Source organism: Schistocerca nitens, chromosome 3 (assembly GCF_023898315.1).
Source record: "Schistocerca nitens isolate TAMUIC-IGC-003100 chromosome 3, iqSchNite1.1, whole genome shotgun sequence".
Lineage (NCBI taxonomy): Eukaryota > Metazoa > Arthropoda > Insecta > Orthoptera > Acrididae > Schistocerca > Schistocerca nitens.
Genome location: NC_064616.1, coordinates 977,304,439 through 977,369,302, shown reverse-complemented (window position 1 = coordinate 977,369,302; position 64,864 = coordinate 977,304,439). Strand labels below are relative to the sequence as shown.

General features: G+C 46.3%; 1 protein-coding gene across 1 annotated transcript; it reads right to left on the bottom strand.

Moving 5' to 3' along the window:
• Positions 1-22,388: 22,388 nt before the first annotated feature.
• Positions 22,389-52,439, bottom strand: LOC126249511 (circumsporozoite protein-like). The gene is made up of 3 exons (XM_049951163.1): positions 52,394-52,439; positions 48,923-49,606; positions 22,389-22,477 (listed from the first exon to the last, which is right to left on the bottom strand). The coding sequence occupies exons 1-3, from the start codon at positions 52,437-52,439 to the stop codon at positions 22,389-22,391; spliced, it is 819 nt and encodes a 272-aa protein (XP_049807120.1).
• Positions 52,440-64,864: the final 12,425 nt, after the last annotated feature.

The window sequence follows — 64,864 nt, the reverse complement described above, 5'->3', positions numbered from 1 at the left end:
AAAGACCACAATCAGGTAAGTACACTTTACTGACCAACCAGGCCTGTGTGTGTCTATTATTACAATGGGCTTGCCATTCCCAGTCATTTTAAAGCTACTGCCACGCAGGTGCTCCCTCCCTCCCTCCACTTTAACTTGCTTGACTTTTTCAGCTGGTCTACATCTAAATTCTTACTCTGCAAATCACTATAAAGTACCTGGCATCAGGTACATCCCACTGTACCACAGATCACTGTTACTTTACATTATATGCGCATATAGGGCAAGGAATGAATGAATGCTTAAATGTGTGTGTCATGTAACTAGTCTAATTTCACCTTCACGGTTGCTACAGAAGTGATACATACAGGGCTGTAGCATATTTCTAGATTCATCACTTAATCCTGATTATGAAACTTAGTAGTCAGGCTTTTGTGGGATAATTGGTATCTGCCAATTCAGGTTTCTCAGTATTTCTGGGAGAGAGAGACTCGTGCATCAAACAAACTTGTCACCATTTGGGCAGGCCATATTTTTCTATATTCAATATCACTGTTACTCATATTTGGTATCAGTCCTACAAACTTGAGCAGTACTCTAGAATGAAACACACACTTTGTAAACAATATCCTGTGTAGGCTGAAAACATTTTCTCAATGTCCTACCAACTAAACCTTTCCATTTCATGTCGCCACAAATTGTTACACTGACGTATTTGTATGAGTTGACTGATTCCAGTTGTGATAACATATTGTTGTAGACACAGGTTACTACACTGAATTTTTGCGTTCTGTGTAGTGCACAATGTTACATCTCTGAAAATTTGGAACAGTGCTGATCATTTTATTATTTTGTAATCCTATGAAGGTCTGAATATTTGTGCAGTTTTTTCAGATTGTACTTCATTGTAAATAACTGTTGTCTGCAAAAAGTCTAAAGTTAGGATTGGGGAGGAGGAGGAGGAGGAGGAGGAGGAGGAGGAGGAGGAGGAGGAGGCGGCGGCGGTGACAACCCACATGCAACTGTACAGGAGTACATTTTCATAAATATTGGGAAAAAAGGAATATGGTGAGTGTTGTAAGGGAACGGGTGAAGTAGGCAAGCGATCGTTCATCCTCCAGCGTGGTACACACATTTCCGTCGCCGCTGATTCCGCATTGCCGGGTCACTGCCCGCGCGAGTCAGCTAGCAACACAGAATAAAAGTGGGTCTTTCTGTCGGCTGGGCGGCTATTGTCATCAGACACCCTGCTGCGTCATCAGACACCAGGCTTCAGAGTCACGTTCAGGTCGGTAGGCTGCGAGGACACTGACCACTTCTGAATATGTATGCTGACCACTTCTGAATATGTATGTATCGAGTTTTTAATAAGTTATAGTAAATTATTCGACCGTGTTCAAATGCTGATCACAGGCTTGCCCTAAGACCGTCACGCCCACTCGCCATCATCCTGACCAGTCAAATACCTTATAAAATGGTGTCAGGAGTGGGATCCTCTGGAAATCCTTTCCTGGGGAGATAAGAAAACCTACAGTCTTCTAATAGGGTATAGCGGTGATTGGCATTGTTCGCAAAGTTCGTGTTTCGTATCCGTACGTGGAAGCATCACAAGGCAGATACCATCCTCTGTTGGAGCACATCTCTGCAGATGATGCAACGGAACGAGACCCAGCACTGAAGGTAGGACTGCAGCAAATACTGGCTTTGCTTGGCGTGCATACAAACGGCAATGATGGCAAATTTTTAAATAAATAGTGACCGGGTTATTCAGTATGGCAGAGGCACAACAAGATTTGCAGACTGTTATAGCACAGTTACGAGAAGAAATTCAGTGATTGAAAACAAATGAAGGAAGTAGAAGGGATGTGGGACAAGTGAATAGTAGCCTTTGGAATGTAGCCGATCAAAGCACCACAGATTCAGCAGCAGTTAAAAATTTTTCTTTGATCCCCACAGTTTGTCTTCCGTGGGAAGACTGATGAGGATATTCACGTGTTTTTTAGTAAACTGGAAAACGCAGCAAGTTTAGGATCCTGGAGTGATTCAGATACGGTAACCGTGGCCAAATTGCAAATTCAAGATGATGCACTCGAGCAGCTACTTATGACGTTTTTAAGCAGACACTGGTGCAACGGTACAAAAGAACGATTCGCACAATGAGGAAAATTGTTTAAAGCAGGACAAAGGGCATTAGATAAGTTTTTGAATGGGTTACAGGGTGAAGTCGGTTGTGCAGTCACATTGGCACTTTGAGACATTTGAAGAAGCCATACAGACAGCAGTTCGATTTGTGGAAGAACTACAGAGACATCAAATAGACTGCAAACCGGATCAGTGTGTGTTCGAAGCTTATTCAGGAACCAGTTATCGTGGGAAGGGGCAACAGGCGGCCAATACTCGTGGGAAGAAGATTCGGTGTTTTGTTTGTGGAAAGGAAGGCCACATAGCGTGTAACTGTAGAGGAAGGAATGCAAGGAGTACGTTGAACGGCAGAGGGGACGGGAGGGCCACCAATACTTCTGACCCCCCCACCCCCCCAGCCACCCCTCAAGAAGCAATAGTTACTGCAAGCTCCACGAATGGCAGTTCTGAAGGGCTGCTTGTTAACGCAATTTACCGTGGACAGAATGTCCATTTTCTAGTTGATACAGGGGCTCAAATTTCTCTAATGTGCTGCCATTTAGTTAAAGAGAGAAGCTGGAGGCAGCCAAGGTGTACCATGAAAGGGTTAAATGGCAACCAGGTGCACAATTACGGAGAAGTTGTGATTAACTTCGTGATAGGCCAAGATGAATATGAGGCCGGAATGCAAGTGATAAGAAGTAGAGAGAGACGCTACAAAGGTATACTAGGGTTGGATTTCCTGTCAGCTAACGACGCTCAGATTGATGTAGCAAAGAGAAAAATCTGATTCGGTTATAATGATTATGGCTGCAATGGGAACTCTAAGAGTCAGACTAACAAGAATGTTAGTGATGCTGAGGTAATGCGCAAACAGAGTAGCGGCACAAGTATACCGTTCAGTCGATGTACATTTGACTGAAAGTGAGCGCATCCCCCCGGGAACAGGAAAAACACTGTATATCGACGTGAAGATACCGAAGTGCCGAGGAAGTAATTTGTTGTTAACAGAGCCATCAGTAAACGGTGATTTGCTAGACCAGAGCATTGTTATGTAGCAAGAACTGTCAGTGTTATTGAGGACGAACCAGATGGGAAACTGCGAGTTCCCGTGAACATTGCTAACATGAGTAATGCGGAAGTGGAATTACCACGCGGAACTACTGTGGCAACAGTATCGAACCTAGATCCACAAGACGTGATAGAAATCCCTACCAAGGAGAAAGATGTACAAGTAGCAACTTATGGTCCACCGAATGTCAATACAGGAGAGGCAACTGTCGAAGCACGTGGATCAATCGAGCAAGAGCTGGTTACTAAATTAAACCATTTATCGCTGGAGGATTGGGAAATAATTTTACCACTGCTGATTAGCTACTCGGATCTCCTCCGGGGTAATCTTCCAGCAACTCCATTAGTTCAACATAGAATACATACCGGAGGAGCAGCACGCGTTGCTCAACTACCATACAGAATTCCTTATAGCCAACAAGCCTTAGTCGACGAGGTGATTAAAGAACAACTGGAAGCCGGGTTTATTGAACATAGAGCCGTCTCATCCAGCCTGGGCCTTCCCTATCGTGATCGTAAAAAGGAAATCGCCTACAGGAGAACAGAAGTACAGATTCCCCCCAGGGGATCCACAACTCTTTTGTGGATACGTGCGTAGCGAGCACGGGACCCCGAGCTGATGTGGCCTTCCTTCCTTTCCGGGCTGCATACCTTCCCTTTCCGCATCCTTCCCCATCCCCCATCTTCACCCCCCCTCTTCACCTCTGGCTCTTTCTTTCCCTTTCTCTGGGGTTATGGTTTGTGCCTACGTCCGGAGACGGACGCTTGTAAATATACTACATTCTTCGCCTTCCTTCCTTGCTTGTAAGTCTTCATCCTTCCCTTGTCCTTCTCTTTTCCTTTCCTTACCTCTTCTCTCTACCTTCTCCGCTGCGGCGTTTGAGACCTCTCTTCTTTCCTTTCCCTTTTTCTTTCTTCCTCCCTGTGCATGTCTGAAGGCCAACCCACGCACTTCCATGCGTAGCCGGTGACGGGGTAACGTGTAATTCCCCGCCCCGGGTAGACAGGTAGGACACGTACGTACCCCCTGGTAACGGCCAGGCCCAGGGAGGGGTGATTACCCGAGCTGATACCTTCCGAAAGTGCCGATTGGTCCCTCCGTCCGTTTGTCGGGAGGTGTGACCTGAGGTGTGAACAATCACCTAAGGCGGGAGTGCCCTCAGAGAGGGCCCCCACAAGGGAGGAGCGCGCCATCGGAGACGCCGGTAATCATGGGGGATTCTTCCGCAATGGTTTCCTCACCTTCCACTATGTCTGCTCACAAACGTAAGTTCACTGAGTCTCAACCACAGTCAGTTCTTCCATCGTTGCCACAGTTCCTTGTTGTTTCTCGGTCTGACGAAGGTCACGACTTCTCCACGGTCAACCCTTTCATTATTCAGAAAGGTGTCGACGCAATTGCAGGTCCTGTAAAGTCTTGTTCCAGATTACGGAATGGCACCCTGTTGTTAGAAACAGTCAGTGCCCTCCAGGCACAAAAATTGCTGCGTACGTCACTACTACACACCTTCCCTGTCCGGGTGGAACCGCACCGTACCTTAAATTCCTCGCGTGGAGTCGTTTATACACGCATCCCTCGATGGACTGTCTGACGAAGAAATTCAGCACTACCTGTCTGACCAGGGCGTAACGGCTGTTCATAGAGTTATGAAAAGGGTTGACACGAACATCATTCCAACCCGCACTGTCTTCTTGACATTTGACAAAGTTCAACTACCATCGAAAATCAAAGCAGGCTATGAGATAATTTCCGTTCGCCCTTACGTCCCGAACCCTACGCGTTGCTATCGGTGCCAGCGGTTCAATCACACCAGCCAGTCCTGTTCCAATCCGGCCAAATGTGTTACGTGTGGCAGGGATGCCCATGAGGGTGCTTGTCCACCTCCATCCCCTCGCTGCATCAACTGTATGGGTGACCACGCCGCTTCCTCTCGAGATTGTCCCGTTTTTAAGGACGAAAAGCTCATCCAGGAGATTCGAGTAAAGGAAAAGGTGTCGACCTTTGCTGCTCGAAAATTATTCGCCAGTCGACAGCCCACCGTGCCTGAGAAAGGAAAATACAGCACTGTCCTTGCTTCTCCTCGGCCAACAAAGGAGGCGGCCACGCAGACTTGCGACCTCACCTTTAGTGCCACGGTCGTCAGATCGGCCAGCACAAAGATCGCCCGTTCAACCTCACCACTTTCGCCTGCCCACTCTCTGGTTCACCCTTCGTCGAGTTCTGCTAAATCTCGCGCCCAAAAGTCAGACACCAAGTCTTCGAAAAAAGAGCATACTCATGAAGAGTTTTTACGTACGGCAACTTCGCAACCATCGGTTCCTCCTTCCTCTAAACATCATACTTCCAAGAAGGCTACAAAGAAACCCAGTTCCTCTCCTTCTCCGCCAAGGCGTGTCCCATCTACAGCACCACCTGGCGGAAGTCGCCCTCGGCCGTCTTCTGTGTCGCCGAGGCGCACTGCTGGCGGCCGATCAACCGGCCGGTCGCTGGTGGCAGGACCTGCTCCTGACCAACCTATGGATCAGGATCTTCTGCCTTCGGCTGAATGCCATTCCGTGCTGTCGGTCGCAAGCTCAGAGCAGTCGTTGAGTTGACAGCGACCTTCGTCACATTCCTCCATTTCCAGTTCACCCTATGTCCATTATCCACTGGAATATCCGCGGTATTCTAGCCAATCGGGATAAATTGTCGATCCTCTTAAAATACTACTCGCCGGTCATCTTTTGTCTTCAGGAAACAAAGCTGCGTACCCATGACCGCTTTGTTCTCCCTCATTTTCAGTCCGTCCGATACGATCTCCCCTCTGTTGAAGGCACTCCAGCACATGGAGGACTCATGATTCTTCTCCATGAAACTCTCCATTATCACCCAATCCATTTAAACACTTCCTTCCAAGCTGTCGCCGTCCGTCTTTCCCTTTCCGGATACACGTTCTCTCTTTGTACTGTATACATTCCATCGTCCACACCAATGGCACGAGCTGATCTCCTTCATCTTCTTGGTCAGCTTCCACCCCCATATTTGCTGGTTGGGGACTTCAATGCCCACCACCCGCTTTGGGGATCTCCACATCCTTGTCCACGTGGCTCACTATTGCTAGACGTCTTCCACCAAGCAGATCTAGTTTGCCTCAACACTGGGGTCCCTACGTTTTTGTCTGCCTCCACGGCAAATTTATCTCATTTGGACCTTGCGGTCGGTACTGTTCCACTAGCTCGGCGCTTCGAATGGTTTGCCCTTCATGATACACACTCGAGTGACCACTTTCCATGTGTCCTTAGCCTGCAGCCTCAACAGCCATATATGCGCCCGCGACGCTGGAAGTTTGCTCAAGCCGATTGGACACTTTTCGATGACGGTCACTTTCCCAGCGTCGACGATGAGGTCACACATATTACCGACGTTATTCTTACAGCTGCGGAACATTCAATACCACGCACCTCCGAATTGCCCCGGCGCCCCTCAGTTCCTTGGTGGAACGAGGCATGCCGTGATGCACTACGTGAGCGGCGACGTGCTCTCCGCGTTTTCCGCCACCATCCTACTTTGGCCAACTGTATCCGCTATAAGCAGCTCTGAGCGCGATGCCGTCGTGTCATCCGCGATAGCAAGAAGGCAAGCTGGAAATTCTTTATTAGCTCATTTAACACCTTCACTCCCTCCTCGGAAGTTTGGAGTCGGCTTCGAGGGTTCTCAGGCGCGCCTGGTTTCTCCCCGGTCTCTGGGCTCACTGTCGCGCATGACACATTAGCGTACCCCGTCACAATTTCTAACTCGTTGGGTCAGCACTTTGCCGAGATTTCGAGCTCTTCAAATTACCCGCCAGCGTTTCTCCCGAAGAAACGTGCAGCGGAAGTGCGACCTCTTGCTTTCTCCTCTCAAAATCGCGAAAGCTACAATACTGTTTTCTCCTTGCGGGAACTCCAACATGCACTCTCTTCTTCTCGCTCCTCCGCCCCAGGACCAGATGGTATCCACGTCCAAATGTTGCTACATTTATCAACCCATAGTCTGCGTTACCTCCTTCGCCTTTATAATCGAATTTGGACCGACAGTACTTTTCCCAGACGATGGCGGGAAGCTATCGTCGTTCCTGTTCCGAAACCTGGAAAGGACAAACATCTCCCCTCTAGCTATCGCCCCATTTCTCTCACGAGTAGTGTCTGTAAGGTTTTGGAGCGTATGGTGAATTACCGTTTAGCGTGGTGGCTGGAATCCCGCAGTCTTTTAACACCTGCCCAATGCGGATTCCGAAAGCATCGTTCTGCAGTTGACCATCTTGTTGCTCTCTCCACTTATATCATGAACAATTTTCTCCGGAAACGCCAAACGGTAGCAATATTTCTTGATCTGGAGAGAGCATACGATACCTGTTGGAGGACAGGCATCCTCCGCACACTGTTCTCTTGGGGCTTTCGAGGCCGGCTGCCCCTTTTTCTTCGCGAATTTATGGCAGAGCGCACATTTAGGGTGCGGGTGAACACTACTCTCTCCCGCACTTTCTCCCAAGAAAACGGGGTACCCCAGGGCTTCGTGCTGAGTGTTGTACTGTTTGCCATCGCTATAAATCCAATTATGGATTGTCTCCTCCCCGATGTCTTGGGCTCCCTCTTTGTGGATGATTTTGCGATCTACTACAGCTCTCAACGGACCAGCCTTCTTGAACGACGTCTTCAAGGATGTCTTGATCGCCTCCACTCTTGGAGCATCGAAACCGGCTTCCGTTTCTCTCCCAGTAAGACCGTTTGTGTTAATTTTTGGCGACGTAAGGAGTTTCTTCCGCCCTCCTTACATCTAGGACCTGTCAACCTTCCGTTTTCAGACGTCGCTAAATTCTTGGGTCTTATGTTTGACAGAAAACTGTGCTGGTCCTCCCACGTTTCCTATCTTTCGGCTCGCTGTCTGCGATCGCTTAACACCCTCCGTGTCCTGAATGGTACCTCCTGGGGAGCGGACCGAGTGGTCCTTCTCCGCCTCTATCGCGCCTTAGTGCGCTCGAAATTGGATTATGGAAGCATAGTCTACTCCTCTGCTCGGCCGTCTATTCTTCGGCGTCTCGACTCTATCCACCACCGTGGATTACGTTTAGTGTCTGGAGCTTTTTACACTAGCCCTGTGGAGAGCCTTTATGCTGAGACTGCTGAACCTCCGTTGTCCAATCGGCGAGCAGTCCTTCTGAGTCGTTATGCTAGCCATCTGTCTTCCATGCCTGCTAATCCAGCCCATGCCCTTTTTTTCGACGCCTCATTTGATGTAGGGTATGCAGGCCGCTCCTCCTCCCTACTACCCCCGGGAGTCCGCTTCCGTCAACTGCTCCATTCTCTTTCCTTCCGCTTTTCTAAAACCTTCTTGACAACTTGGGGTACAGCACCGCCTTGGCTCTGTCCCTGGATCTGCCTGCTCCGTGACCTTTGTCGATTTCCCAAGGATGGTACCCCTACACTTGCTTATCGTCGGGCATTTGCTGCTCTACGTGCACAAATGACGGACACCACATTTATTTACACCGACGGCTCGAAAACATCGTTAGGTGTAGGGAGTGCCTATATTGTTGGCGACACCCCAAATGAATTTCGGCTTCCCGACCAGTGTTCGGTGTATACTGCGGAGCTTTACGCTGTTCTCCAGGCTGTCCACTACATCCGCCGCCATCGGCGGATACAGTACGTTATCTGCTCGGATTCTCTCAGCTCTCTCCTCAGTCTCCAAGCTCTTTACCCTGTGCACCCTCTGGTCCACCGGATTCAGGACTGTCTGCGCTTGCTCCACCTGGGGGGCGTCTTGGTGGTGTTCCTCTGGCTCCCGGGACACGTTGGTATCTGTGGAAATGAGGCGGCCGATATTGCAGCCAAGGCTGCAGTCTCTCTTCCTCGGCCAGCTATTCAGTCGCTTCCCTTCACCGATCTACAGAGCGGTTTATGTCGCAAAGTTGCTCATTTATGGCATGCGCATTGGTCCACACTTCCCCATAATAAATTGCGGGAAGTGAAAGCCCTACCTTGCGCTTGGACCTCTTCCTCCCGAACGCGTCGTCGGGAGGAGGTAATTTTAACTAGACTCCGGATAGGGCACTGTCCTTTTAGCCATCGACATCTTTTAAGCGGCGATCCTCCCCCAATCTGTCCCCACTGCTCTCAGCTGTGGACGGTAAGACACCTTTTAATTGAATGCCCCCATTTTAATCCGTTACGCGCCCGTCTACAGCTATCGCCTGATCTATCGTCGATTTTAGCCGATGACACGCGCTCAGCCGACCGCGTTCTCCAGTTTATTAGTGACAGTGAAATGACGTCAGTTATTTGAAGCTTTTTTTGGGGATAACAAACCCCTTTCTGTAGTGGATTTTTAAGCCTTCCTTCTGCTTTTAGTTTCTCCAATTTTATGACTTTGTTCCCATTGCTGCTTGTTTTCAATTTCGGTTTTTTTTTACTGTTTCCTAAGTTACGGGCTGGGCGCTAATGACCATAGCAGTTTTGCGCCCTAAAAAAAAAAAAAAAGTAGTAGTAGTACAGATTCTGTGTTGATTACCGGAAGCTGAATGCTGTGACGTTACCGGATATTCATCCTGTACTGGATCTTGTACACTCGTTGGACTATCTTGGTTCATGCAAAATCTTTTCTGTTTGGGACCTAGCCTGCAAAATGCAGGAAGTATGGAAGCATGTAAAGGCTCGGAACCATCAGTCCTTTCTGCAGCAGGCTGCGCAACACGATCACGGAGCAGTCATACCTAAGTATTGTGTTGGAGACTGTCTATTTTAGTAACCCCTTGTTGAAGAAGGGTAACGTTAAGAAATTTAAATTGCATTGGAAAGGGCCATATAAGGTCCTTGAAATTATCTCCCCAGTCACATTAAAAGTCCAATTGCCGTTTCGCTCTATCATAGTGCACGTGAACCGTGTAAAGCCATAATTGAGAAATCCAGTGCCGGAGCCAGCTGATGAACCGGAAGCAGCTGAGACATCCGCAGAGCACTCAAAACGGTAACCAGCCGGTGTGCCATCGACGCCAAGATCCACAGGTCGATGCTGAGGAGCCAGGCCACCGCCGAGCGTGTCCCGGTGCGGCCCCGAGCTCCCCCTCGTCAAGGTATCTGCTACGGCCGAGACAACGCTAAGTGTGTGCTAAGTGTGTATATGTCGTTTACAGCAGTGTGCAGTGTCTAATTGTGTATGTGCAGAAGTGGTAGTGTGTTATTCTGGTAACAACCAAGTCAGTGTTAACATTCTTCTTATTGCAGAAGACATGCCTTCTTGCCTTCATTATGTTAAATTTAAGGATAATGATTGTTTTTGCTTTGATCACTTGCTTTTATTTTAGGTTTCGTTTGTCTTTTAGAATCCTTCCGCATTAATCTGGTGTTCTTTTCGAACCACAAACTAGTATGGTAGTAGCTAGTGGTAATTTTAAGATTATTTTGAAGTATAAACTAAGTGAGGTAGAAGAGGAGTTTTGGAACATAAGTGAACTCGTGAACCTTATTGAGGCAATTTCATACCATATGGGATCCACCACTGTCATGGTATCATAGCTGGGTTATGGCTAAAAACCAAGTGAAGGTAGCCTTTACCGCGTATAGAAGAGAAATTGATTGCTTTTTAAATCTTTTACCTCACAATCTTGTTAGATGTAAGCGGGCTTGGTTTGAGTTTGGTGACAATATACTCAGAACTGTCTTCGGAACATTAACTAACAGGGACTTGGTTGACATGAGTAAAAAGTTAGAGCAGGTAGGGGAAGAAGTACATTCCAATGCAACATTTAGTGATACTACGCGATATGCAGCAGACAGTTACTAATAATACCGTGTTCATTGGTAAGGTTGGTAAGTAGTTCATAGCTCATTTTAGGGATCTGTACAATGAGACAACAAGAGTCCAAAGGGAATTATGGAACAAAGTCAATATCTTGAATGCCCATGTAGAATTAAGTACTTTGTTGTTTAGGATTGCCGATAGTTTGTCAAATGCACGACTAGATGCTTCTAATCTGAGGCAGACCATTGAAACTAGCTCAGCTAATCATTTGAGCAGTGTTTTGCTGCATCCTAAAATTTTTTTGGCATTGCTAATAGCTATGGAAAGGAAACTAACTAATCCTGCGACTATGATCCTACCTGTCAATATGCAAAATTTGTATTTCTACTACCAATTGAGTGATGTAGATGCAATCATGATGGACAATGAATTGGCTCTGTCACCATTCCGTTAGCAGACTCCAGACATTACTTTGAAGTTTACCGCGTGTATACCTATCCAGTATTTTGGGCGCCCCTCCATACCTATGTTCAGTACCATCCGCGGGAGTAGTTTTTAATTAGTCAGGACTGAAGATATTTCTTAGCTTTATCCCAGAGCACTTTGTGTGAATGTGAGCAAACAAAAAAACTTGTTTGCCCTTCGAATATCATATTTTTCGACAGTCGTGTATACAGCTGTGAGAGAGATCTTTTCATGAATGTTCAACCCCGGAACTACTGTCCCAGGAACCTGAAAACTCACTCAACCCTTCCTACAACGGTTTGCAGAAGGTATCATCTACTCTTTCAACTCAACAATTGACCTGACCTTCATGTGTAACAAGTCTTTCTCCCCCTTTACCCAAAAGATACAAGGTAGTGGTTTTGTGGTAGACATAGAAAACTGAGCTGTCAAGTGACTTTTTCCATGTACCCCAAATGTCCCAAGGCACTTTGTATATAGGAGGCAAGTTATCTGTAACTCCCATTTCTACTGTATTCCACAATAATACTTACTTATTTGAGTCAATGAATTCATTCAACTTTAATTTAAGTGGGACAGTCGAACTGTACAACAAATTAGTTCAATCCCTAAGTACTAATGGCAACGATTCGAATTTGTTTCATGCTTTCAACAGTATTAACCAGTATCAACAAGCTACTCAGAGTAACATTACTTTAAAGCTTTCCATTGGACTAACTGCAACTTTTGCAATAATTTTGTTATGTTTGATCACCTTTGGTTTTTATGTATTAAAGCGGTCAAGGCCCTCTGCACCTGCTGAGCTCAAACGTGTTACTGCCAGTGACATTGTAGTTGACTTGGCACCTATTGTGAATGAAGCCTAAGGTTATTAAAAGTTATTTGGTAGAGGATTGTTGATGAGCCACCAGGTAGCTCAATTTTATTCGGGAGGGTGATGTAAGGGAACGGGTGAAGTAGGCAAGCGATTGTTCACCCTCCAGCGCGGTACACATACTTCCGTCACCGCTGATTCCGCATTGCCGGGTCGCTGCGCGCGCGAGTCAGCTAGCAACGTAGAATAAAAGTGGGTCTTTCTGTTGGCTAGGTGGCTGTTGTCATCAGACACCCTGCTGTGTCGTCAGACACCGGGCTTCTGCGTCACATTCGGGTCAGTAGGGTGCGAGGGCACTGACTGCTTCTGAGTATGTATGTAACGAGTTTTCAATAAAGGTTAAAGTAAATTATTAGACTGTGTTCAAATGCTGATCACCAGCTCACCCTAAGACCCTCCCGCCCTCATCCTGACCAGTCAAATACCTTATAGTGTAGATGAAATTACCAGCTTTTGATATTCATAAACATCGTTATAACTGCTATGGACCTAACTTGTTATCATGGTATTGTTACTATCATTATTAATTTGCAGAAGTCAGAACAGCTCCACATGGATGGGATGACAGCAAAGTTACTAGCAGTTTTATCATACCTGCCAGCAGAAGTGAATCACTTCAGGTCATAGCTAAAACTCTTCATGATTACTGTGGGGAAACTAGCTGCATCTAGTCATAAAGATGGGGTGTGTTTCATGTTGTGTAGTGAAGAACATTAGACACCCAACTATCAACGAAGAATGTTTGCAGTGGTTAAAAAAACTGTGTGGCTTTGAACTTTGTATCTTCCCCATGAGAAATATGGATGTTGAATTTTTTATCCTCATAACCATTTATGTACGGAACCCCTTGAGTGTGAGGTCTCAAATTCAATTTTTAGTAAGGTTCCTTTAAAGGCATTGCGTTAACAATAATGACAACAAAAATATTAGCTGTTAATCACAGACAGAAAATGAGTGTCTAGGAAGTGCAGAGGTCAATCTTCAATGAATGTATGTATTACACTTAACAAAAATGATGTTGTTCACATTCAGGGTATGTCCAAAACAAACCATTATCTTGCACTATGAACAATGAATCAAAAATTGTGCACCACAGTGATCATGAAGGTTCGCACCATATTGATGTTATGGGATAACTGATGGAATGTGACGGCATACAACGGACTGTGAAACAGTCAGGCCCAAGGTATCCCTGCCTGTCGTAAGAGGTGACTAAAAGGAGTCTCACACTTTTTGGCCCTGTAAGTTCAGGTCCCAATTTATGGTTAAAAGACCTGCCACTTTCCAAATTCTACAGAAGTGCGGGCCATATGCGGAAGGATGCCTTATGTGGTGCATGAGTGCCCTTAGATTCGATCTCCTGAATCACTTGTCATGGCTTTGCATCTCCACCTGCAATTCAACTATTTGGGCTAAGACGCTTTCTGGGGTGTCATCTTCTTCTGTTGTCTCCTGTTCTTTCACTCTCATGACTATTGGATTTCTCTGTGCCCAGTATTGAGCACAGTAGCCAGTCCATTGTCATGGGGCCATCACATGCCCATTTGGTGGTAGTCCCCTGACAACACAGGGATCGCACTGTTGTCTTCCTTGGGCATGAGGACTCCCGGCAATGCCCATCATGCCAGGTGGCCTTTGCTGTGGCTGGGTGGCGCCCGTGAGGAGAGCCAATGGTCGGAGTGGGTGGCATCGGGGAGGATGACCCTCAATGTAGCGGTCTAAATCATCTCTTGCTGGTGACCATATGGCGCCAGCACGATCGAGTACAATGCTGACCGGTATGACCCTAAATTGTTTCCCTCTCTCACTACACTATATTAGGAACACAGGGCTACAGAAAGAAGAGAGCCATATTTGCCTTGGTATTTAGTCTGTAGCAGAATGGATAGGGACTCCCTTCTACCTATGAAGCCTCAGTTTTTTGTTGAACATATTGAGGATAAGTCTGGGGAAATAACAGCGCTGTCCAAGATGAGAAGCAGTGCAATCTTGATTCAGAGAGGATCTGCAGCCCAATCCCGGGCATTACTTGCTTGTGACAGGCTGGGTGATACTCCTGTTTGTGTCACTTCCCATAAAAGCCTCAACATGGTCCAGGGGACTATTTTCCATCGTGACCACCTCTTGCAGTCTGACAACGAGCTCCGTGCCAATCTAGAACAGCAGGATGTTCATTTCATCCGGCGTGTTTACAGGGGAGCCAAGGACAACAGGGTTGCTACCGGTGCCTTCATCTTGGCCTTTGAGGGTGATTCATTGCCTGAAAAGGTCAAAGTGATGGTTTACCACTGTGACGTTCGACCATAGATCCCTCCTCCTACGCAGTGCCTAAGTGCTGGAAATTCGGGCATGTCTTCCTGCTGCACTTCCAATGGCACATGTGGAGACTGAACGTCCGCTGCATCCAGATACTGTGTGCCTCCTCCCACTGGTATCAGCTGTGGAGAGCAGCACTCCCCTTCTCGCCAGATTGCTCAGTATTTCAAAAGGAGCAGAAAATCGGGGAGTAAAAGACCCTGGGCTGGTTGACTTAGCAAGAGGCTAAATGCGAATTTGAATGATTACACCCCATTTGGTTGATGTCCACATACGCTGCAGCTACATTACCATCACCATCACAAGTACCAGTGGTACCACACTGTATGCCCCGATCAGTGGGTCCTCAGTGCCTCCAGAATACATCTGCCCCCTTTGTGGTAGGGGGAAAATCTTCCGCTGCTCCCAAAGTACCTACTTCTGGAGCAAGGGTACTCCGCCCCCCGCCCCCCTCCCCCTGCAGGGGAGATCAGTCCCCTCCCACCAGCCAGAGAAGCAACAGCCTACTCTGGCTCCTCTTGTACGGAAGGGGTCCCTTGGGACCCTCTCTCCAAAGTTCTCCACTAATGCCACAGCAGACTCTCACCAGTGGCTAAAGGAGCCAAAAGCTGCTAGACGAAGACCTTCAGTCTTCATCTGTGCCTGAAGCTACTGTCGAGAAGTCCTCCCAGCAAGCCCCTAAAGAGAAGCGGGAGGGCAAGTAAACAAAGAAATCTGCTAAGAAAAAGGACCCCTCCGGTGACCCCAACACCACAACTTCCTACCAATTCTGCACCTGCGGATGAGGTGGAGATCACAGCCCCCCCGAGGATCTGGATCTCACTGATGTCTCATCCTGAATAGGAATAGGATACAGATATTAGATTGGTGGCAGCAGGTGACCCTGAGGCATAACCTGCCTCCTTGCATGTTTCATGCCTTCCCAGCCTCACGATAACGTCATACTGCAGTGGAATTGCTGCAGTTTTTTCCACTACCCGGCAGAGCTATGACAACTGTTAAGCTTTACACCTACTTTCTGCATTGCCCGTTTCCGGCAATGCGGACACCTGCATTTCGTGGCTATAGGGAATATTACAAGAAGCTTAGCGACTATAATAGTGTGTTAAGTGGAGTTTGTGTCTGTCCTGATCTCAGTATGCAGTCAACCTGTGCACCTTCAAACCCCTCTTGAAGCTGTGGCTGTCAGGATAAGGATGAAGCAGGAAATGACTGCCTGCAATGTATTTCTTCCTCAAGATGGTTTAATACCCCTGAACACATTGGCTGCACTGATACATCAACTCCCTAAACCTTTCCTATTTTTGGGAGATTTTAATGCCCATAACCCCTTGTGGGTTGGCACTGTGCTTACTGGCTGAGGTAGAGATGTCAACTTTCCTGTCTCAACTCGACCTCGACCACAACCTTTGCTTCTTAAATACTGGGGCCCCACACATTTCAGTGTGGCTCATGCGACTTACGCGGGCATTGATTTATCCCTCTGCAGCCCAGGAGTTCCCCCAATCTGTCCACTAGAGCCCATTTTCCTATCTTTCTGTCACTCCCCCAGCGCTATTCCCTTGGATGTCTACAAAGGTGGGCTTTAAACAAGGCAGACTGGGATGCTTTCACCTCTGCTGTCCCTGTTGAATCTCCCCCACATGGTACCATCGATGTGGTATTTTGAGCAGGTCACTAGGAATGATCGTTTCTACAGCAGAAAACACGATCCCTTATTCTTTAGGGTACCCCTGGTGAAAGTCAGTACCTTGGTGGTCGCCAGAAATCGCTGAGGCCATTAAAATGTGTCGGCAAGCTCTACAGCGACACAAGTGGCACCCTTCGCAAGAGCACGTAATAGCTTTTAAACGCCTCCATGCCTGTGTTCACCAGCTTATAAAAAGACGGAAACAGGAGTGTTGGGAGAGGTACGTCTTGACCATTGGTTGCCATGTCACCTTCCCAAATCAGGACGAAGATCAGATGTGTTTGTGGGTACCAGACCATGACAGGTGTTACTGGCATTAACAACAATGGCGTGTTATCTGGCGATGCAAATGTGATTGCCGAGTACTTCGCTGAGCACTATGCTCGAGCCTCTGCGTGAGAGAATTATCCCCCAGCATTTCGCGCCCTCAAACAGTGGGTGGAAAGGAAAGCCTTCTCGTTCACTGAATGTCACTGTGAACCATATAATGCTCCATTTGCAGAGTCAGAGCTCCTCAGTGTCCTTGCAAATTGCTCAACACAGCTCCTGGGCCAGATTGGATCCACAGTCAGATGGTCAAACCCCTTTCGTCAGACTACAATCAACATCTCTTCGTCATCTTCAGTCGGATCTGGTGTGATGGCATCTTTCCATGGCAATGGCAGGAGAGCACCATCATTCTAGTGCTCAAACGTGGTATAAACCCTCTTGATATGTATAGCTGTCGGCCCATCAGTCTTGCCAACATTCTTTGTAAGCTGTGGGAACATATGGTGTGTCAGCGGTTGGGTTGGGTCCTGGAGTCACTTGGCCTACTGGCTGCGTGCCAGGGTGGCTTCCACCTGGGTTGCTCTACCACTGATAATCTTGTGTCCCTCGAGCCTGCCATCCAAAAAGCCTTTTCCAGACGCAAACACCTTGTTGCCGTCTTTTTTTTATTTACGAAAAGCATATGACACCACCTGGTGACATCATATCCTTGGCACATTATGTGAGTGGGGTATCAGAGGCTTGCTCCTGATTTTTATCCAGAATTTCCTGTTGCTTTGTACTTTCTGTGTCCACGTTGGTGCCTCTTATATTTCCCCCCTTATCCAGGAAAATGGGGTCCCGCAGGGCTCTGTATTGAGTGTATCTCTATTTTTAGTGACCATTAACGGTCTAGCAGCAGCTGTAGTGCCGTCTGTCTCACCCTCTCTGTATGCATAAAACTTCTGCATTTCGTACTGCTCCACCAGTACTGGTGTTGCAGAGCAGCCCCTACTGGGAGCCATCGACAAAGCCCAGTCATGGGCTCTAGCTCACGGCTGCCTGAGCAACACCAACTGGGGTGCAGATCGTTCTCTGCTGTTGCAGCTGTACAGAGCCCTTGTTCAATCCCCCCTTGACTATGGGAGTCCGGTTTATGTTTCAGTGGCGCCCTCAACATTGCATTTACTCGACCCAGTGCACCACTGTGGCATTCGACTGGCAACAGGAGGTCTTAGGACGAGTCTTGTGACGAGCATCGTGGTGGAGGCTGGAGTCCCTCCATTGAAGGTTAGGTGTGCACAAGTGGTTGCCAGTTACATTGCACACATTCATAGTTCTCCTGAGCATCCGAATTACCATCTCTTTTTCTCATTCACAACAGTTTATCTCCCGCATCGGAGGCCCAGGTCAGAGCTTATGATTGCGGTTCGTACCCGATCTCTTTTGCCTGAAGTGGAGTCCTTGCCTTTACCACCTATACTCGAGGTCCATTCATGTACACCTCCATGGTGTACACCTAGGCCGAAGCTTCACCTGGATCCTTCACCTGGTTCTAAGTACTCAGTTAACCCTGCGGCTCTGCGCTGTCACTTCCTTTCGATTCTTGACATGTACTGAGACCATGAAGTGGTTAACACTGATGGCTTAGTGGCTGATGGTCACGCTGGCTTTGCCTATGTTCATGGAGGACATATTGAAGAGCACTCCTTGCTAGATGGCTGCAGTGTATTCATTGCAGAGCTGGCAGCCATTTCTCGTGCTCTTGAGCGGTTCTGCTCATTCCCTGGCGTGTCGTTTCTACTCTGTAGCGACTCCTTGAGCAGCTTACAAGCTATCGACCAGTGCTACCCCCACCACCCTTTGGTAGTGACCATCCAGGAGTCCATCTATGTCCTGGAACAGTACAGTCATTCTGTGGTGTGTGTGTGTGTGTGTGTGTGTGTGTGTGTGTGTGTGTGTGTGGACCCCAGGCCACGTTAGAATCCCAGGAAATGAACTTGCCGATTGGCTGGCCAAGCAGGCTACATGGAAACCTCTTCTGGAGATCGGCATCCCTGTAACTGACCTGCGATCATTATTATGCCACAGGGTTCTTCAGCTTTGGGAGTGGGAGTGGCATAATCTCAGTATGCACAACAAATTGTGTACCCTTAAGGAGACTATGAATGTGTGGAAGACCTCCATGTGGGCCTCTCGCATGTGGTTCTCTGCCGGCTCCGCTTGGGCCATATGTGGCTAACGCATGGCTACCTCCTCCGTCCTTTGGTGTCGCTGTGGCTCACATATGACTGTCGCCCACATCGTGCTGGTCAGCCCACTTTTAGCTGCTCTGCAGCGGACTTTTAACCTTCCCAGCACCCTATCTTGTGACAATGCCTCAACAGTAGATTTAGTTTCACATTTTATTCATGAGGGGAGGAGGGTTATCTTAACCAACTAAGGGTCAGCATTTAATGTTCACTCTGAGGTTGCCACCCTCCCTCCATTTTAACTCTGTCACACTTTCTTTACATTTGTTTGTTTTGGTGGTCGTCGTCTCTTCCCTACACGTGTTCATCTCTGCTTGTCTTTATGGGGTGGACATTTTAATGTGTTGCAGAGTGACTGGCTCATCCTCTTATTATTGTGATCAGCCTGCCCAGACCATCTGCTCTATGGTTTTTAATACCTTCTTCTACTTTTCCCTGTGGTTTATGTTTTCCCCATTTTTTTGTTCATTCCATTTGTTTTATTTTTAGGTGTTGTGTTGGGTGTTTTTGTACTTTGAGCATGACCCAGTAGTTTGGCCTCTTTATACCCCAAACCAACCAACCAGCCACACTTTCAAGGAGGGATAGTTTGCTCTAAAGAAGTAAGATTTTTATATGCAGACCAAGATTCAAGCAAAGGAAACTTATTTTGACCAGATCTCTGCCAGAAGCAGTGTTAATACTCTAGTTGTAGTTCTCTTACACCTGTTTTCCCACTCTTGCTTGCTGTGATGTAAATATTCTGTACTGCCCTTGCAAGATCACACATACAAGAAAGAATTGTAAGGGGCAGATCACCTCCAACTTCTCACAACACAATAAATAACTTTCCAGCCATTTTACCATCCAGATTAATGGTCAGCATAATTGCATATGAATGTGTTAAAGCATTGGTGTTAGTTGATCGTTAGACAACTCTCTTGGTACCTCTAATTTCCAAGGTTCCTGTCATGCATTTCCTCATCAAATCCTGACTGGCTGGAGTTGAAAAATTCCATTATATACTATACGGTCATATTACTGCGACTTATTCAAAATTTTTTCATAACTTTTTTTTATTGTTGTGTTGCGGATGATATTCCATGTACGTAAGTATGTTTAGTACCCTTTCCTCGGACAGCTATTTTCCTTTACTACATTTCGTTGGAGGTGGGATTTGTGGCTCCTTGTTTGACAAAGATGACAAACTACACTGTTTGACACCCGTTCCAGTGTCACTTTCACTCATTAAGCACATATTGTCATCATCATTCTCCTTGTGTACATAGTCCGCACAGTAGAGCATATACGACACCACACATTCCACTGACTGATCTTGCAGAAATGCTAATATTTCATCTGCCACATCTCCTTCACTCTGCGAAATTTATTGGGTTCCTTTGTGGTGAAATGTCAGCTTCGGCAACTGTTGATGTAGATGTGAAATATTTGCTCTGTTTTTATTGCCATTGCTCTGCTTTGTATCGACCATCACTGTTGCGAGTTACTCATTGACTAAGCAGTTAAACTACACTCTGTAGCCTTGTCCTGTGCTCACCATTGTATACTTCGTCCTGCTCCCTGTTGCCATTAGCCGTCAATATTGTGGTAGCATGGTAAACAGTATGTGGGCTGTCAAGTGTTGTAAACAGCATTGGCCTTTTGTGACCTTGCACTCAGTGGATTCCTTGTAAGGCATTTTAGACTTTGTACAGGAAAATACACCAAGCTACTGAAGATATATTTTTCCATGCTTTTTTCAACAGGTGTAAATAAATAGGAATCTTAACTGTGCCCCCTCTTACATGAAGGGCATGAGCTCATTTTCATGTAATTCATAGTAGCCTCATCACAGAATACTCAGTGAATATCTTCTGTGATATTATTTGTGACCCTGATTGAAAACATTTTACATCTACCGCTAGTCATGTGCCCTTTGCTGAATGAAACCTCCACAATTTTTGTGTAAATATCATTGATTCCTCTGTTACAGACAGATTGGAAAGTATTATCACCCGTTTGTAACATGTTTGAGCTAAGATTGTGCTACATATGCAAAATCTTCTGCGTTGTCTAACTAGTATTTATTGAGGATTAGGAGATGTCAGGTGTCAGGATATGCATAAACACTCACAAAATAGTGAATTTATCACACTTTTCATTGACTGCCAAATTTTTTTCTTCAATCTGCATTTATTTTTGGGTTGTCTGATTGACAGAGGTTGGGAAAAGGATTGTAATGCAAAATAAAAAAAAGAAATAACCTGGAAATAACCATTATATTTTAGTTGATTCCCAAAGGGGGATCATGGTACATGCCACTCTCCTTTTGCATTTTGTGCCACACAAAGCACCCAATACGGAGTCTCACAGTGCACACAGAGCAGTGATTCCCTGCATTCTTTTCATTTTCTTTCCTTCCCCAATGTTGCAAGTTCAATCATGTGTCTGGTTTGAAAAGTCCTGAGTTCAATTGGAACACATTAAGTGGAAGTGTCTGGGTATGATGGATGACCTGCCCTTTCTTGGATCACTAGCAGCAGATGATCGAGCATGATATACCCTTCTCATCATCCTTCTGGACTCGAGCATTGGAATATTTTGATTGAGGCAGTTGATGGTGGGAACAGTACTTGACCCACTGTTCGAATTCAAATCTCACTGGTTTCCCACAAATGAATTGTTTTAGATAATGGTGTCTATAATATGGAACCATTTGCTCATCAATGCTCAGGCTATCTGACAAAACTTGGAATTTTATGACATTCTTATCAGCAAGTCCACCACCACAAGAAATTTAGGAAGTTAATCCGTTTCATTATCTGAGGTTCTGTTCACAAAAGTGCTGTCATTGAAGTGAAAGTGGCACTTTATTTCCAGATATCTGTTGTGCCTCATACTCTGTTATATGTACTTTGTCAAAGTCCTCGTCTTCATTCCAGTATAACTGTTCCTGTGGAAGAACATGGTATCCAGTGAAGAACAGTATACCTAAGAACTTTTTAAGCATTCATTGGAACAAAGCTGTGATCATTATTCTGTATAGCTTATTGGATGCTTTCACTAGCAATCACACCGAGCGAGGTAGCGCTGTCGTTAGCGCACTGGACTCGCATTTGGGAGGATGACTGCTCAATCCCACGTCCGGCCATCCTGATTTAGGTTTTCCATGATTTCCCTAAATTGCTTCAAGTAAATGCTGGGATGGTTCCTTTGAAAGGGCACGGCTGATTTCCTTCCCTAATCCGACGAGACCAATGACCTCGCAGTTTGGTCTCCTCCCCAAAATCAGCCCAACCCCACTAGCACTGAAGTCCAGTGCTTCTTCATTGAAAAATCCATCAAAGCTGTTGGCTCCAAACTTTACATTTAGCAGTGCTACCAAGTGGCAGTAGCGCTGTTAGTGTTCTACAAGATTAGGGCAGGTTTTACTGTAAGTTGAATCTTCAGTTCAATTAGAAGTGATATTAGCTTTCATTTTCTTCTTACAATGCCCTGTATATTCTTCATCCTCCCATTCCTCGTTAGTGTGAACTTCCAATGTACATTGAACATCAGGTGAAAGAGTATCTTCCAGCATATTTTCGTGTACAGCATCAGTCGGAAATCTCATTCCATGAGGTCTGGAGGGAGCTAGACCGTGTCAGTGGTCTCGCTCACTTCACCCTCATCACCAGAAGAAGCCATGAAATTGGGCCCATTTACAATGTCTTCACTGGTGCCTGGGGGAAAATAGAAACAATGTTTTATGCAGTACCTGCCCTGAGCCCCAAATGGGGATTGAAATTCAGAGAGCTGTCATAGTAAAATAAAATAGTCCTTGGAAATAAATGATTGATAAATATCTAAAACCATTACAGAACACGCCAGTACACGGATGCTTGAAGTTATGTACATAATAATGCAAATTATGCTGTTTTGAAAATGTTTAACTCTTTCATTTTTGATAACCTTCACTTTCACACAAATAGTCCTGTAAAGTTCACTTGTTCAACAACCGACTGACAATCAATGCACAAGCTTGACGAAGATCTAGACAACAATGCAAAATAGTAAAAATTACTGCCAATGTAATTACAAATACAAAAGTCTGTTACAAAGACAAAGGCATGGCAGTTGATGGGTTAACACCACCATCACTTCAATAAAACTTGCCCTTCATAGAGATCCAATTGCATCAGAATATAATCCTAAAATAATGGTGCATAAAAATTCTTATCTTCCAGATCTGTTTTAAATAATAAGTCACGCAGTTAGTGGTATTAAGAGTACCTTTACAGCAATTCCTTCTTCAGCATGTGTCAAGAAAAGTATAAACATTTTGAACTGTCACACTTTAATAGTTAGTGTATTATCAACTCAAACGAAATGTTCCAGTGGGTGGTAAAGCAAATGTGCAGACGTTTGATGCCCTGCAGGTCTGAAGGTAAGAATAGGCCCGAGGTATTCCTGCCTGTCGTAAGAGGTGACTAAAAGGAGTCTACTACGTTTCGGCCTTTATGTGATGGTCGCCTGTAGGGTTTGACCTCCATTTTTCAAAATTTTACCAAAGAGCAAGCCAATTAGGGAAGGGCACCTTACATAGTGCATCTTGTCCATCGTGTATTGAGGCCTTTAGCCCACTTTCTCATTGTCGCATTTCAGTCCTACCCATTCTCCATCTCCCTCCAGGGGGCTCAAGGTTCTTTCGTGAGCACATGCGTGGCGAGGACGTGGCCCCGAGCTGTTGCAGCCTTCCTTCTTTCCAGGGTTGCATTTCCTTGCCCTTCCCCTCCTTTCATCTCCTTGCTCCTTCCCCCTCGCCCTCTCCACTCCCTCTCTTGGTGTCCTTGCCCTTCCGTAGTGTGAGCCATTTGGGGAAGAGCACCTTACCTAGTGTCTCTGACGTGTGCCCTCTTAGTTCATTCCACCTTTTCTTTCACGTCGTTGTCTGATGTTGGGTTGCATAGCCAGCCCGTGTGGTGGGATCGCTGTGTATGCTTTTGGTTGAGCCCCCTGAACACACAGGGATCACACTTTTGATACCTGAGGTGTGACCACCTCATGTAAGCCTAGGAGTGGTTGCTTGTTATCCTGGAGCATCGGAACTCCTGGCAATGGCCACCGTGCCAGACGGCCCTTGCTGTGGCTGGGTGGCGCCCGTGAGGAGTGAGTGGTATCAGGGTGGACGCTATGCAAATGAAACGCATACGGGTCCAGAACTCTGGCCATTCTTCTGCGGCCGTCTCTCTGTGTGGAACTGATTCTTCTAGTGCTGCTTCTCCTGCCCCTTCAGCCTTCCCTTTCATGGCTACCCCCTGGGAGGAGGGTCAGGCCTGTTGGCTAGGGGCGAAACCTTTCCCCCACAATCTGGTTTGCACCAGGACTGATGGGGATACTTAAACCAATACTAAACCTTTATTCTTTGTGGAACACATCGAAGACAAGTGTGACAAAGTGGACTCCCTGAGCAAGATGCAGTCGTGTTCGTTGTTGGTCAAAACTGCTTCAGCTGCCCAGTCTGCGGCACTTGGTGCCTGTACCCATCTTGACACAATTCCTGTGTCCATTACCCCCCCCCCCCCCCACCAGTCTCTAAATATGGTTCAAGGTGTGATTTTTCACAGGGACCTCATCCTTCAAACTGTTAAACTTTGGGACAATCTCGGACCGTGCGGTGTTCACTTTGTTCAGCGTGTTCAGAAGGGTCCGAAGGACAATTGCATTGATACTGGTGCCTTTATCCTGGCATTTGAAGGGGATACCCTTCCTGAGAAAGTAAAGATTTTGGTTTATCAATGTGATGTGAAGCCATAAATCCCACCTCCTATGAGGTGTTTTAAGTGCTTGCGGTTTGGACACATCTTCCTGCCGTTCTCAGGCTCCTCTCTGTGGTGACTGTGGACGTCCACCCTATGAGGGGAGTTCTTGTGTTCCCCCTCCTGTGTGTGTTAATTGTCATGGCAATCATTCTCCACATTCACCAGATTGCCCAGTATATAAGAAGAAAAAGAAGATACAGGAGTATAAGTCCCTTGATCGTTTAACCTACACTGAGGCTCGTAAGAAGTATGCACGTCTTCACCCTGTGTCCATGACGTCTAGTTATGCTTTAGTTATATCTTCACCCCTCCCCCCAGGGGGTCCACAACTCTTTTGTGGATATGTGCGTAGTGAGCACAGGACCCTGAGCTAATGTGGCCCTCCTTCCTTTCCGGGCTGCATACCTTCCTTTTCCGCATCCTTCCCTATCCACCATCTTCGCCCCCCCTCCCCTCACCTCTGGCTCTTTCCTTCCCTTTCTCCCCCTCTGGGAGTATGGTTTGTGCCTACGTTTGGAGACGGATGCTCGTAAATGTAACGCGTTCTTCGCCTTCTCTGCTTGTATGTCTTCATCCTTCCTTTGTCCTTCTCTTTTCCTTACCTCTTCTCTTTACCCTTTTCTCCGCTGTGGCGTTTGAGACCTCTCTTCTTTCCTTTCCCTTTCTTTGTTTTTTCCTTTCTCTTTCTTCCTCCCTGTGCGTGTCTGAAGGCCGACCCACGCATTTTCATGCGTAGCCGGTGACGGGGTAACACGTAATTCCCCGCCCCGGGTAGACATGTAGGACATGTACGTACCCCCTGGTAATGGCCAGGCCCAGGGAGGGGTGATTACCCGAGCTGATACCTTCCGAAAGTGCCGATTGGTCCCTCCGTCCGTTTGTCGGGATGTGTGACCTGAGGTGTGAACAATCACCTAAGGCGGGAGTGCCCTCAGAGAGGGTCCCCACAAGGGAGGAGTGTGCCATTGGAGACGCCGGTAATCATGGGGGATTCTTCCGCAATGGTTTCCTCATCTTCCACTATGTCTGCTCACAAGTGTAAGTTCACTGAGTCTCAGCCACAGACAGTTCTTCCATAGTTGCCTCAGTTCCTTGTTGTTTCTTGGTCTGACGAAGGTCACGACTTATCCACGGTCAACCCTTTCATTATTCAGAAAGGTGTCGACGCAATTGCAGGTCCTGTAAATTCTTGTTCCAGATTACGGAATGGCACCTTGTTGTTAGAAACAGTCAGTGCCCTCCAGGCACAAAAATTGCTGCGTACTTCACACTGCTCCAAACCTTCCCTGTCCGGGTTGAAGCGCACCACACTTTAAATTCCTCACGTGGAGTCATTTATACACGCTCCCTTGACGGATTGTCTGACGAGGAAATTCAGCCCTACCTGTCTGACCAGGGTGTAACGGCTGTTCATAGAGTTATGAAAAGGGTTGACACGAACATCATTCCAACCCGCACTGTCTTCTTGACATTAGAAAAAGTTCAACTCCCATTGAAAATCAAAGCAGGCTATGAGATAATTTCCGTTCGCCCTTACATCCCAAACCCTACGCATTGCTATCTGTGTCAGCGGTTCAATCACACCAGCCAGTCCTGTTCCAATCCAGCCAAATGTGTTGCGTGTGGCAAGGATGCCCATGAGGGTGCTTGTCCACCTCCATCCCCTCGTTGCATCAACTGTATGGGTGACCACGCTGCCTCCTCTCGAGATTGCCCCATTTTTAAAGACGAAAAGCTCATCCAGGAAATCAGAGTGAAGGAAAAGGTGTTGACCTTCGCTGCTCGAAAATTACTCACGTCGACAGCCCACTGTGCCTCAGGCAGGAAAATACAGCACTGTCCTTGCTTCTCCTCGGCCAACAAAGGAGGCGGCCACGCAGACTTGTGACCTCACCTTCAGTGCCACGGTCGTCAGATCGGTCAGCGCAAAGATCGCCCGTTCAACCTCACCACTTTCGCCTGCCCACTCTATGGCTCACCCTTCATCGGGTTCTACCAAATCTCGAGCCCAAAAGTCAGACACAAAGACTTGGAAAAAAGAGCATACTCGTGAAGATTTGTTACGTACCCCAACTTCACAACCATCGGTTCCTCCTTCATCCAAACATCATGTTTCCAAGAAGGCTAATAAGAAACCGAGTTCATCTCCTCCTCCGCCAGGGCGTGTCTCATCTACAGCACCACCTGGCGGAAATCGCCCTTGGCCGTCTTCTGTGTCGCCGAGGCGCACTGCTGGCAGCCGATCAACCGGCCGATTGCTGGTGGCAGGAGCTGCTCCTGAACAACCTATGGATCAGGATCTTCTGCCTTCGGGTGAATGCCATTCCATGCTGTCGGTCGCAAGCTGTGAGCAGTTGTTGAGTTGACGGCAACCTTGGTCACATTCCTCCATTTTCTGTCCACCCTATGTCCATTATCCACTGGAATATCCGCGGCATTCGAGCCAATCGGGATGAATTACCGATCCTCTTACGATCCTACTCGCCGGTCATCTTCTGTCTTCAGGAAACAAAGCTGCGTCCCCATGACCGCTTTGTTCTCCCCCATTTTCAGTCCGTCCGATTTGATCTCCCCTCTGTTGAAGGCACACCAGCCCATGGAGGACTCACGATTCTTCTCCATGATACACTGCATTATTACCCAATCCCCTTAAACACTTCCTTCCAAGCTGTCACTGTTCGTCTTTCCCTTTCCGGATATAACTTTTCTCTTTGTACTGTATACATTCCATTGTCCACACCAATGGCACGAGCTCATCTTCTTGGTCAGCTTCCACCCCCCTATTTGCTGGTTGGGGACTTCAATGCCCACCACCCGCTTTGGGGATCTCCACATCCTTGTCCACGTGGCTCACTATTGCTAGACGTCTTCCACCAAGCGGATCTAGTTTGCCGCAATGCTGGGGTCCCTACATTTTTGTCTGCCTCCACGACAAATTTCTCTCATTTGGACCTTTCGGTCGGTACTGTTCCGCTAGCTCGGCGCTTCGAATGGTTCGCCCTTGACGATACACACTTGAGTGACCACTTTCCATGTGTCCTTAGACTGCAGCCTCAACTGCCATATATGCGCCCGCAACGCTGTAAGTTTGCCCAAGCCGATTGGACTTTTTTTTTTGTCTCTAGCGACATTCAATGACAGTCACTTTCCTAGCGTCGACGATGAGGTCACACATATTACAGACGTTATTCTTACAGCTGTGGAACGTTCAATACCACGCACCTCCGCATTGGCCCAGCGCCCCCCAGTTCCTTCGTGGAACGAGGCATGCCGTGACTCAATACGTAAGCGTCGACATGCTCTTCGCGTTTTCCGCCACCATCCTACTTTGGCCAACTGTATCCGCTATAAGCAGTTCCGTGCGCGATGCTGTCGCATCATCCGCGATAGCAAGAAGGCAAGCTGGAAATTCTTTATTAGCTCATTTAACACCTTCACTCCCTCCTCCCCCCTGCGGGTCCGGGGTAAGAATAGGCCTGAGGTATTCCTGCCTGTCGTAAGAGGCGACTAAAAGGAGTTTCAACTGTTTCGGCCTTCTAGTAGTAATTCCCCCTTGGGCTTCGACCTCCGATTTTCAAAATTCTACAGAAGTACGAGCCTTTTGGGGAAGGACGCCTTATGTGGTGTATCACTGGTCCTCAGTGCACTAAGACCTTGGCACTCAGCATTGTAACGGCGTTGTAACCTCACCCACTATTCCTCAAATTGGGCCTAAACGCCTGATGGGTTGCACAAGTTACGCCCATAGTGCATCCCCATCTGCACCTACAATCATGATGGACCTTCCATGGCACCCGAAATCCAGCACGGTAGCCAGCCCGTTGTGGTGGGGTTGTCATGTACCCTCTAGGTTGTAGCCCCCTGACAACACAGGGATCATACTGCTGATACCTGAGCTGCACCCTCCCCATGTCGGCCAAGGAGTAGATGCCTGTCTCCTTGGGGCATCAGGACTCCCGGCAACGGTCATCCTGCCAGGTGGCCCTTGCTGAGGCTGGGTGGCGCCTGTGGGGAGAGCCCCTGGTCGGAGTGGGTGGTATCGTGGCGGACGTTTCGCAGATGAAACGTCAACATGTATCGGCTCGCTCTGCGGCCGAGTCTTTTAAAAAGAAAGGTACTCTTTCTGGTTCTGGTTCTCCTGCCCTTTCCCCCTTGGCCACTCCCTGGGAGGAAGGACAGGCCCGCCGGCTTTGGGCGAAGTACTTTCCCCGCTATTTAGTCTGTTCTCGGACCGATGGGGGGACGTTCGCCACCTCCAAGCCCATGTTCTTTGTCCAGCACATCGAGGACATCTTCGGGGAAATTGAGGCTCTCAGTAAAATGCGTTCGGGGTCCGTTTTTATAAAGACTGCCTCCGCCACACAGTCAGCGACGCTCCAGGCATGCGACTGACTAGGGAACATCCCAGTGTCGATTGTCCCGCATCTGGCACTGAATAGGACGCAGGGGGTTATTTTTCATCGGGACCTCCTGCTGCAATCTGATGAGGAGCTCAGGGCCAACCTGGAGCGCCAAGGCGTGCATTTCGTCCGGCGAGTTCAGCGCGGCCCCAAAGACCGTCGCATCGACACTGGAGCATTTATCCTCGCCTTCGAGGGGGACGTTCTCCCGGAGAAGGTAAAGGTGATGTGCTACCGGTGCGACGTGCGACCTTACGTCCCGCCTCCTATGCGCTGCTTTCGGTGTTTGCGCTTTGGGCACATGTCGTCACGGTGTGAGGCTGAGCCCCTTTGTGGCGATTGCGGACATCCTCTTCGTGAGGAACATACATGCACCCCACCACCTCAGTGCGTCAATTGTCCTGGCATCCACTCGCCTAGATCTTTAGACTGCCCCGCGTATCAGAAGGAGAAGAAGATTCAAGAATTAAAAACTTTGGATCGTCTCTCTTATTCTGAGGCCAGGAAGAAGTATGACAGCCTCCATCCCGTGACGTTGACAACTTCGTTTGCCTCAGTCGTGTCCACTCCTTTCACAGTATCCTCACCCCTCTCTTGTCCCCCCTCCACCTCCTCACCCCATCGGGGGTCTCCGCCTCCCAAATCCTCCTCCCTCGCGGCCCCTGCCCCTCTGCCCTGGGGGCCACCCTTCCTCCTCCTCCCCCCCCTCCGCCGCCTGAGAAGCGATCCTCTCCTCAGGCGTCCATCAGGGAAACGTTCCAGACCCCAGCTTCCGAGGTCCGGCGTTCCAACACGGACTCCACGCGTGAGGACCTTCTTCGGGTCCAGCCCACCATCCCCAACCTCATCGGACTTCCAAGAAGGCCTCCAAGAAGACATCTTTATCCCCCTCTCCACCCCGGCGCGTTTCGTCTGACGCTCCATCCGTGAGTCACTGCTCCCGGCCGTCCTCAGTTTCTCCGGGACGCTCTGCTGCCAGGCGCTCAGCTGGCCTCTCGTCGGCGAATGATGCTGCCCCTCCTACGCTACCTGGGAAAGCGGCCGCCACTGGCGACGACTCGATGGAACAGGATCCGCCTCCCGCCGGTTGTAGCGTTGTTCCCTCGACACTTGGCCCTCTGCGGCCGTCGAGGTGACCAGCTCTTCACCCATTTCATTCCCCCTCTTTTCTGACTAGCGATGGCTTTGTTACATTGGAACATAAGAGGTATTCGATCTAATCGGGAGGAATTAAAACTGCTCCTCCGCCTGCACTGTCCGCTCGTCCTTGGTCTCCAGGAAACCAAGTTGCGCCCAACTGACCATATTGCTTTTACCCACTATACCACGGAGCGGTCTGACCTCCCCCCTGTGGATGGTATTCCAGCTCATGATGGGGTCTTGTTGCTCGTTCGGGACGATGTCTATTACCATCCCCTCCCATTGACCACCCCACTCCAAGCAATAGCTGTCCGTATTACTCTTTCTGTCTTTACTTTTTCTGTTTGTACCGTGTACACTCAGTCATCCGCAGTTAGTCGGGCTGACATGATGCACCTGATTGTTCAGCTTCCTCCGCTGTTTTTATTGTTTGGCGACTTCAGTGCCCATCATCCCCTTTGGGGCTCTCCTGCATCCTGTCAGAGAGGCTCCCTCTTGGCGGATGTCATCAACCATCTCAGTCTTGTCTGCCTCAATACTGGCGCCCCGACTTTCCTCTCAGACTCTACTCATACCTACTCCCACTTGGACCTCTCGATCTGTTCTACCACTCTTGCCGGTCGGTTCAAGTGGTATGTCCTTTCTGACACCTATTCAAGCGACCACTTCCCCTGTGTCGTTCGTCTCCTGCACCGCACCCCATCCCCACGTCCTTCGAGCTGGAACATACTGAAAGCCGACTGGGGACTTAACTCCTCCCTGGCGATCTTTCCGGACCACGATTTTCTCACTTGCGACAGTCAGGTCGAATACCTCACGGCTGTTATCATCAATGCTGCCGAACGTTCCATTCCTCGTACTGCCTCTTCTTCACGTCGCGTTTCCTTCCCCTGGTGGAATGAGGCTTGTCGAGACGCTATCCGTGCTCGATGATGTGCTTTACGCACCTTTCGCCGCCATCCTATGTTGGCGAATTGTATTGGATACAAACGACTCAGAACGCAATGCCGTAGAGTCATCAAAGACAGCAAAAAAGCTTGTTGGGCCTCTTTCACCAGCTCCTTTAACAGTTTTACTCCCTCTTCCGTCGTCTGGGGTAGCCTGCACCGGCTGTCGGGCATTAAGGCCCACTGCTCGGTACCTGGCCTGACTTCAGGTGATGAGGTCCTTGTTGATCCTGTGGCTATCTCCAACACCTTCAGCCGCTTTTTCGCGGAGGTTTCAAGCTCCGCCCATTACCACCCTGCCTTCCTTCCCAGGAAAGAGGCAGAAGAGGCGCAGCGACCTTCCTTCCACTCGCTGAATCTGGAAAATTATAATGCCCCCTTTACTATGCGGGAACTCGAACGTGCACTTGCACTGTCCCGATCCTCTGCTCCAGGGCCAGATGCCATTCACATTCAGATGCTGGCACACCTTTCTCCGGCGGGCAAAAGCTTCCTTCTTCGTACCTACAATCGCGTCTGGACCGAAGGTCAAGTCCCCATGCGTTGGCGTGACGCCATCGTTGTTCCTATACCCAGGAGGGATAGACACCTTCCTTCTAGTTACCGCCCCATTTCTCTTACAAGCTGTGTCTGTAAGGTGATGGAGCGCATGGTTAATGCTCGGTTAGTTTGGATTCTTGAAATCTCGACGGCTACTTACCAATGTTCTATGAGGCTTTCGTCGCCGCCGCTCCACTGTTGACCACGTTGTGACCTTGTCGACATTCATCATGAACAAGTTTTTGCGAAAGCGCCAAACGGTCGCCGTGTTCTTCGATTTGGAGAAGGCTTATGATACCTGTTGGAGAGGAGGTATCCTCCGCACTACGCACAGGTGGGGTCTACGAGGTCGCCTGCCCGTTTTTATTGATTCCTTTTTAACAGATCGACAGTTTAGGGTACGTGTGGGTTCCGTATTGTCCGACGTCTTCCTCCAGGAGAACGGAGTGCCGCAGGGCTCCGTCTTGAGTGTAGCCCTTTTTGCCATAGCGATCAATCCAATTATGGATTGCATTCCACATAATGTCTCAGGCTCTCTTTTTGTCGATGACTTCGCGATCTACTGCAGTGCCCAGAGAACATGCCTCCTGGAGCGCTGCCTTCAGCGTTGCCTAGACAGCCTATACTCATGGAGTGTGGCAAATGGCTTCCGGTTCGGTTTGCATCAACTTTTGGCGATATAAAGCGTTCCTTCCGCCATCCTTACATCTCGGTCCCGTTGTTCTCCCATTCGTGGACACAACTAAGTTTCTAGGGCTCACGTTGGACAGGAAACTGTGTTGGTCTCCACATGTCTCTTATTTGGCGGCCCGTTGTACACGTTCCCTTAATGTCCTCAGAGTTCTTAGCGGTTCATCTTGGGGAGCGGATCGCACTGTCCTGCTTCGCTTGTATCGGTCCATAGTCCGATCAAAGCTGGATTATGGGAGCCTCGTCTACTCGGCCATCCCTCTTACGCCGTCTCAACTCCATCCACCATAGGGGGTTAAGTCTTGCGACCGGAGCTTTCTACACTAGTCCCGTCGAGAGTATTTATGCTGAAGCTGCCGAATTACCATTGACCTACCGGCGCGACGTAGGCTCCGGTTCCTGCTTATCTCGACCTCAGCTCTCTCCTGAAGGAGGGTACTCCGGCTGCAGTGTATTGCTCACGGTTTGTCGAACTTCGTGCGCGACTTGCCAGTCACACCTTTATTTACACTGATGGCTCCAAAACTGACGATCGTGTCGGCTGTGCCTTTGTCGTCAGGGCCGTCACCTTTAAATACCGGCTCCTCGACCAGTGTTCCAGCTTTACGGCCGAGCTTTTTGCTCTCCATCAGGCCGTTCAGTATGTCCGCCGCCACCGCCATTCATCGTATGTACTCTGCTCTGATTCACTCAGTGCTCTTCAGAGCCTTGGAGCTCCATATCCGGTCCATCCCTTGGTGCAACGGATCCAGCAGTCCCTCCATTCTTTCGCTGAGGGTGGCTCTCCTGTCAGCTTTCTGTGGGTTCCCGGCCATGTAGGAGTGCCTGGGAATGAGGCTGCTGATGCTGCAGCGAAGGCTGCAGTCCTCCTGCCTCAGCCAGCCTCCCATTGTGTCGCGTCATCTGACGTTAGTGGGGTTGTTTGTAAGAGGCTTGTGTCGTTGTGGTGGGATACTTGCTCCTCACTTCAAGGAAACAAGCTCCGGGCAGTAAAACCGTTCCCAACTGCTTGGACAACCTCCTCCCGACCATCTCGGCGAGAAGAGGTCCTTCTGACCAGGTTGCGGATTGGGCATTGCCGGTTTAGCCACCGCTACCTGCTCTCCGGTGACGCAGCCCCGCAGTGCCCTTTTGGTCATGCATTAACAGTGCACCATGTTTTATTGTCGTGTCCCCGTTTTAGTCAATCTCGTGTTGTGCTGTCTCTGCCATCTACTTTACAGGATATTTTAGCGGATGACGCTCGAGCAGCTGCTTGTGTTCTTCGTTTTATTACTTTGACTGGATTGTCCAAAGACATCTAACTCTTTCACTTATTTTATCTGCATCTTTGTAAGAACTTTCTGGTGTCCCCCCCCCCCCCCCTTGAGTTTTACTAGATTCTATGTGCTCTAACAATTGTGACTGGGCGCTAATGACCTCAGTAGTTGAGCGCCCTTAAACCCCAAACAAAAAAAAAAACTCCCTCCTCGTAAGTTTGGAGTCTGATTCGATGGTTATCAGGCGCGCCTAGTTTCTCCGCGGTCTCTGGGCTCACTGTCGCTCGTGATACGTTAGTGGACCCCGTCGCAATTTCTAACTCATTGGGTCAACACTTTGCTGAGATTTCGAGCTCTTCAAATTACCCGCTGGCCTTTCTCCCGAAGAAACGTGCAGCAGAAGTGCAACCTCTTGCTTTCTCCTCTCAAAATCGCGAAAGCTATAATACTGTTTTCTCCATGCGGGAACTCCTACATGCTCTCTCTCCTTCTCGCTCCTCCGCCCCAGGACCGGATGTGCTGCATTTATCAACCCATAGTCTGCGTTACCTCCTTCGCCTTTATAATCGAATTTGGACCGACAGTACTTTTCCCAGACGATGGCGGGAAGCTATCGTCGTTCCTGTTCCGAAACCTGGAAAGGACGAACATCTCCCCTCTAGCTATCGCCCCATTTCTCTTAAGAGTAGTGTATGTAAGGTTTTGGAGCGTATGGTGAATTGCCGTTTAGCTTGGTGGCTTGAGTCCCGCAGTCTAACACCTGCTCAATGCGGTTTCCGAAAGCATCGTTCTGCAGTTGACCATCTTGTTGCTCTCTCCACTTGTATTGTGAACAATTTTCTCCAGAAACGCGAAACAGTAGAAATATTTTTTGGTCTGGAGAGAGCATACGATACCTGTTGGAGGACAGGCATCCTCCGCACAATGTTGTCTTGGGGCCTTCGAGGTCGGCTGCCCCTTTTTCTTCGCGAATTTATGGCAGAGCGCACATTTAGATTGTGGGTGAACACTACTCTCTCCCGTACTTTCTCCCAAGAAAACGGGATACCCCAGGGCTCCGTGCTAGGTGTTGTACTGTGTGCCATTGCCATAAATCCAATTATGGATTGTCTCCTTCCTGATGTCTCGGGCTCCCTCTTTGTGGACGATTTTACGATCTGCTACAGCTCTCAACGGACCAGCCTTCTTGAACCACGTCTTCAAGGATGTCTCGATCGCCTCCACTCTTGGAGCATCGAAACTGGCTTCCGTTTTTCTCCCAGTAAGACCGTTTGTGTTAATTTTTGGCAATGTAAGGAGTTTCTTCCACCCTCCTTACTTCTAGGACCTGTCAACCTTCCTTTTTCGGACGTCGCTAAATTCTTGGGTCTTATATTTGACAGAAAACTGTGCTGGTCCTCCCACGTTTCCTATCTTTCGGCTCGCTGTCTGCGATCCGTCAACACCCTCAGTGTCCTGAATGGTACCTCCTGAGGAGCGGACAGAGTGGTCCTTCTCCGCCTCTATCGCACCTTAGTGCACTCGAAATCGGACTATGGAAGCATAGTCTACTCCTGTGCTCGGCCGTCTATTCTTCGGCGTCTCGACTCTATCCACCACCGTGGATTACGTTTAGTGTCTGGCGCTTTTTACACCAGCCCTGTGGAAAGCCTTTATGCTGAGACTGCTGAACCTCCGTTGTCCAATCGGCGAGCAGTCCTTCTGAGTCTTTATGCTAGCCATCTGTCTTCCATGTCTGCTAATCCAGCCCATGACATTTTTTTTGACGCCTCCTTGGATGTAGGGTTTGCAGGCCGCCCTTCCTCCCTACTAGCACCGGGAGTCCGCTTCCGTCAATTGCTCCATTCTCTTTCCTTCCACTTTCCTAAAACCTTCTTGACACTTGACAACTTGGGGTACAGCACCGCCTTGGCTCTGTCCCTGGATCTGCCTGCTCTGTGACCTTTGTCAATTTCCCAAGGATGGTACCCCTTCACTTGTTTATCGTCGGGCATTTGCTGCTCTATGTGCACAAATGAAGGAAGCCACATTTATTTACACTGATGGCTCGAAAACATCATTAGGTGTAGGGAGTGCCTTTATTGTTGGCGACACCCCAAATCGGTTTCGGCTTCCCGACCAGTGTTCGGTGTATAGTGCGGAGCTTTACGCTGTTCTCCAGGCTGTCCAATACATCCGCCGCCATCAGCGGATACAGTATGTTATCTGTTCAGATTCTCTCAGCTCTCTCCTCAGTTTCCAAGCTCTCTGTCCTGTCCACCCTCTGGTCCACCGGATTCAGGACTGTCTGCACTTGCTCCACCTGGGGGGCATCTCGGTGGTGTTCCTCTGGCTCCCGGGACACATTGGTATCTGTGGAAATGAGGCGGCCGATATAGCGGCCAAGGCTGCAGTCTCTCTTCTTCGGCCATGTATTCGATCGATTCCCTTCGCCAATCTACGGAGCGTTTTATGTCGATGTGTTGTTCTTTTATGGTACCCACATTGGTCGATACTTCCCCATAATAGATTGCGGGACGTGAAAGCTCTTCCCTGTGCTCGGACCTCTTCCTCCCGAACGCGTCGTCGGGAGGAGGTAATTTTAACTAGACTTTGGATAGGGCACTGTCTTTTTAGCCATCGACATCTTTTAAGCGGCGATCCTCCCCCACTCTGTCCCCACTGCTCTCAGCTGTGGACGGTAAGACACCTTTTAATTGAGTGCCCCTATTTTACTCCATTACGCGCCCATCTACAGCTGTCGCCTGATATATCGTCCATTTTAGCAGGTGACACGCAGTCGACCGATCGCGTTCTCGAGTTTATTAGTGCCAGTGAGATGACGTCAGTCATTTGAAGCCTTTTGTGGGGACAGCCAACCCCTTTCTGTAGTGGATTTTTAAGCTTTCCTTCTGATTTTAGTTTCTCCAATTTTTTGAGTTTCGTTCCCATTTTTCGTTTCCATTTTCGTTTTTTATTGTTTACTAAGTCACGGACTGGGTGCTAATGACCATAGCAGTTTTGCGCCCTAAGAACCAAAACAAAAAAAATCTTCACCCGTTCCTCCCCCTTCCTTACCCCAAACCCGGACCCCTCTTCCCCCCCCCCCCCCCACTCCACTGCGGCTCCCACACCTTCTCCTCCGGGTGCTGCTCCCCCTCCGCAGCCAGAGAAGTGTCCCACTTCTTCGGCGTCTGCCGGTCAAGGGTGCCTCTCCTGGGATGCCCGTTCCTGGCACCTTCCAGGCCAAAGGTCTGCTGCTACACAACGACTGTGAGAACCCCGGTCTGTCAGCCCACAGGTCGCCTGATCTTTTTCTGTTCCCGATCTTACTGCAGCAGGCTCCTTTATGCCACACAGCCCCCCTCGATCTCAAACAGAAAAGAAGAAACATAAGTCCTGGGACAAGGAGCCTCTGGTGTCACCAGAGGTCCCATCCCTGGCTTCACAACCAGATTCTGACCTGTTGTTCATGGACGTAGCCCCCTCCTTGTCGGTGACCTGGCGGTATGACTGGCTTTAGCCTCTTCAACCCCCATTGGAATCATCGTTCCATGGTTATCCAATGGAATTGTAATGGATACTACTGTCACCTTCTGGAACTGAAATCCTTTATTTCGTCTTACTCTGCAGCTTCTGTGGTTCTACATGAATCTCATTTTACTGATGATCGCTCATCGACCCTCTGTGGGTTCCGTATTTTCTGTCGAAATCGGGTCTGACCCCTGTGGGCTTCTGCTGGTGTTTGTACATTGGTCCATACAGACGTTGCTAGCACGTGGATTCCTCTTCAAACTACATTGGAAGTGGTTGCTGTTAGGGTCCACGTGGACTCTGAGGTCACAGTTTGCAATCTTTATCTTCCTCCTGACAGGGCTGCTACACATGCTGCCTTAACTGCCCCTCTTCAGCAACTTCCTCCTCCCTTCCTCTTTCTAAGGGATTTTAATGCTCATCATCCCTTGTGGGGCAGTGCATTTCCATCTAGACGAGGTCTCCTCATAGACCAGTTTATTACAGACCACGACTTGTGCCTTCTTAATGATGGCTCCGTGGCTCCCCTACTCATTTCAGTGCCGGTCAATGTACGTTTTCTGCCATTGATCTTTCTCTTTCTTCTCCCTTCCTCTTCCCTTCATTACACTGGTCGCCACACGACCTTTCTTTCTTTCTTTTTTTTTTTCCCTTCTGTGAGACCAAATGAAGAAGTCTCCATGGTCATGGAATGAGTCAATACATGAAATTATAACACGATAGTAGCAACAGATAAAATGAAATAAAAGAAACATAGTCAGGCAAAAAGTCGTAAGTTTAAATAAAGAAAATCAACAATGTAACACTGGAATTTGCTTAATTTTTCAGATCTTCCAGGAGCTCCTCTACAGAATGGGAGTGAGCCATGAGGAAACTCTTCAGTTTAGACTTAGTGTTTCGGCTACTGCTAAAATTTTTTAGTTGTTGTTGTAGTTTATTGAAAATGGATGCAGCAGAATACTGCACTCCTTTCTGCACAAGAGTCAAGGAAGTGCATTCCACATACAGATTTGATATCTGCCTAGTATTAACTGAGTGAAAGCTGCTAACTCTTGGGAATAAGCTAATATTGCTAACAACAAACGACATTAAAGAAAATACATACTGTGAGGGCAATGTCAGAATTCCCAGACTATTGAATAGGGGTCGACATGAGGTTCTCGAACTTACACCACATATAGCTCAAACAGCCTGTTTTTGTGACAAAAATACCCTTTTTGAATCGGAAGAATTATCCCCCAAAAAAAAAACCATATGACATAAGCGTATGAAAATATGCGAAGTAGACTACTTTTAGTGTTGAACGGACACTTATTTCAGATACTGTTCTAATGGTAAATAAAGCGGCATTTAGTTTCTGAACAAGATCCTGAACATGGGCCTTCAACAACAGCTTACTATCTACCCGAACACTTAGGAACTTGAACTGTTCTGTCTGGCTTATAATATGCCCATTCTGTCTGATCAAAATATCGGTTCTTGTTGAATGGTGAGCTAGAAACTGTAAAAACTGAGTCTTACTGTGATTTAGCATCAAATTATATTCCACAAGCCACGAACTTTTCATGAACTACATTATTTGATACTGTTTCAGTATTATACACAAGATCCTTCACTACCAAGCTGGTGTCATCAGCAAACAGAAATATGTGTGAATCACCTGTAATACTAGAACGCATATCATTTATATAAATAAGAAACAGCAGTGGCCCCAGCACCAACTCTTGGGAATGCCCCATTTAAGTGCCCCATTGGGACTGAACATCACTACCACTCTCAATATTGTGGAAAATTACCTTCTGCTTTCTGTTCTTGAAGTAAGAGACGAACCAATTGTAAGCTTCCCCTTACTCCATAATGGTCGAACTTGTGCAGTAATATTTTGTGGTCAACACAGTCAAAAGCCTTCATTAAATCAAAGAAAACACCTAGCATTCGCAACCTTTTATTTAATCCGTCCAAAACCTCACAGAGAAAAGAGAATATAGCATTTTCAGTTGTTAAGCCATTTCTAAAACCAAACTGTACATTTGACAGCAAATTATGTGAATTTAAATGCTCCAGTAACCGTGTGTATACCACCTTCTCGATAACTTTAGCAAACACCGATGGCATAGAAATAGGTCCAAAATTGTCAACATTATCAATGTCTCCCTTTTTATAAAGTGGCTTCACTACCGAGTACTTTAATCGGTCAGGAAACCAACCACTCCTAAAGGAAAAGTTACAGATATGGCTGAGTACTGGGCTAACATACATAGAACAATACTTCAGTATTCTGCTAGGTACCGCGTCATATCCATGAGAGTTCTTCATCTTCAGTGATTGAATTATTAACTCAATCTCCCTCTTGTCAGTATCATGGAGGAGCATTTCGGGTAGCAGTCTCGTAACACTTCTTTCTAAGAGTGCTATATGAGTGCCTGTTGGGACTAGGTTTCTATTTAGTTCACCTGCTATATTCAAAAAGTGATTATTAAATACTGTACATATATGCGACTTATCAGTAACACGGACATTCCCACTAAGCACTGATTCTATATCCTCGACCTGTCTCTGCAGACCAGCCACTTCCTTTACGACTGACCGTATGGTTTTAATTTTATCCTGAGACTTAGTTATTCTATCTGCATACCACATACTTTTTGCCTTCCTAATAACATTTTTAAGCATCTTAAAATACTGTTTGTAATGGGCTGCTGCATTTAGATTTTAACTGTTTCTAATGTTTTAATATAATTGCCACTTGTTCTACAAGATATTCTTATCCCTCTAGTCAGCCACCCAGGCTGGCTGTTTGTGCTAGTACCCCGTTTTGAACATTCTAACGGAAAGTCTTGAGCAAGGCATTATATTTATCGTCTACTGTATCAGCAATATAAACATCTTGCAACTCTTGTTCCTTGATAAGGTTTACAAAGGTCTCTACAGAAACTGGATCAGCTTTCTTAAACAGTTGATAACTATATTTAACATGAGTTGCAGCACAAAAATCTTTTGGAGTTAAAATTTGTGCATCATGATTTGAAAGGCCATTCACCTTTTTGCTAACCGTATGCCCTTCTAGTAATGAGGAATGTACAAATATGTTGTCTATGGTTGTTCTACTGTTCCCTTGCACTCTGGTTAGAAAGAATATGGTTTTAATAAGATATTATATTAAGGAGGTCTACCAGCATCCTTTTCCTTGCACAATCACTTATACAATTAATATTGAAGTCACCACATATAACAAACTTTTTGTATTTCCTATAAAGTGAACCAAGAACCACCTCTAGCTTTAGCAAAAATGTGAAATCGGAGTCTGGTGATCTATAAATAACAACAGTTAGAAGTTTAGCTCCACTAAATTTAACCACACCTGCACAACATTCACACCTTTTCAGTGCAGTACTTTGAAACATCAATTGACTCAAATGTGATGCAGTTTTTCACATACATGGCCACTCCCCCACACCGCAAAGAGCTCCTAGAAAAGCTGCCAGCCAACCTGTATCCTGGTAAAGGAAGCCTCTGAATTATCACTTATGTAAGAAATGTTCGATATACCAATAATTTGAGTCAACATCTATAAGCAGTTCACTAACTTTATCTCTAATACCTTGTATATTTTGATGAAATATACTAATTCCCTCATTACTCAGATACCTAAGTTTTGTCGAAAGTGGTTCCTTTGTTAGGTATTCCTGCTTAAGGGAAGTCTCTCTATCAGCTGACTTCAATCTAAAAAAGGTGCAGCTGTAACACCCACTACTAGAGGAATTTTCCCATGAGTGATCCAACCACCCCCACCTATGCTGTCACCTGTAAGCTTTGCCAACCTCCCCTTCCCATGCCTGTTGAGTTGCAGGCCATGTCTAGTGAAACCTGTCCTGCTGATAGCCTCCACAGACACCATTGAAATGTGACCCATGCCTTCTGTCATCAGCACACCCCCAACTCTCATGTTATTGCGCCTGACGGCTGTATTAAGATGAGGCCGATCGTGATGCTGAAACAGTTCCACGAAATGAACATTCGTGTTGCCAGTCGGAGTGGCTATCTTTCCAGGTCACCATCTATGTCATACTCACCATCCCTATCAATACTATTACCAGCCCCACCCACAATCACTACCTGACCCTCTCTAGTAAAATCCCTACATAACCCCCCCTAACCGGCCGGTGTGGCCGAGTGGTTCTTGGCGCTTCAGTCTGGAACCGCGCGACCGCTACATTCGCAGGTTCGAATCCTGCCTCGGGCTTGGATGTGTGTGATGTCCTTAGGTTAGTTAGGTTTAAGTAGTTCTAAGTTGTAGGGGACTGATGACCTCAGATGTCAAGTCCCGTAGTCCCATAGTGCTCAGTGCCATTTTTTACCCCCCCCCCCCCTTATGTAAGTCACCTGAGCCAATCCTGCATTAGGCTTCACAATGCTGGCGACCTGGTACTCACTCCCCAACAGTTTGTGCAACTGCTGGCCTACACCTCTGCCATGAGAACTACCTAACAGCAGAAACTTCTTCTTTCTGCTACACTTCGCAACTGTCCTAGCCACCGTAACTGCTGAGGTCTGCTGCATATTTCCTACATCTACAGCTACTAGAGATTCCTCTCCACTAGACTCTGACAGTTGGTAATATCTATTGCAAACACCAATAGTAAAATTATCTGAAAATCTCCTTCTCCTAGCAGATACAGGGTGTTTCAAAAATGACCGGTATATTTGAAACGGCAATAAAAACTAAACGAGCAGCGATAGAAATACACCGTTTGTTGCAATATGCTTGGGACAACAGTACATTTTCAGGCAGACAAACTTTCGAAATTACAGTAGTTACAATTTTCAACAACAGATGGCGCTGCGGTCTGGGAAGCTCTATAGTACGATATTTTTCACATATCCACCATGCGTAGCAATAATATGGCATAGTCTCTGAATGAAATTACCCGAAACCTTTGACAACGTGTCTGGCGGAATGGCTTCACATGCAGATGAGATGTACTGCTTCAGCTGTTCAATTGTTTCTGGATTCTGGTGGTACACCAGGTCTTTCAAGTGTCCCCACAGAAAGAAGTCACAGGGGTTCATGTCTGGCGAATAGGGAGGCCAATCCACGCCGCCTCCTGTATGTTTCGGATAGCCCAAAGCAATCACACGATCATCGAAATATTCATTCAGGAAATTAAAGACGTCTGCCGTGCGATGTGGCCGGGCACCATCTTGCATAAACCACGAGGTGTTCGCAGTGTCGTCTAAGGCAGTTTGTACCGCCACAAATTCACGAAGAATGTCCAGATAGCGTGATGCCGTAATCGTTTCGGATCTGAAAAATGGGCCAATGATTCCTTTGGAAGAAATGGCGGCCCAGACCAGTACTTTTTGAGGATGCAGGGACGATGGGACTGCAGGATGGGGCTTTTGGGTTCCCCATATGCGCCAGTTCTGTTTATTGACGAAGCCGTCCAGATAAAAATAAGCTTTGTCAGTAAACCAATGCAGTAAACATGCATAAACATGCATATCGCCGTCATCAATCCTGTGCACTATATCGCTAGCGAATGTCTCTCGTGCAGCAATGGTAGCGGCGCTGAGGGGTTGCCGTGTTTGAATTTTGTATGGATAGAGGTGTAAACTCTGGCGCATGAGACGATACGTGGACGTTGGCGTCATTTGGACCGCAGCTGCAACACGGCGAATGGAAACCCGAGGCCGCTGTTGGATCACCTGCTGCACTAGCTGCGCGTTGCCCTCTCTGGTTGCCGTACGCGGTCGCCCTACCTTTCCAGCATGTTCATCCGCCACGTTCCCAGTCCGTTGAAATTTTTCAAACAGATCCTTTATTGTATCGCTTTTCGGTCCTTTGGTTACATTAAACCTCCGTTGAAAACTTCGTCTTGTTGCAACAACACTGTGTTCTAGGCGGTGGAATTCCAACACCAGAAAAATCCTCTGTTCTAAGGAATAAACCATGTTTTCTACAGCACACGTGCACATTGTGAACAGCAAACGCTTACAGCAGAAAGACGACGTACAGAATGGCGCACCCACAGACTGCGTTGTCTTCTATATCTTTCACATCACTTGCAGCGCCATCTGTTGTTGAAAATTGTAACTACTGTAATTTCGAAAGTTTGTCTGCCTGAAAATGTACTGTTGTCCCAAGCATATTGCAACAAACGGTGTATTTCTATCGCTGCTCGTTTAGTTTTTATTGCCGTTTCAAATATACCGGTCATTTTTGAAACACCCTGTATCTTGCCAACAGCCAGCTCCCATTCTCCAACCGCCTTCTCCCTCCTCATCCTATCTAGCTCCACCTGTTCAGTTTTTCAACTGCACCTGAAGGGCACCAATCTTACGCTCCTGCTCCTTCTTATCAACTTACTCTTGCTACATAACCTGCAGTTCCAGGAGAGGATCTCACCAGAATACCCAATGCATTCCCCCCCCCCCCCCCCCCCCCACCTCCCCAGTGAGTGAAAATACTTCGAACAAGTCTCACACCACAATCCACTACTCACAAACCTACGGCAAAGCCCACACTTCTCACTCATAGTAAAATTTTAGAGTTATTGAAACAAGAAAACTACTGTATCTAAGTTCCACTACTACGATAAGATGTTAAAAAACTGATTATAATAATCAAACGTACTCTACAAGGGAAGTAACTAATATTATTAACAGTATTAATCAACAACAAATGAGAATATAACAGAAGACTAACACAGAAAGAAAATCAAACGTCTAATGACACAGTAACGAAACTAAAAACATTTCCCAAAAAGTTCTTCTGAAATTATTTCACCAGAAAACACCAAGAACACCGGTTGAAGACTACTAAAGTTCCTAAATAAACCACTATACTCTAACAATTAATTAGTTCTTAGCTTTTGATGCGCCGCTACAGCTCCAACTGGTCAGTGCGGAATGTAAACACAGGTAAGAGGTTAAGTTGCTTGATACGAAACACACACAAATATCAGGTCACAACACAAGAAAGGCAGAGATGAATGAAGAAACAATAAGTCACTTACATAGTAAATATTATCACAAAAACCGTTGAAATATGTATCTGAAACCTAAAAATATATAAAAACTTAGAGAGCAATCTCACACGCTTATGACGTCACACCAAAAGCTTTGTGATAGTGACCATTTCCCGTTGATTCTTTCGCTCCCTTCCCACTCCCCGATGGACAGGTTACGTGGTTGGTCTTTCCAACGCGCAGATTGGCCTCTATACACTGCACAGGTCGTGTATTCTCCATCTTTGTCGGGTTGTATTGATGACGTCCTATGTGACATATCTGACGCGATTGTTCACACTGCTAGCCTTGCTGTACCACACTCATCTGGACCACTTCGTTGCCGACAAGTCCCATGGTGGAGTATGGCCATTTCCATTGCCATCCGTGATCACCGTCGAGCTTCGCAACACCTTAAGAGCAGCCATCCGTTGCCAGCCTTATTACCTTTAAATGCCTTCGTGCTAAAGCCCGTTATTTAATCAAACGGCTATGTTGGGAACGATTTGTTTCTTCCCTTGGTTCTACTGTCCCTATGTCACGGGTATGGGCTACACTTCGCTCTCTCCAAGGTTGCCATTGGCAGTCCACCCTCCCAGGCCTTCACCTCCCAAATGGCCTTCGTACAGCCCCGTTGATTCTTGCAGAACATCGTGCGACCCATTTCGCAACGGCATTAGCACCAGCCTCCTATCTGACTGCTTTCCTTCACCGGAAACAGGGGGCCGAAGCTTCCGCCTTATGTTTTACCCCTTGTCAGTCAGAATCTTACAACGAACCTTTTACTGAATGGGCCCAGACTCCATTCATAACCAACTGCTTCAACATCTCAGTGCTCCACAACGGCAACATCTTCTCCGGGTGTTTAAGCGTATTTGGCTCCAGGGTGACTTCCCTTCTCAGTGGAGGGAAAGCATCGTGGTCTCTGTCATTAAGCCTGGTAAGAACCCCCTATTTGATGAAAGCTATCGGCCAATTAGTCTGACAAATGTTGTTTGCAAGTTAGTTGAACGGATGGTAGCCCATTGGCTCAATTGGGTCCTCGAATCTCTGAATCTATTGTCGCCTTACCAGTGTGGCTTCTGAGAGGGACACTCTCCAATCATTTACTTCGCTTGGAATCCACAGTTTGGCAGGTTTTTTCCCAGCGCCGCCATTTGGTTGCAGTATTTTTTGAACTTCGCAAGGCCTATGACACGGCTTGGTGCCATCATGTCTTACTTACACTTCATCATTGGGGTCTTTGGGGCCCACTCCAGATTTTTATCCGCCAGTTCCTGTTCCATCGGTCATTCAGGGTTAGGGTTGGTACTGTTTTTAGTTCTCCACAGACCCAGGAGACGGGCATCCCACAGGGTTCTGTATTGAGTGTACTTCTTTTCCTCATTGCTATCGATGGACTTGGGGCCTCTGTCAGTCCTTTGGTTGCCCCTGCTCTGTATGTGGATGATTTCTGCATTAGGGTTAGTTCATCTTCGATGGCCTCTGCAGAGCGGCAGTTCCAGTGAGCTATACAGTGTACCTCTGCGTGGACCCTCTCACGCGGGTTTCATTTCTCTCCTTTAAAATCGCGGGTGGTCCACTTCTGTAGCTGTACTACAATCCACCCTGATCCAGAGCTCTATCTTGATGCACAATTGCCTGTGGTTTCGTTTCCTGGGTCTTTTTTCCAACAACAAGCTGACTTGGCTTCTCCTTATCAGACTTGTGAAGGTAGGATGTTTTCGTAAACTCAGTGTCCTTCGCTTCCTTCCCACTACTCTTCGGGTGTGGACCGCCGCCTCCTTCTCCGCCTTTATCGTGCTTTAGTTCTGTCTCGTTTGGACTATGGTTGTCAGGTTTATGGTTCAGCTGCTCCTTCCACACTGCACGTGCTGGGTCCAGTCCACCATTGTGGTATCTGCTTGGTCACCGGTGCCTTCCCTACTAGCCCTAATGATAGTCTCCTACTCCCCCCCCCCCCCTCCCGCGCCGTTTATGTTCGGTGGTCCCAGCTTCTGGTGTCTTATGCAATCGCTGTCCATTCCTCTCCCACTCATCCTTCCTATTCTATCTTGTTCAAAGACCGTGGACATTGCCCACCTGATTCCTGCCCTCGGGCGGTTCACCGGTTGGGCTCCGCCTTGAGTCTCTTCGCTGTGATTTTCAACTTCCTTCTGTCTTCCACGCTCCCTCGCCCCCCCCCCCCCCCCTGCCCCCTCACCCCTTGGTTAGTTCCTCGGCCCCGAATTTGGATGGATCTCCGCCGAAGTCTGAAAGATTCCATACCCCCGATGTTGTTCCATTCCTTTTCTGCCAAATTTTAAGGGAGTTTCAGGATGCTATTGTTTTTTACACCGATGGCTCTAAATCTGCTGATCATGTGGGATATGCCTTCACATCCTCTGTTGGAACAGAAAAATCATCTGCTGCCACCTACATGTGGGGTGTCTACTGTGGAATTGATGACAGTTTCCCAGGCCCTTACCTTTATTAAACAGTCCCAACACAACCGCGTTTTGTTATGTACGGACTCAATGAGTGGCCTTCTGGCTATTGACCAGTGTTTTTTGCGCCATCCCTTGGTAGCTGCCATCCATGACCATCTCGCTGATATTCACCATGCTGCTTGTTCCGTTGACTTCCTTTGGGTCCCTGGCCATGTGGGTATCCCAGGTAATGAGCTCGTTGATAGTTTGGCTGGGGGAGCAGTCACTTACCCCCCCCCCCCCTCCCCCCTTTTCTCTAACTCTTCCTGCAGCGGATTTACGGCTTCACATCAAATCCCATTTCGCACAATCATGGGCCAACTCTTGGGAGGCTACCTCTGTGTCTAATAAACTTCGTGCGATTAAGGAGACACCAGGCCTGTAGCATTCTTCCTTTTGCCTCTCCCAAAAGGCTTCGACCACACTGTGCCATCTCCGCATTGGCCATACCAGGCTGACCTATTGTTTTCTTTCGTGTGATGAGCCACCCCCACTTTGTGGTTGTGGAGCCTTTCAGTCAGTAGCCCACATTTTGGTTGAATGCCCCTTCTTTTGGCTCTGTGTGCTAAGTACAGACTCCCCCCACACTTTACCTTTGATGTTGGCTGAAGATGCTGGGATAGTCGAACTGGTTCTTGGTTTCCTCCTGGAAAGTGGTTTTTATTCTCAGTTTTAAGGTTTTTAATCTCTCTCTGGAGTTGGGGCAGGGCAGTGAGTGTTGGGGTATCTCCCACTGTAAGCCGTGTTTGGAGATTCCTGACTCCCCTCCTTGGCCGAGATCCTCTTTTCTTCCCCTTTTACTCTGTTTTTATCACTTTCTAGGATTGGTTAGTCTCCTTTTCCCATGCGCATTTCTACATTCTAGCGGTTGTACGCTTTTAAGTCGCAAGTGGTCTTGCCTCTACTGCTTCAGAGGTTGGACATTTCCTGCCTCTAGCATAGCGTTGGGTTCGCTCTCTTGCTGACTTACCTCATTTTGTTTTTACCATTGACGACATGACTGCACTTCTACGTTTTTTAGCCTTTTCCCTTGTATCGTTCTGACTTCTCTGAGATGTCGCACTATCGGAATGGACCACATTGGAAATAAGGGACTGACATCCGTCCATTTTGGTCCATTCAACCCCAATCAATCAGCCAACCAACCATTCTCCATCTCTTGGGCGAGGACACCTTCCTGGTTGTGTTTTCCACCATGCACTGTGCAGTGTCACTTTGTGTGTCGACGGTAACCATGGACTACTTTGTACCGGATATCAAACACGGTAGCAAGTCCATTGTGGTGGGTCCGCCATGTACCCTGTTGGTTGTATCCCTCTGACCACAGGGATTGCTCTGCTGATGCCTTCACTGTTAACTCCCCATGTATGACAAAGGGTAGATAGCCATCCCCCTGGGTCATCGGGACTCCCAGCAATGGCCATCCTGCCAGGTGGCCTTAGCTGCGGCTGGATGGTGCCTGTGAGGACGGCCCCTGGTCAGAGTGGGTGGCATCAGGGCAGATGACACTCAAAGCGTAGTCCATCATCTCTTGCTGGTGGTGAAACACCAGCAGTCTCTAAGCGATCACGAGCTCAATTCAACACACAGAAGTATGACCCCAAATCGTTCCCCTCCCTGACCACACCATGGGAGGAACGTCAGGCTATCGATGGCAGCAGATCTTATTCGCGCCGGTACCTTGTATGTTTGAGAGCTGATGGGGACTCTTTCATGACGACCAAGCCTCAGTTTTTTGTTGAGCATTTAGAGGACAAGTTTGGTCAGGTTGAGAGCTTGTCCAAAATGAGATCTGGTCAGTCTTGATCAAAACACCATCCTCTGCCCAGCCACAGACATTACTCACTTGTGACAAGCTGGGGGATGTTTCTATAACCATCACACCCCATAGGAGCTCAAATATGGTCCAGGGTATCATATTTCACAGGGACCTTCTTTTCAGTCTGACGATTACCTGCGTGCCAATTAAGAGCCGCGAGGTGTAGACTTCGTTCGGCATGTGCACTGGGGTCCGAGGGATGATATGGTTGCCACCGGTGTATTCATCTTGGCCTTCGCAGGTGATACGTTGCCCAAGAAGGTCAAGCTGATCTTCTTCCGCTGTGATGTAAAGCCCAGTCCCTCCCATGATGATGTGATTTTAAGTGCTGGAAGTTAGGACATAGGTCTTCCCACTGTACTTCCAACATCACATGTTGAGATTGTGGATGCCCATCACATACCAATACTCCATGTGCCCCGCCTCCCGTCTGTGTCACCTGCGGAGAGCACCACTAACCTTGCTCACCAGACTGCAGGATTCTCCAGAAAGAAAGGAAAATGATGGAGTACAGGAGCTTGGACGGACTGACCTACACTGAGGTTAAGAGAAAATTTGAACGCCTGCATCCTTTGTGTATGACAGTCATAGTTGACGGGTGCTTTGCCGTTGACGGGTGCTTTGCCGTTGACGGGTGCTTTGCCGTTGACGGGTGCTTTGCCGTTGACGGGTGCTTTGCCGTTGACGGGTGCTTTGCCGTTGACGGGTGCTTTGCCGTTGACGGGTGCTTTGCCGTTGACGGGTGCTTTGCCGTTGACGGGTGCTTTGCCGTTGACGGGTGCTTTGCCGTTGACGGGTGCTTTGCCGTTGACGGGTGCTTTGCCGTTGACGGGTGCTTTGCCGTTGACGGGTGCTTTGCCGTTGACGGGTGCTTTGCCGTTGACGGGTGCTTTGCCGTTGACGGGTGCTTTGCCGTTGACGGGTGCTTTGCCGTTGCCGGGTGCTTTGCCGTTGCCGGGTGCTTTGCCGTTGCCGGGTGCTTTGCCGTTGCCGGGTGCTTTGCCGTTGCCGGGTGCTTTGCCGTTGCCGGGTGCTTTGCCGTTGCCGGGTGCTTTGCCGTTGCCGGGTGCTTTGCCGTTGCCGGGTGCTTTGCCGTTGCCGGGTGCTTTGCCGTTGCCGGGTGCTTTGCCGTTGCCGGGTGCTTTGCCGTTGCCGGGTGCTTTGCCGTTGCCGGGTGCTTTGCCGTTGCCGGGTGCTTTGCCGTTGCCGGGTGCTTTGCCGTTGCCGGGTGCTTTGCCGTTGCCGGGTGCTTTGCCGTTGCCGGGTGCTTTGCCGTTGCCGGGTGCTTTGCCGTTGCCTCTGTGTCGGGGAATTATCCCCCAGCCTTTCGCACTCTCAAACAGTGGCTAGAAATGAAAGCCATCTCACTCACTACATGACACAGTGATTCCTGTAACACCCCTTTTGCAGAATGTGTGCTTCTCTGTGCATTTGAACGTTGCCCCCCTACCCAGTTCCTGGGCCTGATCAAATCCACAGTCACATGATCAAACACCTCTCGTCTGACTAAAAGTGACATCTCGTCATCTTCAATTGAATCAGTTGCGATGGTGTCTTTCCACTACAATGACAGGAGAGCACCATCATTCTGGTGCTCAAACTCGTTAAAAGCCTGCTTGTGGTTGCTATCGGTCCATCAGCCTCACCAACATTCTTTGTAAGCTGCTGGAATGTATGGTGTGTCAGAAGTTGGGTTGTGTCGTGGAGTCATGTGACCTAGTGGCTCCATGTCAGGGCGGCTTCCGCCAGGGTCGCTCTACCACTGATAATCTTGTGTTCCTCAAGTCTGCCATCCGAACAGCCTTTTCCAGACGCCAACACCTGTTTGCCATGTTTTTTGATTTACAAAAAGTGTATATCATGATCTGGTGACATCAGATCCTTGCCATATTGTATGAATGGGTTCTCGGGGGTCTACTCCAGATTTTGATCCAAAACTTCCTTTTGCTCCATACTTTCTGCGTCCAATTTTGGTGCCTCCTATAGTTTCATCCATATCCAGGAGAATGAAGTCCCGCAGGGCTCTGTATTGAGTCTTTCTCTATTTTGAGTGGCCCTTAACGGTCTGGCAACAGCTGATGGGCCCCTCTGTCTCACCTTCTCTTTTGCAGATGACTTCTGCATTTCGTACTGCTCCTCCAGTTCTGGTGTTGCTGAGCATCTCCTACAGGGAGCAGTCCACAAGGCACAGTCATGAGCTCTAGCTCATGGCTTCCAGTTCCACCATGAAGACATGTCATGCATTTGTCAGCGTCGTACTGTTCATCCAGAACCAGCACTTTACCTTAATGACAATCCACTCACTCTAATGGAGACATACAGTTTCCTAGGTCTGGTTTTCGATGCTTGTTTGGCTTGGCTTCCTCATCATCAGCTTAAACGGAAGTGTTGGCAGCACCTCAATGCGCTCTGCTGCCTGAGCAACACCAACTGGGGTGCAGATCGCTCTACATTGTTGCACCTCTACAGAGCCCTTGTTCAATCCCGCCTTGACTATGGGAGTGTGATTTATGGTTCGGCAGCACCCTCAGCATTGCGTTTGCTTAATCTATTGTACCATTGTTGAGTTAGACTAGCAACAGGAGCTTTTAGGATGAATCCAGTGAAAATCATTCTGTTGGAGGCTGGAGTCCCTCCATTGAAGATCAGACGTGCACAACTGCTCGCCAGTTATGTTGCACACATTCATAGCTCTCCTGAACATCCTAATTACCATCTTCTTTTCCCAACCACAACGATTCACCTCCCACATAGGCGGCCAGGTCAGGGCTAACGATTGCAGTTCACATACAATCGCTTCTGTCTGAACTGGAGTTCTTCCCTTCACTACCTCTACGTGAGGTCCCTCCAGGTTCACCTCCGTGGTGTAGCTGTAGGCTGAAGCTTCGTCTGGACCTTTTGCGTGGCGCTAAGAATTCCGTTAACCCTGCGGCTCTCCGCTGTCACTTCCTCTCGATTCTTGATGTGTTCCATGCCTCTGAAGTGGTTTATACTGATGGCAATGTTGGCTTCGCATTTGTCCACAGAGGCCATATTGAACAGCATTCCTTGCCCGATGGCTGCAGTGTATTTACTGCAGAGCTGGTGACCATATCTTGTGCACTTCAGTCTATCCGTTCATGCCCGGAGGAATCATTTACTGACTGCTTGAGCAGCGTACAAGCTCTCGACCAGTGCTACCCTCGCCATCCTTTGGTGGCCCCCAACCAGGAGTCCATCTGTGCCTTGGACTGGTCCCGCCGTTCAGTGGTGTTTGTGTGGACCCCAGGAGACACCGTAATCCCAGGCAATGAACTTGCTTACAGGCTGGCAAAACGGACTACAGAAACCACTTCTGAATATGGGCATCTCTGAACCTGAGCTGTACTCTGACTTAAACCACAGGGTTTTTCGGCTTTGGGAGATGGAATGGCATAACAGTACGCACAACAAACTATGTGTCATTAAGGAGACTATGAATGTGTGGAAGTCTTCCATGGGGGCCTTTCACAGGGAATCAGTTGTCCTCTGCAGGCTCTGCCTTGGCTACACTTGGGTGACCCATGGTTACCTCCTGCACCATGAAGACCCACTTTATGTGTTGGTGTGGTGCGTGGTTGACAGTGGCCCATATTCTGGTGCACTGTCCCACTTTGACTGCCCAGTGACGAAATCTAGGATTACCGGACTCGTTGCCGCTCATTTTATCTGACAACGCCTCATTGGCTGATTTAGTTTTAAGTTTTATTCGTGAGTAGTGCTTTTAGGGTGGAGGTTTTAATGTGTTGCAGAGTGGCTGGCTTTTGCTTTTTATTCTCATGGTCGGCCATGCAGTGTAATCTGCTTTCTTGTTTTACTCTTCTGTTTCTAGCATCGCTCTGTTGTTTTCTTGTCCTGTTTCGTTCCTTTTGGTGTTCGTTGCCTTTCCTTCATTGTTGTGCTTTTTCCTTTCTTTCCGTTTTGTGTTACATGTCTCTTCTGTCTTATTTTCACACTTTTGGCATTGTTTTATTAGGAACAAGGGACCAATGATCTTGTAGTTCGGTCCCTTCCCCCCTCTTTTAAACCAACCAACCAGACGTTTGAGCTTCAGTATCAATAAATTTCTGAGTGCAAATCATGACAGATGCTATAACATACACCAAAATGACCGATGGGATTTCTGTGCATTCTACTTGAACCTCACCCCAAAATGTGCCCAGGTCGTATACCTTGTAGATGGCTCAGTGCTATACTCGAGTGACCACTGGTTCTGCACCACTGAAACATTCTCAAACTTCTAGTGCCAGTAAATAACCTGCTTTCCCTTGCTAAAGTTCAAATGTACATCCACCAACTTTGCATCAGTGTATTACTGCTAACAGGGCCTCACAGCTGTATCAGTAATTCTGTTCCCATGTATTGATGAAACAGAAAATTATTTTTTCCCAGAAATTCAACCTAATATGCAGAAAAACAGATTTTCTGTTACAGTTCTTACTGAGTATCCATTTTTATGCGCCCTTAATACACTGCCTGACAAAGTGAAGCATCTGGAAGATATGATTGGATAACAATGTAACTTTGTACACATATACACCATCGAAGGGTCCATAAATGATAAGATATGCAATTCTTTGTGACCGGTAGAATGTCCACCAGAGTATGGTAGTGCTATTGATGTTTAGTGTTGTTCCCAGATGTGGTAGGTTATATAAGGGGCATTAACAGCATCATATGTTCAGTGATCATTGAAGGACACATAGCTGCCACATACCCATGTGAGATAATATTATCAACACAAGTGTTTCAAAGGGGCATCATTGTGAGTCTACAATAGCAAAGTTATGGAATGTCAAGATGTGTTGTGCATTCTCATCTGAGAGTGGCCCGAATTAGGACTGTATGTGTACATGAGGGCAGGCATACTCACTATCAAGCTTCCAATTGGCCATGTCTGACCACCACATGGGAGGGTCAGTATAATATGCACTAAGCACATTGGAACCCATTCATATCTGTGCCTGCCATTAAAGAATAAGTAATGGACTCCCTACAACATAGTCATTGCATACCATTGGTTGGTGACTAGCAGCAGCCATAATAAGAAACTTCCCCATGCCTTGTGTATGCTGCTGTTAACACAACAACATGAGTGGCTACATTTCAAGTGAGGCCATGGACTGATGATGAATGTCGTTGTAGAATTGTGTTTCGTCTTCCTTCACTAATGTGATGAGACCAATTACCTCACTGTGTGGCCACCTGCTCTGAATCAACCAACCAACCAGTCCCAGTGCCATTGTCCGGATATCAAGAACCAGTTACGACAGTTGTGGGCCAGCTTGCCTCAGGAGAGGACACAATGGTTTTCATGACACTCATCCCAACTGAACCAGTTATGCATACAGGCCAAGGGTCTGCAACATTGTCCTGGCAAGTGGGTGCCTACCCAAAGTTCTTTGTAAATTTGACTGGGTTTTGTAATCAGTAAAATAACACCATATACTTTCTCAACCTGTGAAGTTTCATTTGATTTTATTACCACCTTATGTATACTTAACTTTGTCAGGAATTTTAATTTACATGAATATTTGGACACAATGATATAAATTCCAGTGAACACTGATCTTAATGTTGAAGTCAAGAAAATTATACATTCTCTCAGAAATAAAAGCTCATCTGGTTTTGATAGTGTTTCCAATAGAGTACTAAAGATTTGTTCACCTAGAATAAGGCTGGTCTTACCTGAAATATTTAATGCTTAACTAACTTAAGGCATTTTTCCAGAGAGGCTGACACGTGCAATTCTTAAACCCCCCCTTTAAGAAAGCTTATTAGAGAAATGTCAGTCACTACAGTCCTGTTTCACTGCTGATGACATTTTACAAAATTTTTGAGAAGGTGATGTATTCTAGTATAGTATCTCACCTTACCAACAGTAATATTCTCACCATCTCACAGTTAAGGTTTCAGAAGAGTTGCTCTACTGGGAATGCCATTTATATGTTCACTCTTCAAATCTTACAAGCATTACGTAATAAAACAGTGCTGGTTGGTATTTTCTGTGATCTGTAGAAAGCATCTGGCTCTGTGAATCACAGTATTCTCCTGGATAAGTTGAAGTTTCATGGGATTTGTGGTATAGCCAACCAATGGCTAATGTCATACCAAATCAAAAGAATACGGAAAGTTGCACTCAGTAATTCAGCCAATATAGTCCACAGCTATACTTTTGAAGAGAGAGAAATCTTGTATGGGGCTCCCCAAGGCTCAATTTCAGGTCCACTATTGTTCCTCGTATATGTAAATGATCTTCCATCTAATACACAAAAATCAGTATAAATTCCTTTTGCAGATGGCACCAGTATTACAATCAAAGTGTACGTATGGAAACAGCAAATTATGAACAATGTTCTTAAAAGTATCATTGACTGGTTAGCTGCAAATGGTCTCATCTTCAGTTTTAAAGACAGGCAACCGATTCAGTTTTATACATATAAGTGTAACACATGGTGAGGAAATGATAAATTGGACTGAAACATTAGAATTCATAGGTGTCCATATTGACGAGAATTTAAACAGGAAAAAACACATTTTGGAAATCGTGAAACAACTAAGTTCAGCCACACTTGCACTTAAAATCATTGCAGTCTTGGGGAGAGACTGTAAGCTGTCTTCTGTTGCGTACTTTCAATTTCCTTCAAATAAATGTTCTAATTTATCCAAAAATGATATTAAAAATTACTCATATTCAAAATTTTTTTGTTACAGAATGTTCCAACCTTAATATGCAATTCTTTCCAAAACCAGTGTTTTATTGTTGTAGCCTCAATATTTTGGTTTCCAAAAAGTATGCATTTTCTAAAATAACGTGGTAGTCAGTTACTCGAATTATGAAATGTAATTTTCCAGATAGTTGTTGGCAAGCTTAGGGACTTTCAATGGTTCTCTTGTGTTCTCGTCAATACGGTACCAGAATGTTTAAGTTCTACCACTGTAAAGATGGAAGATCCACGATTTGGAATGTCAGAACTGTGTAGTAAGTAGCGCCAGGACCACCACCACAAAATTATGCGGCAGTAACACTCCAAACCATAGACTCAGAGATTTTAACCATGTTCAACCTAATGGTAAAGTATCGAACTATTTTTCTCCGAATCGTACAGTTTGTGGAAAAAGCAGTGAGAATAATTACTTTTGGAAACCTTTTATCAAACAAAGCCTGTTATAACAATAAACTGTTTCACTTAATAAAACGACCGCCAGCCCAAATCGGGCACAGTGTCTACACAAAAAGATGAAGTCAATTTTTGACACTGACTAAATAACTACTTCCACTTACTACGTAATTTAGACACAACCACTTAATTTCCATTTACTACGGTCACTTGGTAGTAAGTACTATTAATCCCACTTTGTTACTTATGGAATTTAACACTATACTTTGGTAATTATTTAAAGAAGACACACACGTTTCAATAAGGATACAAAAAAATATTAAACTTATAGCTATCATTCATATGACCCAAACTATTATTTAACACGACTAAATTTCATTTCTTTAGGAGTGTTATTTGTTAACGTTTTACTAACACCAATATTTGTCTGGCTTTCTTTAACATGGAGAAGCAGCACAAACAGTTACTGTTAAGATTGTTGCAGTTCAACAATTATGTTATTTTACTTTCAGAAATGCTATTGAAAACCTACGCGCGAACTTTAGTATTTAATAATGATTTTCAGAATTTACTACCAAAACAGTACTATTGCCAGTAATTTACTATTATTCAAGCTTCAATAAACACCAGGATACTCTGAATAAATTTGTTTAGGTAAGGACCCTACTGAGGTAAATGAAATAGGAAAATTACAGTTAAACACAAAGGTACATTTAACACTTATATTCCACTGATGGAAGATGGATGGTTCATACTGTGATACATTTATAAATACTTTGCCTGTTACTGATGTTGAAGGTGGCGTGAGGTGGTGCTGTGTAGTAACATTGCGCGGGTATGGCTCTTGATGTACATAGCTCTGTCTTCCTCTTGGTGGCGATGATAAAATTCCAAATTTCTGAGCTATTAATTTATTGCTGTACTGCGCCAATAGTGTAGAACACGTCCGAGGCAAAACAGAGTCTTGCAGGTAATTTTGGGGCCTGTAGTGCTTGACCAACGTAATGCGTGTTCAGCACTTGCAGTGCAGCTACCGACTGACTGAGCCACTTGTGCACCAATTCTCACTCGCGTGGCCCACCACCTTTTCCATTCCACCACAGAATGGAGTTCTGTTCTACCTATGATCGCTACACCTTTTCAATTTAAACTTCTGCTGACAAAAACCCTAAGTATAAACCATCTAAAATTGCATGACAGTGTATACATACAAAATTGACATAATTAATTACAGTTTTACTTGAAATATTACATAATTGTTTGCAAAATATGTTTTAATACATTTATTCCACTTATGTCAAAGAGGTTATTTTAAACAGATAAACCACACTTAACAAAAGCTTACTTTTGTTATAGTATGCTATTTACAATAGCATTACATGTGCCCCTGTTTTGGTAATGATTTCTGTCAAGACACTTAGCAAAACATCCAAATGCTATTGACTGTAAAGGGGCCACTTCATACAACCTATTACATTACATTTTATACATACATATGTCAAAGCGATAGTGGACAAAATTATTTTTCTTCTGTTGCAATGAACTTAAAAAAATCCTGACCCCCCTCCCCCCCCCCTTCTTCTTCTTCTTCTTCTTCTTCTTCTTCTTCTTCCATACACATCATAGATTATGGTGTTAAACAGTAATGTTACAGAAAAATAATATTTATGTGTACCAAGAAATCCTAAACCTGTACAAATTATTATACATATGTTCCAACATAACTACAAATGAAGTTTCATAACAATAGCTTTACCATTAAATACACCAATTTTTACCTACAGCAACATATCAGGTAATCATTTTCGAAGAAATTTACTAACCTACTGTTTTTTCTCGTAACTTCCAGTTATATGCCAAATCTTTATGTAGACCTTAGTTTCAACTGTATTTAAGTAACCTTATTATATTTCATAAGAAAATTCGGCTGCAACATGAAAAAATTGAAGCAGTCCATTTACTATTCTCTTCATAAACAAGTAACTACTTTAGACAATTTTCAACTTCATGCTACACAGTGCAGTCCTTTTCAACTACACATACACAAGAAAAGCAAAACAATACAATTTACTTCCAAATCCAATTACATTATACTGCGCAGTGCAGTCCACAAAGACACTTGGTACCAACTTTTTCGCCACTTTGTGCAGTCCATTGGGTACTACGCCATATGCATATTACTGCATTTAGTTACTTTGCTGCCTCTGGCAATATTTGGTAGTCCATCCATATTTTACAATTCTGTACTTTTTGTTTCATGTCATTAGGTCTAATTAGTAACGACTTAGCATTCAACCTGAAACTTATATACCTGTATTAGAAATTCTGACATAATTAATTTTCTACACTAATATTTACAAAAGCTAGATATCATATACTAGACCTAGTAAGGATTAGTCACATCAGGTTCTAGCCACATAGGGCTTAAGGTCTACAATGTTTCTTAACCCTAATTCTCTTTTAGTTTCTGGGTACACCAGATAATAAGCATTGTTATGGCAAACATTTTCCACCAGAAAGGGACTGTGGTAAATGAACTTAAATTTGGCAATCTCATGATTAATTTCACACGATTTTTCATGAGTTTTAACTAAGACCAGGTTGCCTTTGTCAAATTCCACAAATGTAGCTTTTGCGTTGTCCCTTTTGTTTCTGGCGTCCACTTTCTTCCTCATTCCTTCTCTCACTAACTCTTTTTTCATCTATACTTAATTCATTTCTGTGAGGGTATTCTGACATCTCTTCTACCACACTATAGCTCTTTTTTACCCAGTAAGATTTCCTCCGGTGAGAACCCTGTAGATTCGTGAGGCTAAGAGTAGATAATCGCCTCAAATTTGGACACAAACTTCCCCATTGGTGGCAATACGTCCTACATAAACGTCCTAATTTTCTGTTACTACTTTCAACTGGGTTGCTGGCTGGATCGTACGCTGAAATATGTATTACTCGTACGCCTAAACATTCCATTCCTTCTTTCCAGATCTTTGAAATAAACTGGGGTCAATTATCTGACATTACAAATTTAGGTTTTCTGATTTTGTCAAAATATTCAACCATTCTGTTAAAAACGGCTTTTGCACTAGCTTTCTTCAAAGGATACAACTTTGTGCTTTGAAAATACTTCCAGCACTACTAGTATACAGGTATCAGTATACTAGTAGTGCTGGAAGTATTTTCAAAGCACATAAAGTTGTATCCTTTGAAGAAAGCTAGTGCAAAAGCCGTTTTTAACAGAATGTCTTTGGGAGGGTTCCATACAAGTCAACAGAAAGCAATTCTACATCTACATTTATACTCCGCAAGCCACCCAACGGTGTGTGGCGGAGGGCACTTTACGTGCCAGTGTCACTACCTCCATTTTCTGTTCCAGTCGCGTATGGTTCGCGGGAAGAACGACTGTCTGAAAGCCTCCGTGCGCGCTCTAATCTAATTTTACATTCGTGATCTCCTCGGGAGGTATAAGTAGGGGGAAGCAATATATTAGATACCTCATCCAGAAACGCACCCTCTCGAAACCTGGCGAGCAAGCTACACCGCGATGCAGAGCGCCTCTCTTGCAGAGTCTGCCACTTGAGTTTATTAAACATCTCCGTAACGCTATCACGGTTACCAGATAACCCTGTGACGAAACGCGCTGCTCTTCTTTGGATCTTCTCTATCTCCTCCGTCAACTCGATCTGGTACGGATCCCACACTGATGAGCAATACTAAAGTATAGGTCGAATGAGTGTTTTGTAAGCCACCTCCTTTGTTGATGGACTACATTTTCTAAGGACTCTCCCAATGAATCTCAACCTGGTACCCACCTTACCAACAATTAATTTTATACGATCATTCCACTTCAAATCGTTCCGCACGCATACTCCCAGATATTTTACAGAAGTAACTGCTACCAGTGTTTGTTCCGCTATCATATAATCATACAATAAAGGATCCTTCTTTCTATGTATTCGCAATACATTACATTTGTCTATATTAAGGGTCAGTTGCTACTCCCTGCACCAAGTGCCTATCCGCTGCAGATCTTCCTGCATTTCGCTACAATTTTCTAATGCTGCAACTTCTCTGTATACTACAGCATCATCCGCAAAAAGCCGCATGGAACTTCCGACACTATCTACTAGGTCATTTATATATATTGTGAAAAGCAATGGTCCCATAACACTCCCCTGTGGCACGCCAGAGGTTACTTTGTCTGTAGACGTCTCTCCATTGATGACAACATGCTGTGTTCTGTTTGCTAAAAAATCTTCAATCCAGCCACACAGCTGGTCTGATATTCCGTAGGCTCTTACTTTGTTTATCAGGCGACAGTGTGGAACTGTATCGAACGCCTTCCGGAAGTCAAGAAAAATAGCATCTACCTGGGAGCCTGTATCTAATATTTTCTGGGTCTCATGAACAAATAAAGCTAGTTGGGTCTCACACGATCGCTGTTTCTGGAATCCATGTTGATTCCTACAGAGTAGATTCTGGGTTTCCAAAAACGACATGATACACGAGCAAAAAACATGTTCTAAAATTCTACAGCAGATCGACGTCTGAGATATAGGTCTATAGTTTTGCGCATCTGCTCGACGACCCTTCTTTAAGACTGGGACTACCTGTGCTCTTTTCCAATCATTTGGAACCTTCCATTCCTCTAGAGACTTGCGGTACACGGCTGTTAGAAGGGGGGCAAGTTCTTTCGCATACTCTGTGTAGAATCGAATTGGTATCCCGTCAGGTCTAGTGGACTTTCCTCTGTTGAGTGATTCCAGTTGCTTTTCTATTCCTTGGACACTTATTTCGATGTCAGCCATTTTTTCGTTTGTGCGAGGATTTAGAGAAGGAACTGCAGTGCGGTCTTCCTCTGTGAAACAGCTTTGGACAAAGGTGTTTAGTATTTCAGCTTTACGCGTGTCATCCTCTGTTTCAATGCCATCATCATCCCGGAGTGTCTGGATATGCTGTTTCGAGCCACTTACTGATTTAACGTAAGACCAGAACTTCCTAGAATTTTCTGTCAAGTCGGTACACAGATTTTTACTTTCGAATTCACTGAATGCTTCACGCATAGCCCTCCTTACGCTAACTTTGACATCGTTTAGCTTCTGTTTGTCTGAGAGGTTTTGGCTGCGTTTACACTTGGAGTGAAGCTCTCTTTGCTTTCGCAGTAGTTTCCTAACTTTGTTGTTGTACCACGGTGGGTTTTTACCGTCCCTCACAGTTTTACTCGGCACGTACCTGTCTAAAACGCATTTTACGATTGCCTTGAACTTCTTCCATAAACACTCAACATTGTCAGTGTCGGAACAGAAATTTTCGTTTTGATCTGTTAGGTAGTCTGAAATCTGCCTTCTATTACTCTTGCTAAACAGATAAACCTTGCTCCCTTTTTTTATATTCCTATTAACTTCCATATTCAGGGATGCTGCAACAGCTTTATGATCACTGATTCCCTGTTCTGCACATACAGAGTCGAAACGTTTGGGTCTGTTTGTTATCAGTAGGTCCAAGATGTTATCTCCACGAGTCGGTTCTCTGTTTAATTGCTCGAGGTAATTTTCAGATAGTGCACTCAGTATAATGTCACTCGATGCTCTGTCCCTACCACCTGTCCTAAACATCTGAGTGTCCCAGTCTATATCTGGTAAATTGAAATCTCCACCTAAGACTATAACATGCTGAGGAAATTTATGCGAAATGTATTCCAAATTTTCTCTCAGTTGTTCTGCCACTAACGCTGCTGAGTCGGGAGGTCGGTAAAAGGAGTCAATTATTAACCTAGCTCCGTTGTTGAGTGTAACCTCCACCCATAATTCACAGGAACTATCCACTTCTACTTCACTACAGGATAAACTACTACTAACAGCGACGAACACTCCACCACCGGTTGCATGCAGTCTATCCTTTCTAAACACTGTCTGTACCTTTGTAAAAATTTTGGCAGAATTTATCTCTGGCTTCAGCCAGCTTTCTGTACCTATAACGATTTCAGCTTCTGTGCTTTCTATCAGCCCTTGAAATTCCGGTACTTTACCAACACGGCTTCGACAGTTTACAATTACAATACCGATTGCTGCTTGGTCCCCGCATGTCCTGACTTTGCCCCACACCCGTTGAGGCTGTTGCCCTTTCTGTACTTGCCCAAGGCCATCTAACCTAAAAACCCGCCCAGCCCACGCCACACAACCCCTGCTACCCGTGTAGCTGCTTGTTGCGTGTAGTGGACTCCTGACCTATCCAGCGGAACCCGAAACCCCACCACCCTATGGCGCAAGTCGAGGAATCTGCAGCCGACACGGTCGCAGAAACGTCTCAGCCTCTGATTCAGACCCTCCACTCGGCTCTGTACCAAAGGTCCACAGTCAGTCCTGTCAACGATGCTGCAGATGGTGAGCTCTGCTTTCATCCCGCTAGCAAGACTGGCAGTCCTCACCAAATCAGATAGTCGCCGGAAGCCAGAGAGGATTTCCTCTGATCCATAGCGACACACATCATTGGTGCCAACATGAACGACCACCTGCAGCTGGGTGCACCCTGTAGCCTTCATGGCATCTGGAAGGACCCTTTCCACTTCTGGAATGACTCCCCCCGGTATGCACACGGAGTGCACATTGGTTTTCTTCCCCTCTCTTTGCTGCCATATCCCTAAGGGGCCCCATTACGCGCCTGACATTGTAGCTCCCAACTACCAGTAAGCCCACCCTCTGCGACCACCCGGATCTTGCAGACTGAGGGGCAACCTGTGGAACAGGACAAGCAGCCATATCAGGCCGAAGATCAGTATCAGCCTGAGACAGAGCCTGAAACTGGTTCGTCAGACAAACTGGAGAGGCCTTCCGTTCAGCCCTCCGGAATGCCTTTCGCCCCCTGCCACACCTTGAGACGACCTCCCACTCTACCACAGGTGAGGGATCAGCCTCAATGCGGGCAGTATCCCGGGCAACCACTGTCGTAGTCTGATCGGGGGATGTGTGGGACGAGCTGGCCGTCCCCGACAAACCCCCATCCGGACCCCCACAGTGATGCCCATTGGCAACAGCCTCAAGCTGTGTGACCGAAGCCAACACTGCCTGAAGCTGGGAGCAAAGGGATGCCAGCTCAGCCTGCATCGGAACACAGCAGTTGCAATCCCTATCCATGCTAAAAACTGTTGTGCAAAGAACGTCTGAACTAATCTACAGAGAGCGCAAACAAATCGACACAAAATTTAAACGGTTATTAAAATACAAGATTGCCTAGTAAATGCAGTAATCCTGCTACATGCGCACTGCTGACACTGCTCGGCAGCGGAAGGAGACTACGCGATTTTACACTATTCAGGTACTAAAACGCGATGCTACAACTCTCAAATACTATAATACGCCTGAAATTTATGAATTAAACAGTGCAAGTACCAAAAACACGCAAAGAAGTTAAGAATTAAACTATGTAACAAATGAGTGAGCTAGGAGTATACGACTTGCTGCTGCAGCTGCTTATCCAACGTGCGGCAGGGAGCCACTAGACTTTGGCTATCTGCGGATGTTGGGCGGAATCAAATTTGACTTTTACTGATTTCCAATTTTCGTCGTCATTCTGGCAATGCCTCATACTCTTACAAATGGATTCAATCTTTTTCCTACCAGGTACTTCCTTAAGATGGAATATCTGAAACTTCCCTTCTTCTGGGATTTCTCTGGGGATAGAATCCACATCCTCTGGTAACCCAGACAAAGCATCTGCAACTATGTTTTCCTTTCCTCTTACTTAATGAATGTCATAATCGTACTGTTGTAAACACAACGCCCAACATGTCAATCTCCAATTCAACAGTCAGCGGTCTTTCAGAAAGGTTAATGCCTTGTGATCTGTATGAATGACTACTTTGTGTCCCCATAGATAATGCCAGAACTTTTTAAGACCCCATATAATTGCTAATGCTTTCTTTTCTGAGATGGTATAGTTCTTTTCATATTGCGTTAGAGCTCTGCTAGCAAAAGCAATAGCCTTATGTAAAACTTTTCCTGACTCTTGAATTTCGTGAAATATTTAGACACCAATGCCATAAAAACTGTTATTTGTTCCCATATGGGACGGTTGAGATAGCTCTGGATGATGCAGTACCTTATATTCTTATTAATTCAGCTTTTAACCTGTCAGTCTTCTTGACATTCCAGTGTCCAAATGAAAGCCCCAATTTTCCCAGTAACTTATTCAATGTGGACTATTGAACAGTTGTCCTTTTGCAAATTTTCTGTTAAATCCGAACAGGCCTAAGCAAGCTTTGAGCTGCTTCCGGTTTTTAGGTGGAGGACAATTTTCTATTATGTTAGTTTTTCAGGATCTTTGCAAATTCCTGAAGTGGTAATGATGTGTCCTAAAAATTTTATTTGCTTCTGCACGAATTCACATTTATTTAGCTTCAGAGTCATACCTCCTTTAATTAGTGCTACAAAGACGTCTTTTAACAGATCAATATGTTCTTGCCTTTAAGGTCAAAGGAAGATAAAGGTGTAAATAATATTTACAAAAGAAACTTCTCTGTGGACAGCTATCATAAGGTTCATAAGTATCTTAGAAAATGAAAATTGGTTAGATGTTATGAAACAAACAAGTACAGATGAGGCATATAATGTATTTGCATTGATTTATATGATGAACTTTGAGATGTGTTTTCCAAAGAAACTGACCAGAATAGTGTCTACTGGACACACAAAGTCACATTCTTGGGTGACTCTTGGCATTAAGAAATCATGTGAAAACATGAAAAAACTGAATTCAGAGTTGAGGGAGTGTACAGATACTGATTTTATAGAATATGTAAAAAGGTATAGGAAAATATACTGCAGAGTAAGTGCAAATGCAAAGTTATTAAGTAATGATATAGAAATAAAACAGTCCAGAAATAAAAATAAAATAATAAGGGAAATTGTGAGAAAAGAAACCAGGGTACCTATCAAAGACAAGGAAATTATTCTAAAAGATGAGAATAAAATGGTAGACAAATATGCCATGCCTAATTATATAAATACTTTTTAAATGTACCCCAGACATTAAGCAGGAATTTTGGGGAGCAGATTAAGATGGAAGCACCCAAGGTAGCCAGCAGTATGATGGCAGTTCCAACAAATGAAAAGGAAGTTTTAAAAGTGATTAAAAGTCTCAAGTCAAAGATGTCAGCTGGAGTAGATGAGGTGCCAATAATACTAGTAAATAAAACAGCTAATCAAATGGCGAAACCATTGGCACACATAGCAAACTTGTCAATGGCTGAGAGCATGTTTCCACAGAAACTGAAAACTTCTAAAGTCGTTCCCCCTGTTGAAAAAGGGTGATAAGCTTAAAATACAAAACTACAGACCTGTCTCACTTCTCCCAACTTTCTCTAAGGTTTTAGAGATACTAATGAAATATAG

What these genes read in the sequence shown, in the direction of transcription:
- LOC126249511 (XM_049951163.1), bottom strand. Translation starts at nt 52,439, where the DNA reads ATGATTTGCACTCAGAAATTTATTGATACTGAAGCTCAAACGTCTG. An exon ending in TACTGAAGCTCAAACGTCTG is followed by an intron (nt 49,607 to 52,393) that starts GTTGGTTGGTTT and finishes GCAACGGCAAAG; the next exon opens with CACCCGGCAACGGCAAAGCA. An exon ending in AGCACCCGTCAACTATGACT is followed by an intron (nt 22,478 to 48,922) that starts GTCATACACAAA and finishes ATTTTCCCCCAG; the next exon opens with GCACCAGTGAAGACATTGTA.